This window comes from Canis lupus, chromosome 16 (genome assembly GCF_048164855.1).
Source record: "Canis lupus baileyi chromosome 16, mCanLup2.hap1, whole genome shotgun sequence".
Classification (NCBI taxonomy): domain Eukaryota; kingdom Metazoa; phylum Chordata; class Mammalia; order Carnivora; family Canidae; genus Canis; species Canis lupus.
Window position 1 is genome coordinate 30,672,734 of NC_132853.1, and position 72,089 is coordinate 30,744,822.

A 72,089-nucleotide genomic window follows, 5' to 3' on the forward strand; every position below is an offset into this window, starting at 1 on the left:
TTAAGCGCCTGAAAGACAGAAGTTGCTCTTTATTCATCTTTATATCCCATCCTCTGACACAATCCCACTATTACCACCTTTGCAATACATACAGTGCAGGTCATGGTACCTTATGTACTATAGGTGTTTAATGAAAGTGGGTGGGGTATGTGAATCTCTGTGATGTAGGAAATGGAGATTGGGAAGAATTCCTATCTAGCCCAAGAGGGGCAAGAAAAGGGAGAAGGTTATAACCAGGGGCTGTGAGCACTTATTAAAATTAGATATTTAATGTCTGAGAACAAACCCTTGCACTTAGTACTAAGTGTTTTTCAGGTGCTAGCCACACCCATCCTCCCTTGTAAAAGAACTGCCCCTCACCTCACAGACTCTGATGAAATGGTTGGTGAGTCAGTTGTGTTTGTTCTTTCATAGTCCATCCTCCAACCTGAGTTGATTGGATCAGGGCTGCCAGTTCATAGAAAGCCTATTTACCTACGGTCTCAGGAGACAAGTTTAGCTCAGCTAATGGCTTCTTCCACTGAGAATTTCATATTGGGACTTGGAAATACTTAGCTGGGAGCTATAAACACCAGAGTTGCTATAATAATAACAACATAGCAAATAATAATAATAATAATAATAATAATAATAATAGCTGTATTATTGAGCATGTACTATGTGTTATCACTATGCTGGGTATTTAAGGACATTATCTTACTTACTTCTCACAAAATCCTACAAGGTTGAGGCTGTAAATAGCTCTATTTTAGCGGTGAGGAAACTGGAACCAGAGAAGTCAAGTGCCAAGTCAGGAGTCAAATTCAAGCAATCTGCCTCTAGAGTCTGTGCCCTTAATCTCCGTGCTGAAATGTTTGTTTCTCCAGGGCAGGGCAGGACAGTGCAGAATGAAATGTCCTGAAGACACAGAGATGGGGCACCTCTTTGAAGGTTCCAAATAAACCAAGGAGTAAGCTGAGGAAGTCAGCCTATGGAGGAAAACAAAATAACTACAGGAGGAGCAGCAAAGAGAGCTACATAAATGAAAGATCACACAGCTGCAGAAAACCTCATTTCCTGTCAGCTGTAAAATTCCCAAAGGGTTAGCAATATTGTGTTTCCTGCCTTAAGATTTCATGAACCCGACTGCTTATGTCAAATTGACCTTTGTGTGAGCTGAATCAAGTAGGGCCTCCATGAGATGAACAGAACCCCGTGCGCTTGTTGCAAGTCCATATCACCATACTGAATGTTCAGCCTGTGGACTCAGGTCACACTCATGGCATGTCCTCACCCCCACCCCCACCCCACCAGCTCAGCTCCAACTCTACAGAGCCTCCTGCTCAGGAAAGAATTCATTACTTAGAGTCAGATTGAGTCAATAAAAATACAGGATTGAGTTGAACTCGAATCTCAGTTAACAATGAATAATTTTTTAGCTCTGCTGCTTCATCAACTGTGTGACCTTGAACTGGTCCTTGACGTTTGAATCTCAACAGCTTCCTTTATTAAAAAAACATGGGTGTGGGGGAAGGGGCTACGGCAAACAAAACATTCAGCCTGCCTCCTACTTCCAGCCAAGACTGCGGTTGCAGTTTACCTAAGATAGACTAGGTGAAAAGGCTGTGCAAATAGGGAGCATTTTTTTTTTAAGCCTGGCATTCCTTAGCACTTGTGTGTAAACCATGGCTTTTTTATCAGTGGTTTCGTGCCAGCCGTAAAGAAAAAGCTACTGTTATCACCATGGTATTTCTCCCACTCGTGTCTCTGTTTACAAAGTCACAGGTATTGCCAGAGAAAGACATTCTTTTTTTTTCTCACTGTTAAAAAACAAAATTCAACTGAGTAAATTTGAATATCAAATTAACTTTATTATGCACAAAATTCAACTGAGTAAATTTGAATATCAAATTGCTTTATTATTCAGGAATTGGCCAGCATCCCATGGAGCCAATAGAAAGGAGCTCCACCAAGCTGTAGAAAAGGAAAGGCTTTTAAACCTAAAAAGGGGACCCCAAAAGGCAATAATTAGCAAAGGATGAATTGTTTCAGGCACGGTGGCCTTCCTGAGAGGAAATGGAAAGGGTCTATTAGCAGGTTATCTCACTAATAATAATAACTCTACCTTAACTGGTTAAAGGTTACATTCCCAGAGGGTTTAAATGCGATTAGGTTAGGTATTAAGTCTTGATTTGCTGCGGTGGGATTTAGCACAAATGACTCCATTTTGGCTTGGCTGTTTCCTTTTTAATATCACTAATAAGTCAACCCTGGAAGCACCAGTCTCTTTCCCAGTAAGACAGATCTATTTTCCATTTTACTTACGGGAGAGATGGTCTCCTGGGACGACTCTCCATAGTCTTGGCTCTCTGCTTTGCCAAACCTTATCTTCCCTGCCAGCTTGGGCCTCAGTGGCCCACTCCCTACCCCTTCAGCAAGGACTGTGATTCCTGGGGTGCCTGGGTGGCTCCACTGGTTAAGCGTCTGCCTTCTGCTCAGGTCATGATCCCAGAGTCCCAGGATCAAGCCCCAGATCAGGCTCCCTGCTCAGCCTTGAGTGTGCCTCTCCCTCTCCCTCTGCCCCTCCTTCTGTTCATTCTCTCTCTCAAGTAAATAAATAAAATCTTAAAAAAAAAAAAAAAAAGGATTGTGATTCCTCTTCAGGGGACCCTTAACTAATTGTTTGGAGAGAAACTTGCATGGCAATAAAGAGATGGGACAGATGGACATTACCTTGAGAGTCCAGGCAACTGTGACTCCCTGATAGAGTTACATGTTCAAGACACAGAGAGGTTTTAAATATAGTTTAATTTTTTCAAGTGGGTTTGTTTGTAAATGAATCATGTCTCCTTTATAAACATTATTTTGTGGTGTTTTCCCAACTCAGAAAGGTTTAGTGTCTCATCAAAACCACAAATCTCGGGATGCCTGGGTGGCTCAGCGGTTAGGCTACTGCCTTTGACTCAGGGCGTGATCCTAGGATCCAGGATCTAGTCCCACATTCCGGCTCCTTGCAGGGAGCCTGTTTCTCCCTCTACCTGTATCTCTGCCTCTCTCTGTGTGTCTCTCATAAATAAATAAATAAAATCTTAAAAACAACAACAACAACAAAAAAAAAACACAAATCTCCCTAAATCATGGTCTTCCCATCTTGTAATTCATAGAGACATGACCAACATTTCCTACAAAGAAATTATGAGATAGTTGATGCTTTTGCTTTACTAAATTATGGAGTGGGAAGGACCCTTAGGGGAAAAGTCCTGAGATAAGGTTGCCAGATAAAATACAGAATGCTGAGTTGAATTTGAATTTTAGATAAATAAGGAATAAACAACCTATACTGCACAGGGCAGACTCATACTACAAAATTATTTGTTGTTAACTGAAATCCAAATTTAACCGAGTGCCTTGTATTCTTATTTCCTCAATCTGACAACCCTACCCAGTTCTGGCTCTTATAACAGGGAACATTTAAATTCTCTGGTCCTCAGAATTCTCTGTAAAATGAGAAAGCTGAACAAGATGAACCCTGCCACTCAATAATTACATAATTCTATGACTCAAATACTAATGAACAACACAATATGATCTTGAGTGAGTTAAATTTCTAAGAGGGCCAATTTCCTCATCTTCACAATAAGGATGATAAAGCCCATATCACAGAAGTGTTAGATAGACACATGCCATGGGCTCCTGCCTGTGTCAAGGACAGATGAAAACTAACTTTAGTTAACATGGTAAAAACAGATCTTATTCAGTAACTACTGATGAAAGGGAAAGAGCTGAGCTCCAGTCCCATCTTTGCAGAAGTGACTGGGCATTTAATGGCAGAATGTGGGGGGCACCTAGGTGGCTCAGGGGTTGAGCATCTGCCTTCGGCTCAGGTCATGATCCTGGGGTCCTGGGATCGATTCCCCCATCGGGCTCCCCACAGGGAGCCTGCTTCTCCCTCTGCCTATGTTTCTGCCTCTCTCTCTCTGTGTCTCTCATGAATGAATTTAAAAAAAAAAAAAAAAAAAAAGGCAGAATGTGGGAGGGGGTGTGGGGTTGGGGAAGCAATCGGGCTCCAGTAAAGTCGGGGAAGTGAAAATTTACAAAGGGTTGGTTAGTGTAAATGCGATTAAGCCAGCTGTGTCTGCAAGCTGGCAATTACTGAAGCAAGGATTCTATCCTTCCACAGAGACTAGAAGACAGAGGCCCTATCCTTCTTGATGATTACATTTCAAAGGAATGGCTTTCAGCTCCAGGAGAAAGATTGCGCTGAGTATAGGAGATACAGAGGGGCTACATCTCAAAGGGACAGAGGACGGATTTACAATTGTAAATTTTTTTAGTAAATGCTCTAAAAAAGAGAAGTCAGGGGCCAGTTAGGTGTTGGCTAGAACAAACAGCCAATTATTTTGACAGCCCTGAATTTTTCCAGCTGGGAACTCAAAGAGGGACCAGCTAGTCCCAGGGGTAAGGCTTTTTAGGCTACTAGGACCCTATAGAGGGTTGGTCAAGCCTCTTAGTGCAGATATTCGGGATGAAGTCTTTACACGGCCAGAGTTCTCTACAATTCTCATCTTCAAAGGTGCCTGGCATAGGAGCTTGTGCTTAATAAATAATCACTCATTTCCTATTCAAAATACCAGGTGGACTGTGGGCTGCCAGGGTCGGTGAAGGATATCAAGATGGCTGGGCGAAGACTTGCTCTGAAAACCACTGACTGGGTAGCTTTTGGGGAGATCATACCCCAAAACCAGAAGGCCATTACCAACTCCCTGAAATCCTGGAATGAGATGCTCACCTCCAGGTTGGCTACTCTTCCTGAGAAACCACCTGCTATCGACTGGGCTTACTACAAGGCCAATGTGGCAAAGGCTGACTTGGTAGATGACTTTGAGAAGAAGTTTAATGCCCTGAAGTTTCCTGTGCCAGAGGATAAATACACTGTCTAGTTGGATGCTGAGGAAAAAAGAAGATGTGAAAAGCTGTGCTGAGTTTTTGTCTCTCTCAAAGGCCGGGATTGAAGAATATGAAAAAAAGCTGGAGAAGATGAAGAACATAATTCCATTTGATCAGATGACCATTGAGCACCTGAATAAAGTCTTCCAAGAAACCAGATTAGACAAGAAGTATCCCTATTGGTCTCACAAGCCAATAGAAAATTTATAAACTTGAGTTGGGGAGAAAGCCCTGGCCCTCATATTATAAATGTTGGACATTAAAAATAATGAAATGATTAAAAAAAATACCATAAGATCCTTCATAATTAAAATGTATCCAACCAGAATTTTTTGTTTTTGTTTTTTGTTTTTTACAATTTACAAAGTTTTATTGTAGAAAAAGGAATAGGAAACTTGCTTAACTTGCTTAAAGTCTTAGGAAATTGTTGGCAGGCAATAGACATGCTACAGTTTTTTAAAAATATTTTATTTATTTATTTGACAGACAGAAAGCACAAGCAGGGGTGGACAGCAGATGGAGAGGGAGAAGCTGGCTTCCCGCTGAGCAGGGAGTCTGACAGGAGGGTTCCATTCCAGGATTCTGGGATCATGACCTGAGCCGAAGGCAGATGCTTAACTGACTGACCCACTCAGGTGCCTCTTTGCTGCAGTTTAAAATGGATTTTACTTTTTCATGAACGTATCTCTAAAAACTTGTCATCACTGTCTTTTGTTAAGATGAAGTTGGCAATCTATGAGGCACGAAATACACAGATTTATTTATTTATTTATTTATTTTTTTACACAGATTTAAATTATTCTAGAATTTATACTATATGTTAGCTCTTAGCTTGACCTCCTTCATTTAATCCCAAACAAAGATTTCTCAGCTTCTGAATAGGTCAGGGTACTATATTGATTTAATTATACCTCTAGTACAGCAGATCTCTGCTGGGTCTGGGGAAGAGTATATGTCCTATTTTTGTTTCTCTTTTGCTCATTAGATTTCTATTTTTAAGTGGTACTGAATTGTGAGTTTAACGTAATGTTCACAGAAGCAGTCATGGATGAAATTGTATTCCTCTTTGAGTTTTCAGAGTTTGGCTTTCTACAAAGAACCCTTCCATCCTTCTCATATTTGTTCCTTTCTCCCCACCCCTATTGACTTGGCCTCAGTTCTGTCCTTCATCACCTCTTGCCTGGATCATTCTAACCCTGTTTTAACTGGTCACTCTACTTCTAGTTTTATTCAGTGTCTGCTAGGATAACCTGCATGTGACAGAAGCACACAATTACAGTGGTATAAATAAGATGGAAATTCATCCTTCTTGCACTCAGAATTCTGACTAGCATGGTAGCTCTGGACCAACACCACTGGGGCCCAGGCTCTTATTTTTATTGCTCTGCTATGCCTCATAATCCAAATGCCTCTCTTTCTTATCCACAGTGTACCTTTATTTTATTTTATTTTATTTTAATTTATTTATGATAGTCATACAGAGAGAGAGAGAGGCAGAGACACAGGCAGAGGGAGAAGCAGGCTCCATGCACCAGGAGCCTGACGTGGGATTCGATCCCGGGTCTCCAGGATCGCGCCCTGGGCCAAAGGCAGGCGCCAAACCGCTGCGCCACCCAGGGATCCCCACAGTGTACCTTTAAATGTGTAACCCAGACATTGTACTTCAACTCACATCCCATTGCCCAGAACTTAGTCATAGGGCCCATACTTTGCTATAAGGCAAGCTAGAAAATGCAGTCTTTACTCTGGATAGCCATCTGCCCACTTATAAGTTGGGGTTTCTGTTAATACAGATAAAAAGGAGAAGAATAATCAGATGGTAGAAGCTATATTTGTGGTGAGCACAGCATAATATATAGAGTTGCTGAATCACTATGTTGTACACCTGAAACTAATGCAATATTGTGTGTCACCTATACTACAATAAAAAATTATTCTAAAATAAATAACAAAATCTTATATAGAAAGAAGAATATATAGTGGCACTATCCAATATGGTAGCCACTAGCCAAATGTGGTTATTTACATTTAAATAAATTAACATGAAATGAGAGTAGAAATGCAGTTCCTTGGAAGCACTGGCTACATTTCAAGTTCTTGACAACATAAGTAGCTAGCTGTTAAGGCACTGGGCAGCACAGGAATAGAACACGTCATTGAAAGCTCAATGAAAGCATCATTGAAAGCTCTACTAGATAGAGCTGATATAGACAACCAACCTTCTCATCCATACTACTCCAAACAAAGTTTATCAGCGAGATCTTCCTAAAATATAAAACTGATTACCTCGTTTGTGTGTGTAAAGCTTTTCAATGGGTCTCTATTGCTTGCAGTATAAACTCCAAATCTCTTTGGCTTAGTGCCTCAGTACTTCATTTAATATGAATCATTCTTACCCCTCCACCTCCATCTATGACACTTCTCCACAAATGCCTTTCACTTGTATCATGTGGATTTGCAGGTCTTCCAACATGTATTGCCTTTGCATATGCTGTGCTCTCTTTCCTTTGAATATCAACATCCTTATTGCTTAGCTTACTTACTCTTTCTTATCTAATCACTGGGTACTAAGTCTTAGTGTCATCTACTCTTTAAAATCCCCTTCTCCTACTCAGCTTCAATATCATTAGAGATTTTTATCATGTGCCCTTAAAGAATCACGAACAGTACTCCATCGTGGCACTTAACACAATGATTTAAGATCAATTATTTTTCTTTCCCACCACCTAGAAGTTCTTTGAGGCTAGGGCATCTCATACAATTTTGTGTATTTATTGACTTTCAATAAACGTGTGATAAATAATAATTTACTTGTTATTTTCAAGTCTTTCCCTTTCCATATCTTTTAAAGAAGGTAGATCTCCATGAAGACCCTTTGTTTTGCTCCAGAATGACTGGTGGGGTTGTCAGTGACATAAGCCAAAGAGAAAGAACTTTGCATGAGAAAATGTACAAAAAAAAAAAAAAAAAAAGAGAAAATGTACAGACAGACCTTCCGGGGGTGGAGGGTTTTCCCCACTGGTGTCGGAAAAAATATGTTGGATGCGAAAATGGGGATGTTTAGGAGAAAAAGAAATGGCAGCTCCCCTAGGACGTAGGGCACTGGAGAAACAGAAGTTTAAGAGTGGTACACAATGTAATTCCCTTTTCCAGATTCACAAAAACTTTAATAACAATTGCCATTACCTGTCTGTGCTTTTAGAGAATCATTCAGGTTTATGTTTCTTCCAAGTACAAGAAATTTATACAGCAGGTGCAAGGGCATGTCCAAAAAGGCCCCGTTGCTTTTGGTTTACAAATAAATTAATGACGCTAGGTCTGGACACGCTCCAACAGCAGGTGAAGTTTCAGAGCATCATCATTTGGCATGTGCAAGTTTAGAAATGTTCATGGGTATTCGTACCAGCATATTCTGCTTTTCTCTCTCCAAGAGAAGTCATGTTTCATCCTCATCAGCACTTTCCATTTGTCACGAACAAATAGAATACTGTGATGAGGCATGGAGGGAAAAGGAACCATATGTGGGGTCAGAAAAACCGGGCTCAAATCGTGACTTTCTCACTTACATTTGCAAAATTAAGTAGCTCACAAAGCCGCTGTAGGCTTTCACTGCTTTATAAAATAGATAGGACATTGTCTCCCTCACAGGATGGTCTAAAGGGTAAAATGAGCCAGAATCTGTAAAAGTTCTAGGGTAAAATGAGCCAGAATCTGTAAAAGTTCTAGGACCACTCCTAGAAAGTTAAATCTGCATAACCATTGTACACTCACTTTCCGCGTGGTCCAATCTCTGAAAGAAATCACTGTCCAATAAATATAACTGAACATCTGAGAATAAAAAAGGGATTCTAAACTTTACTTATTAGAAAATATTAGAGTATCCAACTCATACTTTTAGGAAAACTTCTCACGATCTCTTTCCTGTTCATCTCATATCCTACAATTCTCTCAACCTTCTCATTTAGCTAAATCCCTCCCTACCTCACAAAATACCTTTACCAATATTCTGCAGACTAGGGAGTGTTTTTTCCTCACTCAGCTTCATCATGTAAATCAATATAGCGTTTACCTAAGTTCTTTCTTCCTCTTGGATTTCTCTTTCGTCCCTTTGTTTTCTTCATGAAAGTCCAGGAGATGGGCATGAAAGGGATAGGTACTCCTCAAAGGTCAGGTGTCTGTCAATTCAGGCTGCTACAAAATATCATAGACTGGGTAGTTTATAAACAACAAAAAACCTTTTTTCCCCCCAGTTCTGGAGGCTACAAGTCCAAGATCAGAATTGCTAGCACGTTTGAGTTCTGGTGAAAGCTCTCTTCCAGGTTGCAGACTGCTAACTTCTCCCTGTGTCCTCAAATGCTGGATGGGGCCAGGGAACTCCCTCAGGCCTCTTTTAAGAGAGCCTTTATCTCATTCCTGAGGATGTTGGTTAACCTCATCACTCCAAATACCATCACATGGAGCATTAGGATTTCAAAATATCAATTTGGGGGTGGGGGTGGAGGGCACAAATATTCAGACCATTCCCATCAGGGAATGTGGGCAAAAGACTTATTAGGAAAAGACAGCATTCCTCTCTTTGGAAAAGGCTGGGAGCATTTACATTTTAGTAATTGCTTTATTTTGTCATATTGGTAAAGAGACAGATTGAAAGCCAGTCACAAAATAAGATCTGCAACCAGAAGTTCAGCAACCCTCCTGAGCATCTGCTGAAATCACAGTCTTGAGCAGAGTTACTACATTCTGGTTGGGCGACGGCAGCCAGAGGACTGGGTTCCAGGTGCTTCCTAGTATGGTCAGCATGCTATCCAGAAATTCTGTCTCTTTCAGCAAGCCAGGCAGGTGTTCTCCCAAGAGGTTCCTCTGTAGTTGGCATCTGGTCCATCACAAAATCTCTCTTCGAGGCACAGGCCATGCCCATGCAAATGCAGGCCCACCATTTTGCAGAAAGAACTATGTCTCTGACAGAACACGAGAGACTCCTAACTCTGGGAAACGAACTAGGGGTGATGGAAGGAGAGGTGGGCGGGGGGTGGGGGTGACTGGGTGATGGGCACTGAGGGGGGCACTTAATGGGATGAGCACTGGGTGTTACTCAATATGTTGGCAAATTGAACACCAATAAAAAATAAATTTATAAAAAAAAAAGAACTATGTCTCTGAGCTCAACAAAAATGTCACATCCTGTTAATGCAGAAAAACTTCCCATTTTCTTCCCCTCCCATAACACTAATTTCTAAGTCAAATTTAGTACCTCTTTTCTGCAACCATATTTGGGATTTGTCCTCAGAAACAGAGCCAAATGGACACCTCACTAAAAAAAAGGTGTGGCAGGTGTTTACATAATTAATTCAAAGCTGGTTCTTGTGTTTTATTTTTATCTTTTGAGGATTGCTTTTACATTTAGGGAAGAGTTTTACCAACAATGAGGCTGATTTAAATTTGTGATCGTATTGTTTAAATAAGCCACTTTCAGTGAATGCTCCAGCATTTCTGTGGAAGTGACCACTATAGGTCAAGGAATTTTTATTCTATTCATTTAATCTGATTTTTATCTCACTCATTTTTGTTCTTTTGGGTAAATACCACTCATATTGGTGTTTCCAAATCCAGGTGGCCTCTCACCAATTTTCCCCATATTAACCACTTCCCATCTTTGTTCAAGCCATTCTCCCCTTTTAAAAGGCTGTGCCAAGTCATGCCCATCATATCTTTCAAAATCCATCTCCAGACTTCCTTTTCTGCTGTACTCTTTTCCCTAATTAGCCCCACCACATTCTAAATACCCTCTTTTCTCTGTACGTTCTCAAGTCACAGATAGAATATGACCTGGCATCTGTTGATTCATTGTTTTTTTAAACCTTATGTTATTTCATATTATTTTTCAATCTATTTTTATTAGTTATTTCCTTTGTAATCTTTCCCCCTGCCACTCATTTATTAGCCTAGTGGCCAGACAGAACAGATTAGTAAATTTTCAATCCATGCTCATATTTCTCACATGGTATAGAAAAGGATTTTTTTGTTTTTTTGTTTGTTTGTTTTAAAGAGATATACTACTTACAAACCCTAGAGAGAGGCAGTGTGGTGTGCCAAAGGGATCTGAGGCTTTTCTATTAGGCAAAGCTGGATACAAATCCTGGATTTGCCTTTGGCAAGTTTCTAAACTTCCCAGCTTGCTTATCTGTGAAATGAGTAAGATAATGCCTATCTCCTGGAGTTTCTGGGAAAATTAATGAAATAACCATGGAAAGTACCTGCCAGTTGGAAGATGTTCAAGGAAAAGTTGCTAGAATTCTGGTTGAAAGAAATTCCAGCTTTTCAATGCTCCACTGCATGCAGAGTAAAGAGTCCTAACAAGCAGGCCTAAAAGCCCCTCTAGAGTCACCAGTTTGGGATGTGGGAGTTTGGGTGTGGACAGGCACCCTGGAGGGGTGCACACCTAAACTCCCGGAGTGATAAGGGAAAAAGGATCAAGAAGCCACCCATCATTCATTTTCCTTTGAACATCTCTTCCAGCAAGCCCTCAGGGTTTAGGTTTAGCAACAGGACCCTGATTCACCTGTACTATTTGGTTTATTTGGAAGCTGCCTAGATTTTAAAAAAAGAAGCACTGAGGGGACAGCAATACAAAGGTCCCTGTGGAGGATACCCCCATTTGTGATTCTCACTGAATCTCAGGGTTTCTTAGTGATACCGACTTCTCCCATGGCAGACAAGGAAAGGTGTTTAAATCCGCCCTGGAGCCTCGCTCAGTAGCCTGGGGAGCGCAGGCCCCAAGGTGGTGAAGGATACATGAACAGAGCTACGAAGAAATGAACGGTGAAGACCGAATGAATGCCACAGAGCCAGGGCTGGAGCGCAGACAGGAGCCCCGGTTTGCTGCTACCTGCTCCACCACTGCTTTCTAGAGTCTTGGCCTACCTCCTCCCGCGCAATTTCTCTCCCCCTGGCCTGGGCCTCGCGGGTTGGCCCAACTCCGCCCCTTCCAGGAGGGCCCCGCCTCCCCAGGCCGCCTCCTCTCCTGGCCCCGCCCCTCCGCCGCGAGGCCCCGCCCCTCCGCCGCGAGGCCCCGCCCCCTCGCCCGGACTCCGCGGGATGAATGGCAGCTTTGCCGCCGCGCCGCTCGGGGCGCTGATTGGCCGCCCGGCGTGGTGACGCGCCGGCGGCCGCGGGCGGACGCAGGTGGGCGGAGCTGGCAGGGGTGGAGCCGGGCCCGGGGCGGGCGGGGCGGGGCGCGGGCGCCCGGGGGCGGAGGAGCCGGGAGGCGGGAGGCGGGAGGCGGGAGGCGGGAGGCGCCGGGGCCGTTTAAGCGGCCTCCCTCCCGCCCCCAGCCGCCCGGTCTGGCCCCGGCCCTGCCCCGACCCCCGGCCCGGCCCACGCCGCCCTGCCCGGCCAAGCGGTCCGCGGGGCACGCGGGCGGCCTCCGGAGCAGTCCAGGCCGATGCGGGCCGCGCGCCCTGCCGCCGGCGCCGACCAGACGGAGCTCCGGGGCCCCGAGAAGGAGCGGAGGATCAATGCGGTTCAAGAACCGATTCCAGCGGTGAGAGAGGGATGGCGCCCCTGCCCCGCCGCTGCCGCCAGCGGGTCCCAGATCCCGCCTCGTCCGGCGCGGGTCCGGGCTCCCTACCTGGAGGCATCATCCCCCGCGGAGCCCGCACCTTGCGGGGGGTGGGGGGGCAGCTCCGGGGGGGGGGTCCCCACCGTGCGGCCCCTGGGCGATCCCCCTCCTCCGAGGACCGCGATCTCGTGCGTGGCCCGGGTTCCGGACCCCGAGCCGCGAGCCCCGAGCCCGCCCTCCTTCCAGGCGATCGCGTTGCTCACCCCACCGCATCCTGCCCGACCCGACCCCATCCCGCCAGGGCTCGCGCCCTTCTCTGCAGACCGGAACCCCAGCCGCAGACGCCGACCCCGGATCCTCCGGCCCTGGCTCTGGCCTCCACCCCTCATTCCCTGCTTTGGGGGCGCGCGAACAGGGGCCGGGCAGCCGCTGCGCCCTGCGGCGGGGTTTGTCAACCCGGGTGCCGGGTGTTCTGGTGCGTTGTCTGCGATCGGCCCTAGCCACGGGGAAACTGAGGCAGGCTCCGGTGCTGCAGCCTTGCGGGCCGGGGCCGGGCCTTGCCAGTGCTGTTCGCTTGCAGGGTTAGCGTCCGAGGGCGGTGCTGTGTCGGGCACTGCGAAGGGGCAGGTTAGCCTTCGGGTGGCGAGAGCTGCTGTTGAGGCAGGCGCCCGTGTAGGAAACGAGGAGGAGGAACCGAGGAGGCGCCACCGGAAGGTTGGCCGGCAGCTCCTTCACCGGAGGGCCGGGGGGGCGGGGGGGGGGGACGGGGACCCCAGCTCCGGGGGGCGCGGTGGCCTTAATCCGGACTCGGGTCTCTGACATTTAGCAACGGATGGAGGCTGGCCCATGGTTCTCAGAGGGAGCCCTGGGCCTTCTCCTTCCCCCCCTTCTAATGCTTCTTCGTTCTAAGTGGGTGAAAGTTCATCGCCCCTGTGTCTCACTCTCCATCCTTTGTCTGAATCTGTCAGCCGTGGCCCCATTCCCAGACCTTCGCTAGTGTGCAGTGATGGGGAATTTGAAGGAAGCCAAGAAACGCAGGAAAAATCTTCCAAGGAGGGTATTGTTAAGTGTTCCACACATTGTATTTCAGAATTTCAGACTGCGCTTTTTTCCCTTTCCAACTCCTTGATCCTTTGATGCCCACTCACCCCATTATGCTTCTTTCTTCTCATTCCTCCCTCAGTCCCAAAGGGTAAAGGAGCCAAAAATGCACATAGAAAGAGTTGAGGTGGGCTGTGCCATTAGAATAAGAGTGATGGGTTTGAAGACTTGGGTTAACTTCTGAATATTGCTCATCACTCAGGGTGTTAAATGCCTGGCACTATTCCCGTGGTGGGAACAGATCAGTGCCTGTATAGGCAAAAAGGACCCATGATGTCTGGCTTTAGAACATGAAGTCAGGAATGAGGTTGGAGGGGCTTTAAGGCAGAAAGTAACATGCATTCAGGCATGATTGGTAAAGCCCTGTGCATGTGGTTTGTTTGATTTGGTTTTACTTCTTTGAACATCTGTGCTCTTCCTGTTTTCAGAGAACAGTGGCAATATTCTGTGAAATTACCCTTCTTTATTTGATTGTGTTTCTTTCCTATCCTTTGAATAAAAGCCCCCCCTTCCACTTTACTTTGCACAAACATTAAAACAACGTTAAGAGAAATGGGGAAAAAAAAAAAACACAACAAAACACCTTCATTTCAGATCCTACCTTCTTAGCTGATTGAACTACTCTTGCTGGATGCTAACCTACCCAGTCTTTATTATCAGTGTAGTAATGTGATTTTGTGCTCTACTTCATTCATTTAAAAATGAAAAATAGAGGCATTTTATTTTGGTGTGGCATAGACGTTGTGTAATTTTCTCAGTAACTGCACGCTGTCAATGGATATTTAACATTTATTTTCTTGATGGCACCTACACCTACCCTGATTTTCTTTGGAGATTGAATGATAGCATAATTTCTTATTTTTCAGTTACAGACAAAATTGGAAAGCCGTTTCTCAAAGTAAATTTGATCTTGGACATAAAGCCTGCAAATACAAACTAACAAAAAAAGTACTGATTTTTATGGTGTACAACATTAAAATGCTGGGAGTACTATTCATCATCTCTTAGAGCCATGTTCCTTATATATCTTTTGAGCATCCAGAAAAGTTATAGGTAGGTAGATTACAGAGAAACTGGAGGGAGGGACATACTGTCTTTGAATGCATGTGCCACCCCTCCTGATAGATTCATCAGGACTCCCTTGAAGAGCATCTGATTGCAGCAAAAACAATTCATTAGGCCATAGTTTGTGGCTATGCCTAAGTGACAAGAAATGAACACCTTTCTGGTTTGTTCATCATGGAAATTTGGTGGTCATTGTGGCTTTGGATAAATTTCCAGAGTTCTGCCTTTTCTGCAGAGGAAGGCTGTGAGGAAATTTAGCCCACTGCCTTAAGTGGAGGGCTTTTAAGCATGCTTGGCTTCTCAAAAAGTTTAGGATGTGGAGAAATGCCACTGGGACACAGAGCGTATTTTCTCTTGCTTTACCCTTTCCACATCTGCGTCTCCCCACACCCTTCTCTCCCAGAGTCATTTTCTCTTATCACTGCATCCCTGGCTGATTAGAATAATTGCTTACATTTATTGAGTGCTTACTTGTGCCAGGCAGTGACTGGGTATTTGTGTGTTACTCATCTCATTCTCAACTCTAACCCTGGAAGACAGATTTTATACCCATTTAATAGACAAGCAAATAGGGTTGGAGAATAAAAGGGAACTTGCCACAGTCACATGGCTAAGAAAGGGCAGATCGGTTTCAATTCAGTTTCCTGTCTCTCTCCACCACCCATACTGCCAGTTCACCTTTTTCTGTCTCCCTGCTCACACAATATCATGTGTACAGCGCGGAGGCCCAGGACCCACAGAGCTTCTGTATGGTGCTGTTGGTGCATACTCATTTCTCCAGTCTTGGCCTCTGAAAATCCGAGGAAAAGTATGCTCCTTGCCTCAGTGCCAGCCTTGTGACCACTGGTTAGCTTTAAACTGATGATGTGATAAAGTACCTTATTCACAAGTGTTAGGGTCTCCCAGCACTGCCTGTTGCTTTTTTTAAAAAACACGTGTTTTCAAAACATTGAATTACAGGCATGGGGTAGTCTTCTTATACATATGCTTTCTCCCTTATTTAATTACTACGTTAAATGTCTTCCACCACTATCACCACCTCTGGCATTGGACACTTTTCCAGAACACCATGCTCACTCATAAACTGGCTAATATAATAAGATACTAAGCCAGTAGGAGTTGGCTTATGTTGCTCCATCAAGTCCTTTTGAAAGAACCTTGGAATATCCATGGTTTTAGCCTTTAAGAATTTTCTTTTCATGAGACTCAAGGTTCTTTTGGTCCTAAGACTGCCTATTTCTCTTTGTTACATACAGAACCTATTGGATCCCTAGTGAAAATAACTGGCAATGGGATATCTCTCCCTTAGATAAAATAGTTAACAACAGGCAGAATTTTTCTTTTTTTCTTTTTTATTTATTTATTTTTAGAACCTTCCTTCCTTCCTTCCTTCCTTTCTTTCTTTCTTTCTTTCTTTCTTTTTTTCTTTCTTTTTCTTTCTTCTTTCTTCTTTCTTTTCTTTCTTTCTTTTCTTTCTTTTCTTTCTTTCTTTCTTTCTTCTTTCTTTTCTTTCTTTCTTTTCTTTCTTTTTTTCTTTCTTTCTCTTTTTTCTTTCTTTTTTTCTTTCTTTCTTTCTTTTCTTTCTTTTTTCCTTCTTTCTTTCTTCTCTTTCTTTCTTTCTTTCATTCATTCATTCATTCATTCATTCAGCATTTACTTACTAAGTTCCAGCAAGAAGTTGGGTATTGTGCTTGGGATTGGAAATGAAATGGCAGACAAAAAGGCTATGGAATTCACATTACAGTGGGGAAAGATGAAAAAAAAAATGCTCAAGTTGAAAAAAACCAATTTTTACTAATTGTAATAAGGGCTCTGCTAGGTTGGGGAAGGCTGAAATGATACTTTAGGTAGGATGGTCAGGAAAGGCTTTGAGGGAGTGATATTTAAGCTGAGCTTGACAGGTAAGGAGAGTTGAACCTTCTGGAGAAGAATGTTCTAGGCAAAAATAAACAGCAAACACAAATGCCCTAAGCCAGACAAGACGTTGGTGGTTTGAGGAGCAGAAAGGATGTGGTGTAGCTGGAGGGTAGAGAGTGAGAGGAAGGTGGCTTCCTGAGGTTGCAGAAGCAGTGGGCCCAGCTTGTGGGCCACTTGGGGAAGCCAAAGGCAGGTTTTAAGCCAAAGTTGGGATGTGTGCTGTGATCTGGTTTTCATAGACTATTGTGACTGCTGAATCAAGAAAAGAGTCTATATGGGGACAAGCAAGGAGACTGGTTAAGAGATTCATGTTTGTATAGACTGGAAATGTAAATGTCTTGATGGGTAAGGTAGGGTCTGTGGAACTGTAGAGAGGTAGGCTGATCTGGAATATATTGGGAAGTAGTATTGACAATACTTGTATTTGGAAAAGGGGAATACATAGGAATCAAGGACAACTTCTGGGATTTGACCTTGGGCCTCACAGATCTGCTGGTCGGTCACAGATCTACATTCAGAAGGCACACTGCTTTGGGCTATCTGTTCTTTCCTTTTTATATATATATATATTATTTTATTTTATTTTATTTTATTTTATTATTTATTCATGAGAGACAGAGGGCGGGGGGCAGAGATAAAGGCAGAGAGAGAAGCAGGCTCCTCACATGGAGCCTGATGTGGGACTCGATCCCGGCATTCCAGGAACATGCCCTGAGCCAAAGGCAGACGCTCAACCACTGAGCCACCCAGGCATCCCTCTGTTCTTTCTCTCAAGGTTTTGAAATTTTGTCATGGGGGATTGGAGGCTTAAGAATGCTGGGTAAGGGGGAAGCAAGAGAGAGTGTTGAAAGACAGAGCTAGGAGAGGAGAAAACCAACCTGACTAAAAATAGTTTTATTAGGGGTGCCTGGGCATCTCCGTTAAGCATCAGTTTCTTGGTTTTGGCTCCGTCATGAACTCATGGTTCTGAGATTGAGCTCTGCTTCTGGCTCAGTGCTGTGCATGGAGCCTGCTTAAGAGTCTCCCTCTCCCGCTGTCCCTCCCTCCCTCAAAAATTAAATAATAGCTTTTTAAAAGTGTGTTTCCCATACCCAGGACTAAATCTTTTTAGATTTAAAACCCTGTAAAAATATTAGTGGATACCCTCTTCTAGCATCAGATAACTGGATAACCCTTAGGGTTACTCAGCCTTAGGTAGAGGCGGTTTCCATAAATGGGTGCTGTTTTCTATAACACTTGAGAACCTTTTTCATTCTTTTTTGGGGAAGAGAATAGAATAGGTTCAGTGAGTGGGAGTTAATTTGCATTTTACTTCTGCTTTTCCATTTAGCTTTTAGGAATGATTCCTTCAGGAGGCTCTGTTGGAGGCTTGATTGTACCCTGGCAGATGAGAGAAATGGGGAAATTGCATTGTAAATTTCTCAGCAGAACCCATTGTGGGGTGGTTTTCAGTGAGCTCCAGACGGTGATAGGCTCCTTGCAGACTTGCTCTTCTCTTGCCTTATTCCATGAATCTGGCTCTGGCCATAAGGGACTACCTTTAGTCACATGGGTGGGATATTTTTCTCTATAACTTATGAGTTTATTTTTATCCTGAGTGATTCCAGGTGGGCAGGGACTAAGCTGTCACAAACATGGCCACCCAGCTTCTTTGCTTTTAGGAGAAAATGTGAAAGTCTATCCCTGTTGCTGTGTAATGGCTTGACTATTTTTAGATTGGGCTGCCAGAGATATAAATTGCTATTTTAGTCTTCAGCCTGGTGGTGGGTAGACAAACCCTACTTACTGTGCCCTAAACAGAACACTCTCAATATAATCTAGTCTCTACCATCTTGGAGCCTTGCTCTTTACCCTTTAAAAATTCCTAATAGGGTATGCTACTTATAGCTCTGTTGTTATGTCTGGGGGTAATGATGAGGTACATCCTTGAATGCTTGGGATGCCTTTGAAGCATTCTTCTCAAGAGTGCAATTATTTTCCTTTTTACTAATAAGAGCTATGTAGCAACACTCTTGTCCCTTAGGAAATTAGTAAAATTACTTAAAGGATTAGCAGGGGAGAAAAGGCTTATTTTATCTATGTGCAAGAATAGCTTGGATAAATTATGGAGCTTTTAACTGTATGCTTCTCTTAATCAGTTTTCAAACCATCTGACAAATTTCATTCAATACCGTATATTCTGCACACTAGTTAGATAACTAACCCATTGGTGGTCCAAGAGAAATATCTTCATTGTCCCAGATTCATTCCGCAATGGATTTTCCACCTGAACTCTGTGTATTAGGTTAACAGGAACTGCCACTTTCTTATTTATTTGTTCTAAGGATAACAAGCCCTTTTATTTTTTTAAAAAAGATTTATTTATTTTATTTTTGTTTTTTAAAGATTTACTTATTAGAGAAAGCAGGAGCAGAAGGAAGAGGCAGAGGGAGAGGGAGAAACCAGCTCCCCATTGAGCAGGGAGCCCGATGTAGGGCTCCATCCCAGGACCCTGGGATCATGATCTGAGCCGAAGACGGACACTTAACCTACTGAGCCACCCAAGCACCCCTAACAAACAGGCCCTTTTAATTCAGGGAGAAAATGCTAGTCTTTTGTTCCTAAGCCAGGCACTGTTTAGGATGGCTTGACCATGTGCTTCAGACCTGGTTCTGCCATTTGGTTCAGCCTGGTACCATTTTTCATCATGGTAATTAAATAAGATATAACTAGTCAGAACTCAGTAGCATCAGGTGACTCTCCCCTTTTCCCCATCTTAAACTAGCTCATGCAAAAGGATAATTTATAATAGCTCAAAGCCTGTTGATGTCTTGCAGGCTCCAAGCACAGGAATGCAGCAGGGCCTCTGAGACCTGAGTGCTGTTGGATCTCTTCTACCTCTCTTTGTTTCTCTGCATCTGCTTCTTTTGGGCAGCTGCTTTTTTATCTTCCTGAATTTACATCTGCCTTTCCAGAGAACAAACAGACTAAGCCAGCATCCTTCATGAAACATGGCACGAGTGTGGGTTGGGTTTTAGAGGATCCGCATCTACACACTGAAGTGGAAGGATGCTGTTCATATCTTCAGGTCCCATGATAGTCACGGTTTTCACCTATTCATGCTATTTCCACAAAGTGGGCCCAAAGGGAATTATGGAATGTGGGTATGTGTCTATATGTGTAACAGATTTTGATATTTAGATCTATACATACATTTGTGTGTATGTATGAATTTTATAGCCAGAATATTAGGTACTAGTTAATATATTTGGATTTGAAAGCAAACTGTTTTTAACTCTGGGAGAATTCAGGTAAAAACATACCTCCAGTTTAGGTGACTTAGAGGCAGCCGGGCATCATTTATTTAAGCTGTCTGGTGCTGGAACAGGTAATATGATATAGGGAAACTAGTTGTATGGGCCTGCTGATCGTGAAACATAGGGTGTAAAGATTTATAAAAGCTTTATACATTTCGAGAGAGAAAATTGAAACCTTGCATTGTATCCCTTTCCTTTGAATGGCAGTTACTGGCATTTGTAAAGTTTAGAAAAATTCCCTTGCCTTCTTTACCTAGGATTTAAGATTTGGTTATGCCTTTTTTTAAATTGTTTGTTTTGGTTTGGTTTGGTTTGGTTTGGTTTGGTTTTGGTTTTGGTTTTAGCATGGGGGGTTATAAGTTGAAGGGGGGTAGATATGATTGATTTCTGTTTGTTTTTGGTCGGTAGAGGTTTTTCTTTTGAGCAAACTGAAAGAATACTTAATCCAATAAACTAGGGCATTTGCTTTCAGATCATGGCTGTTGGCTCAGTTTACACCTGTTTAGTGGCTTTGGTCTTATTCCTGTAACTAGGTATTTCCAGCAGTGCCTCTTCAATTAGAATAGACCAAACGATACTGGCAGCCTTCCCCATTGTTCTTTATACACTTAGAGCTTATTTCACGTGATGTCTTTTTGTTTGTCCAGGTTCATGAACCACCGGGCCCCAGCCAATGGCCGCTACAAACCAACCTGTTACGAACATGCTGCTAACTGTTACACACATGCAGTGAGTACACATTCTGCCCTTTGCATCCTTCCCAGAGGACTCTGGTGGGAGGAGGGGCAATTATCTCTAAGACCCTCCGCCCATAGCTGGATATACCTATCTATCTCTGGGACCTCACCTACCACAGCATGAGTGCTCTGACCTACTCCAGTTCTGTCCATCCTAAACTGATTTGCACTGACAATATCTTCTTTAAAATAATAAAAATAGTGAATTACCTTAGTTCTAGGAAAACCAATGAAAACTACTTAGGAGGACTACTGGCTCTGGAATGAAGAGAATCACCTTTTCAAGACAGTCAGCTGTGTTCATGTGGCAAGGAAGATGCACAGATTTGTTGAAAAAGATTCTTTTTCTTACTAAGTGATCCCTTGAAACAGGTAGCCGTACAGTCTCAACTTCCACAGCATCCACTTTTCAGAGCAGATGTTACTCCACATTGTTGAAGAAAAAGCTGATTCGATCCCTAAATTCTTAGTGAACTTTTTTCTTCCTAATAAAAGCAAAACATGCTCATTTTAAGAAACTTAGAAAATACTGAAGAATGTATAAAAAAAAAATAAACTGCCCAGAGATTGATTAATGCTTTGGTGCATTTCTTCTCTTTGTGTGTGGTGTTTATGAATATATTTTCTTAGTTTTCCTGTTAATGTGTTACTGACATTGTCGTGTCATTATAAATTTCCCTTTATCTATGGTTTCATTATTCTCTTTGAAAGTTGCATTTAGTGAGACTTTTTGAAGGAAAGGAGGTAGCTGCTATATAGTATGAAGATAAGAAAAAAAGGAGGCCAATCTAATCCTTTCATGAAGAGTGTTTAGAACAAGTTCATGTAATTATTTTAGATAGTGTTAGTACAACACATAGTTTGTGTACATATGTCATTAGAATAAAATTTGCTTGGATTCTAGTCGTGCCTTTTCATGTCTTTAATCTTCTTCCCCAAAGAATAATCATAAGGTTTTCTGTAAAGAAACAGTGATGCCAGGCAAACCCCAAATAAACTGGTTTCTAGTAGATTCCTTTATAATCTAATAGATCCATGCCACTGGTCATTCCTTAGCTAAATCAAATTTTATGAAGAATCTTTTATATATTATAGTAGTAGAATTCAGATAATACTTATTAATACTGAAACATCGTCCCAATTTATCACCGGATGTCCTTTTGCCTTAAGGACTAAAAAGACCTTTATTTAAATAATTAATATCCTGGAATCTTGCCAAAGAGGAAAAATTAATACCTGACTAGCCTGCCCTGAATTCTGTAAAAGAGCTACAGTAATGAAATTTGGAGTAACCTCTCTAATGTACAATCTCCCTGGACCCATAGCTTAGATTCTGGGGACAAGAAGGATTTGCTGGAATTCTTTAGACTTGATCTACTCCTGTCTTTGCCTTAGTGACACAGTTATGTGAAGTGAGCTTTGACCAGAAGATCAAAATGTTTAGAGTACCAACTTGGACTAAAGAATGCATTGGTCTAATTTATCTTCTATACCTGTCAGGATACCCATCTTTTTTTATTCTTGACCAAATGTTTGATGAATTTAACAGCTAAAAGTAAAATTATTTCCAAAGATAATTATCCACAGGCCCATAAGGAAAAGTTTTGTATTTGTATGTGTATGAGGAATGTAAAAGTTTGAATAATAATTTATTCAATATATATAATATATAATATGTAATATGTAATATGTATGATATATAATAAAAAAAGACTTCTTTTTCTTATTGTTCCAATATACATCCATTATTTTTTCTATTTATCAGCAAAGCACTGATGAAAGTTACAGGTACAGTGTACCATAATAGTTTCCATACCACTGACCAATAAAAGTAATCAATAAAGTGTTTGTTAATTAGCATTATATTGAGCACTTAAAATATAATATGGTTTGACTGTTGAGATGTACAGTTCACCTTTAGGAATATTTTTGCTGGAGAAGGATCTGAATGATCCCTTATGTCTTTTGGGTATGCTGTAAGTTAAGGAATACTAGTATAAAACAAAGTTAAGGAAAAACTGACAAAACCTCCATGTTAATTTTTTAGGACAGAAAATATCATCTTACTAAATTTACTAAACCGTATCTCTGAGTTTTGACTTTCATAGAGCAATAACATTTCTACAACAGACAAAACAAACTTCCATTGTCCTCATTTCATTAAAGAGAGAGGATACTTTAACATGAGAAAGTAGAAAGGACATAATCTCAAAATACATAAAGTTCTGTCTTAAGAAAAACTACTGTCTTTAATTTTCTCATACCATCTGGGCCAATGAAAACTTCAGCATTTGAAAATTCAATGCTGATCTTATCTAGAGGATGTGATATTTTGTTGCAAGAGGGCAGACGTAGGTGTTGGGGACAAAAAGATTGCTCAAGTTTGCATTCTTTGCCAGGTATGCTTATTCTAATATCTAATAAAAGTTTATTTTTCCTGAGGATGTCCATTATTATAAATGGACAATTTTACAGGAAACCAAAAACTAAAAAGATGAAGTCTTCAAAAAAAACTAATCATACTCCTACTCATATGATAGACACTGAAATTTGTGTTCATATGACTATAAACTTTGGCACAGAAAACAAAATTCTCTGTAAGATTCTCTCTTAAAATTACTTGAATAGGTATGAATGGATTAGTCTTGCTTACTTGAAAGGTGCTATTAAAAATGAAATAACCCCCTAATGCTTTCACTTTGCAGTAGTTCCCAGGTTGGTGGAATGTACAGATCCAAACTAAAAATCAGGACCTATGATTGCACAGTTGATTTTGTGTATGTGGTGTACATTTTAATACTTATGACCTCGATTCATTCACTTAACCCTTTGCTGAAATGTTGAGATTTCAGTAGATCATGGGGGAAATAGGAAAGAACATTTAAAAGTATGCCCTCCCTGAGAAATCTGGATACATGCTTGGCATTTGAATATTTTAAGTGCCTACTTTATTTTTATGTATTTACTTTATTTTTTTAAGATTTTATTTATTTATTCATGAGAGACACAGAGAGAGAGGCAGAGACATAGGCAGAGGGAGAAGCAGGCTCCCTGCAGGGAGCCCGATACGGAACTCAATCCTGGGACTCCAAGATCATGCCTTGGCCGAAGGTAGACGCTCACCGCTGAGCCACCCAGAGGTCCCAAAATGCCTACTCTAAATCACATTAGAGAATAGGATGAAATATATTCTTGTGTAATGAAATTAGGATAAAAAACAACTGCCTTGCAACAGTTGAGTAATGTTGCCTCCTTTACCTGCTTATTTGTGTACTGATTGGTGGGCACTGTTCCTGGGCCCTAAACAGCATTTGCTGTGCCCAGGGCAGCCACCAACCAGCCCATCTGGCTCTTGTTAGGATTACCCAGGAGAGGCAAGTGTTTAAAATGATCTTTCTAAAATTGTCCCTGGGAATCCTATGTAATTTTTAAAAAGATTTTATTACTTGACAGAGAGAGCGCGAGCACAAGCAGGGGGAGTGGCAGGCAGAGGGAAAGGGAGAAGCAGGCTTCCCACTGAGCTTTGAGCTGGATGCAGGGCTGGATCCCAGGACTCTGGGATCACGACCAAAGGCAGACACTTAACTGACTGAGCCAGCCAGGAGCCCTGAAACCTATGTATTTTTAACAAAGTTCTCAATATAGTAAAACCTAGGATATTTACTTTTCTTTGCCTTTCCCTCAGTTCCTCATTGTTCCAGCCATCGTGGGCAGTGCCCTCTTGCATCGGCTGTCAGACGATTGCTGGGAAAAGATCACCGCATGGATTTACGGGATGGGCCTCTGCGCCCTCTTCATCGTTTCCACAGTATTTCACATTGTGTCGTGGAAGAAGAGCCACTTAAGGTACCATTTGTGGCCTGCCCATTTGCCAGATCAGAATAGCTGACCCAGGCTAGCCTCCCATACCAGCATGTTTCAATCAGGTCAGAGCTACGGAGTGGATAGACCTTTTCTTACCTTGTGGATTATAATGCTGTGCTGTTATCCAGGAAGATTCCTATGGATTGGACAGACTTTGAGAACCCCCATATGTATCTAAGAAAGCAGGCATTACTCATAAGCCACCAACAAAATTGCACTGCTTCCCCGGGACTTAGAATGTAAAATCCTGAGACTTGTCCTTTAAGGTTGTCAGCTCACCAAGGACACCATAAGAGCACAGCAGCTGTGGGGTAGTGACTAAGTACACTGACCTCGGAGTGCGCCCAGCCCTGCCACTTAGCTCTGTCAGTTACCTGACCCCACAGAGCTGCCATCTCTTCATCACTAAAATGACAATAATGATGCCCGACTCCCAGGGTTTTGCGATGGGTGAATGAGACAGTGCATGCCAAAATGATTTGAAAATTACAAATAACCAGGGCTTGTAATGTAAGGAGGTTGGCTACAGTTTGGGTTTATTGTTTTGCAAAGTTCAGCTTTCAGAATTAGGTCCTGTGTATCTTACTCAAACAGAATTCACATGTTTTGCTACTATTAGCTGTCAAGTGCTTTGCAAGGCACACCAGGCCTGCTAGCCTCCTAATAAGAAGGACATGAATGCATTCCTCCTCTGAGTGAAGGATTAATTTGGGAGAATCCAAAGCGAGAAGCACACCATTTAGTTGCTTGTGGAATGGATTCTGTACAACCTGAAAGTGCAAAATTTTGTTTTGTAAAAGGAGGATTCAGAGCAGACTTAAGAGTGTTTTAAAATACTAGAATATAGCTTTTGGTTTTACAGAATGTCCAAAAACATCTCAAACTATTCAAACAATCTATTATTAAAAAGACATGCTTTATCTAAGAATAGGGTTTGGGATTCGTGAGGTGATTACTGGTCTCCTTATATGTAGAGTCATAGTGTCAGAGTGAGAAGGATCCTTAGGGGTCATCTAATCCAAACCCCTTATTTTTCACCTGAGGAATCTGAGTCTCAGAAGTGGCTTGCCTTGCTCCGGTCAGTAATACCAGCTGAGTCTGATTGTCCCAGACTTCTGACTCCCATACCCCTCTCAGTATTGCTTACAGTTCCCAGCCTGCCAGCTTTGCCTATAGGGTGACAGCTTCTTGGACCTAAAATAAAACCACAGCATTGGATCACAAGGGCTTGCTGGGGCATGCTCACAAGAGAGCCTCAAAAGTCTCTGTCTCCCTAGCACACAATGTCACAGGGACCAGAGGCCAGGGTATTTCATTATCTTCCTGGCACAATCCAACGCTTGTGGTTGCCTTGGCTGACTTGGCTTTGATATCTAGATTTCTGAATCAATAAAGAGTTGTAGATACCTACTTCACTATTTAGGGCCTCCCTCCCAGGCTCTGGAGAAGAAAGTGTAATAGAAACCAGGCTTTCTTGAACCTTGAATTAGCACTGCTAGAGTTATAAGTGTGAATTTTTGCTCTGCCCTAAATTTTTTATGTATCCAAATCTAGGCTTATTTAGAAGCAAAAGAATGGACCTTTATTGAGTACCTATTGTGTGCTAGATGCTGTCCTAATGAACACATGGTCTAGGTGATCACACATACTCCTCACACATACTCCTATGATAGAAATGTTGTCGTTTCTATTTACCCTGTGATATAAGTGAGGGTCAGAGAAGCTGGGATGAATCTTGAATAAAATTACAGGTCTGACTTTACCTGCTGTAACAAGTGCATAGCAGTCTAGAAAGCAGAATTAGAAAGGCCCTAGACATGATTAGGAATCACAATCATCCAAAGAGTTTAAAAAATAATAATAATAAAAGATTCTCTTCATCCCTCCATCCCCTATCCCATGTTCTAGCCATTTTAAAAATTACAATCTTCTGGACTAGAGTTTATGACTGTATTTTATAAGCTTCCCAGATGATTGTGATAGGCAGTCAAGCTTGAGAAGCATTAATCTAGTGTTTGCTTTTTTAGATCCAAGACCTAAATTATTTCCCCTTTACTAACATATGACTAACAATAGCCATGACTAAAACATCCTCAACTTGCTTTGGTCAACACCGTGTGTGTAGTGAGGCAAAATCTAAGGCCAGCACTCACCCAAGTTACAGGTATCACCCCTTGGACACTGAGAATGGATTCAAGACGATGCAGTGCATTCATACTTTTAAATCACCTTAGTAAAGGGCAGATTCTCTCTATAATCCACTGGTTGGCTAGACCTCAGTGAGCCAGATCTTTGTACACTTCCTGAATTTTCTGTTTTGGAAGGAAGAGCTCACTTAGAAATCCAGGTGGCTACCCATTTGCAGCAAATGTGCCCTTTTTGGTTTTGTTTTGTTACTGCTATTCCTAAATTAATTTTTGAATTTCCTTTATTATAACTTCTTGTGTACACTAAGATATTTGAAATGAGAGCTTCTTTGAAGATGTTCTAGAAAGACATGAACTCCTTCATGCCCTGCACTATGATAGGTGTTGAGAGATGGTCTGCCCTCAAGGAATTTCATTTTTCTGTTACATCAGATCTAAAAGAAATGTAAAACAGCAGCACAGACAGATTTTATTTATTTTAACCAGAATAAATTCAGAGCTGATTACTGTGGGGTCCTGCCCCCTGTATCTCATACATGGTGACTTTTGTATGTGCAAGCTTAAAATTAATATAAAGCTTTTACTTGTAGCTTTATATCATTAAAAATAGCTGTGGGACTTTGAGAGCCAAGTTATAACTGCCACAAGAAACTAGAACAGGAGTGGAAATTACAGCATAGTGGAATGATAACCCATGCTGCGAGTCTGAAAATTTTCTAAAAACTTTGCCTAACTTGTTTTTCCCCCCACTAGGACAGTGGAGCATTGTTTTCACATGTGTGATAGAATGGTTATTTATTTCTTCATTGCTGCTTCTTATGCTCCATGGTAAGATCCTGTCTTTCTATTTTTTAAGGTAGTGTTTTTGGGATAGAATGTCTGTCTTCCTTCCCTAACTTCCTCATGTCCCTGCCCCGTGTGTATGTGTAGGGTAGTGCCCCTACCGCACTCCCTCCCACACACACGCATAGATGCTTTTTTTAAAAAAAAAAACTTGGGTCAGATTGTAGATTTTAAGGAAAAAATGTCACTGCTGTTCAGAATATATATCTGGCACTGGATTGTTCAAGAGGAAGTGCTAGGAACTGTGTGCTAGGTAGCACGCTCACTTTCGAAATATGTCACCTTAGCCTTCCACGTTCTTTCTATATACTTCTGCTGCTGCTCAGAATACTTGGAGATCTAATCATTTAAGTGGAAATGCTATAAATATGTATGAGGCAAACAAGCTCACTTTCAAAATTTATCCCATTTGTCTTCAGTTCACAGCACAGTAGCTACTATATATGGAGTGCACTTCTCATTTCATTAGCTGTATGAGTAAGATAACTAATTAATTAGCTATTTAAAACACTTAGTATTCTGGCTCAGTAGGTGGAGGCTGCAGCTTGATTCAGGGGTTGTGAGTTTGAGCCCTGCGTTGGGCATAGAGATTACTTAAATAAAAATGAAGTACTAAAAACAATAAAATACCTCGCATTCTGCTCAATTTTTTAGTCTTTCTGCCCTTTTGGTATACATAAGATAGAATCTTTTGTTTCCTGGAAACCTACAATTAAAGGAACTTTAGATTCCTTCTATCAAGACATGGTTCAGTTTTAAACACTCAGAAATTCACTTTGCTATAGTCACTAGAAACAGCAGGCTTCTACATTCTGACTTACGTAGCATCCATCATTACAAAGAAACTTAATTATCTATTAGAGTAAAAAGTGTGTTCTCTCCCTAATTGTCACTGTATTATAGTTCTGCATCATATTGGAGCAAGAACACTTACAGGATTTGGGGAAGTATTCCACAACTTAAAATAAGGAAATAAAATTTTTAAAAGCTAAAGAATCAAATATTATAGTAAGCAACCTTTTCCCATGTAGTTTTCAATAGGCAGGTGGTGCCTTTTCTGTTTGGAAATAATAATTTTGTAGTCATAGTCAATCAGAATAACACTTGATTTTTTTCTCATAGCTATTCTTAATATGAAATGAATACAAATGAATTTGCAGCATGTTAAAATTCAGGCTTTACAAGAGCCCACAGTTAAATTCTGACAAAATGTCTTTCATAACATATGTTGAGTTAATTCTTCTCATGTTCCGCCTTGGCAGAGAGATGGTAATGGAGATACTTGGTCCATGTATTAGGTATCTGCTGTGGGTAGGTGATCCTGGTTGAGGATTCTGTTCAGGGTTCTTATTAAGCTTTGTAAGCAATCTGCTCCCAAATATATTATCAGAATTAAGCTGATTTGACAGCAGTCTGCCTAATAAGGAAAGTCGGGCATCACAGGTATGGTGGGACTCACTTCTGCATATCTCCTTTTAGCTGGTTCTATTTTTAAACCACGTTGGAACTAATTCTAAGTCTTAAAGGTCAACTAACAATTTTATCTTTGAATTATTAATTTTACCGAAATTGCCTAAATACCTCCATGACCTGTTGAATGCCTTTTCATCCTGGTTTTATGCCAGCACTTGCCCAGTTTTCAAGCCTAGAGGAAAACACAGGTCCTATGAATTCCCTTCATTTATCACTTCTGTTCTTTGTTGTCATGTTTACATTTTTTAGGTTAAATCTCCGTGAACTTGGACCCCTGGCATCTCATATGCGCTGGTTTATCTGGCTCATGGCAGCTGGAGGAACCATTTATGTATTTCTCTACCATGAAAAGTAAGAGAAAATAATCTACATTTGATAGTTTTAAAATTAACTGCCTAAATTTTATCTACATTACAACATAATTTGCTTTTTATATTTGTACTTCAGAATAGTAGAAATACATAAACAATATATACTGCTTTTAACAAATCTTCGAAACCATTTGGTATTCATTATTGGTAGATAATTGCTTTGGGAAGAACTGAATGGCACATGTGTGATAGGATGCATTTGAGGGACAAGATGGACTACTATTTTAGTTGGATGTTACTTCACATCCATAGGAGACTTGACCTTATCAGCAAACTAGCCTTATCCTCTGTGATTTTTACTTATCACATGAGAAAAATAACTGCTTCTCAAGCTTTCAGTGAAGATTGAAGTTAATAGATAAGCACCAGAACAACACTCACCTCCCTTTTGGGTTCATACCCAAAAGACTTCCAAACTAGGATTCTCTGAGGAAGGGAATATTTGGAAGAGCATCCAAACTCTTAATATTCTAACCATAGGGCACATTTTTTAACCTGTTATTTATAGTCCATAGTCATAAGTGTTAAGCAATATAAAAAGGAAAGCTTATTGAAATTTAGCATCACAGCCCTAGAGGAGACCTTCAAAGTCATCTATTCCAGCTACATGCTTAAAAAAAAATGAAGCCATTTAGGATGTGCATCAAATTAGCAATTCATCTAGAAGTAGGACCCAAGTGTCCTAGTTTCTACTCCATGGCTCTTTTCATTATTTCACATACCTGAACTTGAGAAATTCACAAGCATGAAATCATTGTCCTTGAATGCAGTTTATAAGCTTATCTATTGCTATTGGCAGAATAGCTTTCATATACAAACATAATTTGTGTTTATCATAAAGTATTCAGTTGTTTCTTCTTTTCAGAACAAAATGGCAGTTTTCACTAACTTCTGACTTTGAAAGTCACTTAAATGCATCTTTGACCACAATTAACAATTCTGAGTAGTGTTATGTAGTATGTATATAAATCCAAGGGAACAGTTTGCTTCTTGGGCTCAAACTTGACCCTAACTTACATCCTTAAATAAAATAGAAAGTAAGGTGAAATAGATATTTTTTCTCCTATTTCAGGCCTCCTTTTATACCAAACCCACAAATCCATTCTTCCCAGTTCCATGATAAGGTTATTTCCTGGTAGACTCTGAGTATAAAACATGGAGAATGAGATGTGATTGGCCCTTGGTTATTTGGTTGGGCAGATATTAGGGAGTACCTAAATCATGTCAGGTGCTGTGCTAGGCCTTACAAATCCAAATATAAATGAAACTTGGCCACTGCCTCCAAGGAACTTAGAGCTTACTTTGATTAGGCAGAAACGTAAGTTGAATTTTAATACAGTGTGTTTCTTAGCATTTTCAGACATTCTGTAGCCTAATGCAATGAGCCTTACAAGTCAGAGTTTGTGCAGATGCAAAATAGAGACAAAATTAAATGCCCTTTATTCCTTAGGGCTTCCATCCCTTTGCCACTGATAAACCCGGCCCCACACGACATCTCTGTCCTTCTTCATAATTTCAACTTCTTGTAGCTGTGGATTGGAGTGATGATGAAGGCAAATACTCTGGGATTGGGAGGGGGAAATGCATGGTGGATTGGATGCAATAATAACACTTTTGGTAGCAAACATTTTCCAAATCGCATGTGGCATTTGATGCCATTTCAATCCTGTAAGAAATACTAGTTCATTGTGACTCAACTGTAGTATTTTAATTAGAAGCCCAAAGGTCTCCTACTGGGAAAATATGTTCATTGGAATAGTTTAAGAATTTGCATTTTTCTCTTAAAGGAGGAGGGAAGCTGGTATGGAAATGATCTAAGTATTACAGGAAGATAAAATTAGCTGCCTTTCTATCCTGCAGGTATAAGGTGGTTGAACTCTTTTTCTATCTCACAATGGGGTTTTCTCCAGCTTTGGTGGTGACGTCAATGGTAAGAAATGGCTTCATAATTTTAAGTATTTCACCTTATTTCTTTCTGAATTGGTGGGACTCTTCTTTCTGAAGTTATGATGTGTCTATTATTAACTGGAGACTCCAAAGAAAAAGTATATAACAACAAAGTCCCTGAAATCTATAGGAGCTACTGGTTGTAGTTTGGGGAAGTTATATACTGAAGTATGTTTCTTTCCATATAATAATCTTCTGTATGTGTTTCTTTTGGACAACCATTCTGTTCACCCCACCCCTTCCCTATCCTTCTCCCAAAGAGGCATGCAGTCATCTGCAGATAGATATTTCTGCCTGAATTGTTGGGTGTCTCAACCATAAATCCATGGAGGAGGGTAATTTTTTGGATGTCTTATAATGAAAAAACTATAAATTACTGACTTCCTAAATCTTAAAAGGACCACAAGATGTCGGTTGTGTCAATATTTTATTTAGTATTTCCCAAAAGTCTTCACTCTTACTTTTCTTTCGCTTACTTGCTTTTAAGTTGTATTATTTCTCTTTCTCAGGAAAGTGACTTTTTTTTTTGTTTTTTCTAATTTTACTTGAAAATTTTAAGGACTTTCGTGGGTGGAAGTATAACATTACCTGTAGTAGGTGGTCAGTGTATATATTTTGAACTCCCTTTCAAATTGAATTGCTGTTGAGAAATCCATGTGTATCTATCACTCAGTTTGAAAATAAAGCATATCGTTATAGCCTTGTGATCCCATCCAGCTGGTTACTGTACCATTAGTTTATGTAGTGCCATTAGCTCCAGTGTCTTATGCTCTACATTTTTTGGCATTAGCCACTGTGTTAATTAAGGAATTCATAATGTATCTAGTTTGGATTCTTTTCTCAGTCTACAAAGGTCAGAAGAATTGTACCTATAATTTCACTCCTGAGCTCATAGGCACATTATAAGAATGTATATAGCCCCTACCATGGTCACAAAAACACCTGTAAAAGACTTAGGAGCTATAGAGGTTTGCTTTTTTTTTTTTTTTTTCAGAGAATATATCTTATGAGAATGTCACAAAATATGTTTCTTTAAGGTAAGAGCTTTATGATAGCTTTTGTAATTACCTAGCACCAAAAATAAATATAGTTTAGTTGGTAAAGGCAACAAGGAATAGTGAAGGGGAGGAGGTGAATGATGGAAACGAGAAAATCTGCCTTGAAGGCCATATTGTTAGAGGGCAAATCAGGACACCCAAAGCAACATAAAGCAGGGTCTGTACATGTAGGTTACTAATCATTAGAGTAGAACATCAAATAAATTCCTTCGGGGTATCATAGAAGCTGGTTTATCCAGTATTTTTACTAGCCTAAATCTTGGCATTTTCACAAGTTGTACAATAGTCGGTGACTAACGTTTATGATAGTCAAACAGGATAATCCTCATATTTCCCCCCATAGAAATTCCTACTGAGCAGGAACCTAAAATTCATATAAATGAAAAGGTATCATAAAGTTTTATAATGTCTTTGATTGGGAAAAGCATAGGCTGCTATGGGAGCACATGACCCAAGCACCAAAGGAAATGATCCTCAAGCTGATTCAGAAAGAGAAAAAAGCCTAGAGATAGTAGGGATGATGCAAATTGGATAGGAAAGAATCTGGCATCAAGGAAGCCCTGGGGAGGGGGAAAGCACCAGCACCTTTGAAGTACTGAAAATAGTTCATTGTTTGGAATATGAGTGTGTGTGTACCTGTTTGAGTGTGCCTCTGCACAAGGTGGATAATTTTGCAGATAGCACAAGTCTTGTGATAAAGCTGGAGAGGGAGATAGAGACCAGATCAAAAAGAACCTCCTAAGCCATCTGAACTAACAAACGGTATGACTGGACACTCAAAGCTTTGGTTCTGGTCAGAATATTGGACTATCAGACTTACTCTTCTGCTATAAAGAATGATTAAAAAAAAAAAAAAAACCTGGCAAAAATATTTGAAGCAATTGTTTCTTGGCATTGGACCACAGACACAAGGCTGTGTTCCTTGAATAGAAAGATGAGCTTCAAATTTGCCCCAATTTTCTCCCTGGGGACACTTTCCAAACTGCAACCAAAAAAAGTGGAACCAGAGAGCAGTAGTCAGGGTAGAGAAAACAGAAATCAGTATTTTAGCTACTGAGCCTGCTGCAGTTTTGGGGTAGGATCCTGGAGAAGAGGGAGCTTCACAGAGAAGTATCTCCAAAAATGTACAAAGGGATTTCCCTGAGTCCTTGCCCAGATACAAAGCTGAACCTGTGCAGGGCAAGACTCTGCATGCCCTGGCCAAGAGTGGCTTTTGGAGAGTTGTGAGATAATGAGAGTCCATAAGTGCCTGGTGCTGAAAGGTTGATCAGAGTCCAGCCAGCCACAGTGGAGAGACCATGCTGAACAACACAGGTGTTCAACTGAACCTAGCAAGTTGACCTCTACACCTTAGGAGAAGAACTATTCCAGCTCTAGAGTAAGGACTGTCCTGGAACTATTGTAACAAAGGCCAAAAACAACCTGAAAAGGATAAAATTGATCCTCTGTACATAAACTGCCAGAACAAAACTCAACATTACTGAAGGGAAGACAGCAAAATCTATATATTAACAGTTTGGCATCCGTTTATCCAAATATTACTAGATAAGCAAGAAGCAAGAAAATGTGACACCATGCACCTAAGGAAAAAGCAAGTCAATAGAAATAGATCCAAAGATGACAGACATGTTGAAATTAGCATACAGGGACTTGAAAACATAATGAGTAAACAAATGAGCCTTAGAAAAGAAATGGAACTACAAAAAAGGAAGTGAGTAGAAATTCTAGATTTGAAAACAGTGTATTAAGAAAAACATTTATTGGAGGGGTTAACAACAGATTGGATACTGCAGAAGAAAAGATCAATAAACTTGAAAATGCATAGACACCTACAGACTGGAAGAAAATATTTGCTTTCTCTGTATGTATCTGGCAAAGGATATGTATATGGAATATGTAAAATAATCCAAATGAGTGATTAAGAATCAATCCTATAAAAATGGGTGAAACACTTGAACAGACACTTCACAGAGAAAGTTACATGAGCATCCAATAGGCCCTTGAAAAAGTGCTCAACATCATTAATCATCAGAAAATTAAAATTAAAGTGAAATTAAAATAAAATGAAAATTAAAACCTCAATGTGCTACCAGAATATACCCTGGAGACTGACAACACCAAATTCTGGCAAAGATGTGAAATAACTGGAACTCCAACTCATCATTGGGGGTAATGTAATATGGTATAACTATTTTGGAAAATGGTTTAGCCATGTATCGTAAAATTAAACATAAATTTATGACTTAACAGGTTCTACCGAACAGAAATGAAAACATCTACAAAAAAGACTCCATAAGGCCTGGATGGAAAGAACTGATAAACAAATTAAATAAATCAAGGGAATGCTAAATAATAATAAAACAGAATGATTGATATAGATAAGCATGTGCAGGAATCTCAGAAATGTGATAATTGTACAAAAAAAGAAGCCAGACACAAAAATAGGCGTACAGTATAATTCCATATGTGAAGCTCTAAAACAGATAGACGTAGTCTGTGGTAATAGCAGAAGTAAGAGCAGTGGTTGCCTGGAAGAGATTGTCCAGGATTGGGAGAGGGTGTTGGGCTAGTTGCCTGTCTTGACTGAGGTATGGGTTAGATAGGTGTATGCATTTGTCAAAGCCCATGATGTTCACTTAATATTTATGCATTGCACTCTGTAAATTAATTATCAATTTAAAAAAAAATTACCCATTTCCCCCCATTCCTCCCCAACAAAAGAATGTAAGTTCAGGAAACCAGACCACCTTGGTTCACATCCTGATTCTGACACTTAAGCACTACATAGCCTTGAGCAAATTATGTAATCTCTCTGTTTTAGTTTTCTCCTCTGTAAAGATAGGATACTAATAGTACCTGATATAGGGTTGTGAAGATTAAATGAGTAAATATATGGAAACACTTCAAAGAGTGCCTGGGATAAAGTAATAGCGCAATGACATAGGTAATGAAGAAAACAGGTTTTGTTTTAGGATTAACTACATTCTGGTTCTCTGAAAGTTGGTAAGTTAAATGTGGTGTTTGAGGAACTGTTACCAGAATATATGTCAGAACCATCCTCTATACTTGGCTTGGTCTCTTGCTTATTGTTTTAGCAGAGAGAAAAAAAAGAGTGGTATCTTTTGGGCTGTGCCCAGCTTTGTGGCTTTGTTCAGGTTACTTCATTCCTCTGGTTCCATTCTCTTCATCTCTAAAATAAGGAGGTTGTGTTATATAAGACGAGTAACTTTTTACTCTTTGGGAATTACATTCCCCTTTGGGAATCTGATGAATACCTTCTAGAAAAATACCCCTAATGCACATACACATAGAATTTTGTATAATTAACGGATATCAGTTGCTTTGTAATCTTTAGGAAATAATAAATGTGTGGTATTTTGGGAGGGGGTTGTTTTGGGGGGTTTTGTTTGTTTGTTTTTGATAAAAACCGATCTGGCTGACACTTTCATTTTTCAAAGGTTAATGAGAAACCTGTTGTCAGTCGATGTGGGTTGGCTCCTTCCCCATCTTTTGCTCGTACAAAAACCATGGGGTCTTAGTGAACTTTGAAAGGACTGATCCTTACCTGTGGCCCTAGATCCTCAGCCTGGCTCTTAGCTCATGATTGTCCGTTGCTGCTGCTGTCTAGGTGCATGCGACCCATTCAGGTTGATGGCTGTGTTAGAGCTTTCCCATGCTCCCAGCTGGACCTGGCTGCAGTCCAAGGCTCCAGGGCTCACAGGCTTGCCCAGGCCTCTGGGACACCCACACAACCCATCCCCTTCCAAGGCCTTGCCAAAATCTGGCTTGGTTTTCACCACCCTGCAGAACTTGAGACCTTTCTATTCCTAGTCATCAGGAATCCAGGGGACTGACTTGTTCATCAGCCTCCTGAGCCCCGCCTCTGTTCTCTTCCCCTCATTCATACAACTTAGTTTAATTTTGAAGATGGGCCAAGTCTTCAAGCAGCCTAAAAATTCTCCTTTTTTGTGTTATAAAGCACACATGACTGTTAACTTCCTGCTGAGCTAAAAAACACTTGGGCTCATAGACAAAATGGCCCGGCAACATCTAGAAGGTCAGGAAGTATGTTATCCTTCCCTGCTGTCTGATCTCCGAGGCCACTTGTAGCTGTAATTTGCCCATGTCAGCCATACGGAAGCCGTAGGCTCACATAAGCAGGGGAAGTCTCAGGGTAGAACAGAGTTTGAAGAGGATGGGGGAAGTGCGAACCTGGGCCGAGATGTCCATTATAAATGTGGCAGTGTGGATGTGCCTTGGTAGGGAAGGAAGCTCTTAAAGAAGGTGGAAAGTCAAAGATTATACTTGCTTAAAATGAACTCCCGTATCTGGATGGATTAGAGTCCGCTTCAGCATGCTGTAGGTGAGCGGAGTGTGCTGCTTTTTACAAGGGGGGCCCGACTGCCTGCCCCAATCAAGACAGCCCCCAAGGGTACTCCAGGTGGGTGCATGAGAGACTCAGGTTTAGTTCCTGTTTACAGATCAGGATTCTGTCTGGGAAGCTCCTTCATTGTCTAGCTTTGGGGAATTGCAGTGATCTCTTCAGTTTGTCACTTCAAGAGTAACATCAAAACCTCTTTCTTTTTTTCCTCTGTTGACAGAATAACACTGATGGACTTCATGAACTTGCCTGTGGGGGCATAATTTATTGCCTGGGAGTTGTGTTCTTCAAGAGTGATGGCATCATTCCATTTGCCCATGCCATCTGGCACCTGTTTGTGGCCACGGCAGCTGCGGTGCATTATTATGCCATTTGGAAATACCTTTATCGAAGTCCTACAGACTTTATGCGACATTTATGACCAATCTGTACTAGGTCTCAAAACCAGTATTATTTCAATTATGGCACTTGGAAGTAGGGTAAGAGCTGAAAATTGCACAGAGGAAAAAAAAAAAAAGACAACTGCACTGACTTTCTATCTTTTGAATATAATTACTGTGAAAGTCTAAAAGCTGTGTTCTAGAATTCTCCGCCTCACAGCAGATAAATAAGGTAGTGAATTAATTATTCATTCCATTCCACTATCATGAAGGACTCCGGATAGACTTGGCCAGCCGATGTTTACAAACAGAATTTTGTATTTTAATTTTACAGATTTTCCTACATGATTTTTCTAAATTACTAGGTCAGGTTGTAAAAGTCAGTGCAATAACAAAGATTCCTTTTTAAGAGAAAATTGTTTCTATCACTTTCCCATAAGCTGTGTGAAGAATCATGGACAGAACTTACACTACTTTTACCATGTTTCATCTTGGCATAACATGGTTATTTTTTAAATAGAAATTTTCATTTTTTGTAAATTTTTAAAGAATATTTCATTGAAGCGCATCTGCGGTTCCTCATTCATGTGAATTTTTGCAGCAAGCTGTCAACATTCCACAAATGAACAAACATTATACCTCTTCTGATAGTTTTATTAAGCATAGGGGGATTGCCAATTTTTAAAAACTGCGGTTTTCCAAACTTTTCTGCCAACCTCTGACTCTGAATTCCATGCTGCTTTGGGGCATATACTTGACCTAGTTTGGTTTACCAGTGATGGAAAAGTATTTTGATATCATTAACTTTTTCAAAAGATTCAACTTTTTCTCTATGCCTTTGCCATGTTTTCTTCAGGGTCTCTTTCTACAGTGGATGAGTATTCACAACTATATTATGATGGTATTATTAGAGTGGTCATCCACTGAAGATTCCTGAAGAGTATTATGAATTACAGTAAATAGTGGTATTGCCTGTTTGGTGCCCGTCAGTTAAGTCATTGTCACTTAGCTTAATATTATCAGTTTGATACTCATTTTCAGTTGTGGAATTAGATGCACAAATTCACATTCCTATCTTTCCTCTGTATCTCCTGATATACTTTTTTCTTTTCCGTAGAAGAATATTTAAAGCATTGTTTGACAGGTAGAAACTCATGCATCTGTAGTTCATGGGTTATATCCTGGCTCAGTCGAGTGGTATTTAATATATTATTTTTGGTTTTCCTTCAGTGTCTTATATTAAGATTAACATTAGTTGCTTTGTTTATTAATCTCCTATTGGTGTTTTAATAAATGAGATAACCTTGCCTTTAGATCTGTGCTCATATTGACTGTTTGCTAGAATTGGGTTTGATCAGTGGAATAGTTGGTTTAATGACACATTTAGGCTTATTCATTGAAATGTTGTACTATATGGCTTTAAAAGAGGGTTTATTTTGGGCGTGCATATTTAGAATGCTCTGATTTAAGTGAATTACAATGGGAATGAAGAACAGAACTGGTATTTGCTGATAAATTCTTACATAGGCAAGGTGCCCGGTGATAACACCAACCAGACCATCCCTATCTGCATGATTCTGAACATCCTGATGCCTGTTGTTTTGTGTATATTTTGTTTTTAATATATTAACTTTTGTGGATTCATTTAAAGTCTGCTCAAAAGTAACACTGTTGAAACCACTAAAATGTATGTAAAAAATTGTGCTATAGACTAGAATAAAATTGTTACTTGGATTTGTTCCATTGTCTCTAAATTAGATGACTGTGAAGATGATAATGCATTTTTGAGAGCTTGAGCTCATCTAGCATTTTAATTTGTATACTAGCCTTTTTTTTTTTTTGAAAAGTCAGTCAACACAAATGCTGCCTGTCATCTAGAACTTTCTAGTCCACTTTTTAATAATTGAAATGCCAGAGCCAATTCAGACATTGAATCACATGTTTTCAGTTTAAAATATGCTAGTTGGGGCCTAAAGATCGTAAATTTTATAAATAATATATCTTTACCAAGAGAAGCCTTTTGGTTTAGTTTATAGAATATACTATAGAGCTGAAGTTACACACTTGTATATTAGCAACCAGACACACATCATATTGCAAACAAAACCTGTGAATGTTCAACATCATTCTCCCCTTTTCTACATTGCAAAAAGCAGAGTCAAAAAGGTTGGACTCCTTTCTCCAGAGTCAGGGAGCTGGGATGAGAATGCATGTCATCACACACATGACTGCATTTTCAAAGTCAGCAAAACAAACCAATCAAGAAACTTGAAAATTCATCCAGCATGAATGAACCTCAGTAAACCCTCAGGCAACCCTCCATCAAACCTATTTTTTTTTTTTTTTAAGATTGTACTTATTCTTGAGAGACACAGAAGGCAGAGACACAGGCAGAGGGAGAAGCAAGCTCCATGCAGGGAGCCTGATGCAGGACTTGATCCCAGGACCCCGGGATCATGACCTGAGCCGAAGGCAGAAGCTCAACCGCTGAGCTACTGAGGCATCCTGATCAAACCTAATTTTAAAGACTCTTGAAGCATTATTATTCCCTATAATTCTGTCCTCTAGTCTACCAGGGTAACTATTTCTAGAGCTTCCTCCCACTCCTGTGCTCTCACCTTCCTGATCAGTATCTTCAGCCTAAAACTACTTTCTAAAGATCAGACCTCTCTCATCAACTGCCCAGATGCCCCTCGGCACATTTCACTCAGCCTGTCCCACACTGAGTTCATCAGCTTTCCTTCCTTCCCCACCACCAAGCCCATCTCTCTGAAGTCCCATATCTTAATTCAAGCCATGGCCAGAGTCTCCCATCCATCCTGAGGGTGATTTGTGTCACCCTCAGATCCAAGCAGTCAGCCAGAGCTGTCACTTCTGACTCCGTCACAACTCCTTGATCTGCTTGCTCATACCCCCTTCCCTCCAAGGCTCTACAAAGCCCTGGCGAGCAGCCCTAGACTGCTGCAGGCACATCCACCATACCCCCGCCATGGGTGACACCTCAAACCAGCGCAGCCTCCACACTGCAACCAGCATCATCGTCCCAAAGTAGAGTCTGAGCATGGCATTCCCCGCCACCCCTACCCTCCACCCCCTGCTTTAAAACTTCCACTGACCCTTAGCCTGTACAACTCAGGCCAGCCACCTGGTGTCTTCACATGCTGACTCCTGGTCCTCCCTCTCAGACTGAAGCCCCATAAGACACCAACCCCGCAGTGAGTTTCACAGCCTACCCCCTCAGTACTGTGCCCTCCTGGTGCTTTTGCAACTGCTTTTGTAGCTGCTTTTCCTCAGCCTGAGATGCCCTTCCCCAGCCTTTCTTCTACACTGGCAAATACTGCTTCATTCCCAACCGCCATCAGATGCCCTCCCCCCTAGGACCATACAGCACTGATAGTGTGGCCCCTGTCACATTGCATCGGGCTTGAGTTTGCTTCTCCACTCCCAGGGCTGACCACTTTCAAGACAGGAGCTGAGCCTCATCCACTTCCGTCCTCAGCTTGTGGCATAGCACTGGGCTCACTGTAGGAGCTCAGTGAGCTAAAGGAGAGAGACAATGAAGTGGTTTGGACCACGTACCTCTTGTCTCTCATGAGCACTGTAGCAGGCTCTAACTGCCTGCCAGGAGCCTAACTTCTATCGTCCTTGGCCTTTCTGGCTTCCCTGACCAAGAGGCAACTAGAACCTTTATAGCAACCACAAGAAAGCTGATGAGTAATTGTCATGGGAATATTAGCTAGTGTATCCCAAATAAGGAAAAAAACAGCTTTGTTTATTGAAGCTTCCAGAGAACCAACTATTTACGATTTATAATCCTGGAAAATTATTTTACCTACCCTACCTTCACTCAGGTCCTCTTTTTCTGAACATATTAATAAAATAAAAATAACAGTTCTACAACCCTTGAGGCTTAGTGGAGATTACACTCAAAAAGCAGCAACTTTAACAACACTTAAATATTATTTTGTATATTTTTTTACTCTGAAAGTATATAAAACACTTGGGAAAATAGAGCACAGAAAAAATTTAAATCACCCAGAGTTCATTCATCCTAATGCATTTCCATGTATTTCCTGTAAATATGCCATATATGTAATTTTGCATACTGCTTTCCCCCACTTATTTTATAAGCATCTACAAACTATTATGTAGTTTTCATAGCCAGAATTGTCAGTGACTCCACCATTTTTCTGAACTGGAGATATGCAGCCTATTTTGCTTAATCATTCACTTAATTTTGCATTTTTAGATTGTTTCCAGTTTTTATTATAAACAGTACTGCAGTGATATCAGGGCCTAGATTTGCCCATATTTGTGATTGGGTATGTGAGGTAATAATGAACAATTGAGGGCTTCCCATGTATTGGGAACTATGCTAATTTGCATGGATTTATCTCATTTAACCTTTACAGAAATCCTTATGGGTAGATCATTTTATTATCCCCATTTTACAGATGAGGAAACAAACACAGATGAATGAGTTTCCTTGTCTAAGGTAAGTAGCAGAACTGCATCGAACCCAGGAAGCCTGGAATCTGTTTTCATTCGCAGGAGTGTAACTCCTGGTTAACAAGGTTTATTTAAAACAACAACAACAACAACAACAACAACAAACAAAAAACAAGGTTTATTGATGGGTCTTCCCAAAGGAAGACCTCTTAAAAATAAAACTTATTCCAAACCTCCATATTTTTACTGGATGTCCTTCAGCTAGGTCTACTCTTCTCCAATGGCAATTAGAGGAGAAGTAGAATGGGACTATCTCCAAATGAAACTGACCATGAAGAAGCTGGCTTATCTCCTTCCTTCTGAAGCAAAATAAAGTTTCCCAAGAGGGCCCAAGGAATGTTTTCTAGTTTAACAAGGTTAGAATTACTGCATTCATATCTTTGCTGCTGCTTTTGCTATTTTAAACAGATAGTGCCAACATGTTCTTATGTTCTGTGCCATTCCACCTACATCCCTGCAATGTATTGGTGATATGATTTTTCCAAGAAACAGTGCCACTGTGCACTCTAGCCATAGTGAGTTAAGCTATTCTCATCAGGGGCCTGTTCAACACAACAGAACACTCTCCTTCTCCTACACAGCTCATTATCACTTAGACTTTCTCTGCAGTCAGAAGGCTTAAGCCAAAATAGACTAGCTGGGCTTAAGGGGGCCTTTGGAAAATATGCTTTGAAGCCTTACCTCATCTCCTTGGAGCAGTCACAGGCCTTCTTGCTGTTCTGTGCCGGGCCAAACGTGGTATGCCCAATCAAATGTGTCAGTTACTGCAAAAGTCAGGAAAATATATTGATCAAGAGGATTTGGTTCTCTTAAAATCACGAGTGTTTTCCAAAGCCCATCTGTGAGCTGTGCTTCGAATTGGCATGGAATCATCAGCCAGCCTGTGACAGATTGGGTGAGTTTAGGCAAGTTATGGGTTACCTGTGAGCCTCAATTCCTATCTGCAAAAGGGGTATAGCACTTCCCTCATAGTGCAGTCATAAGGATTGAATAATATACTAACAGTGTCTAGTTTATGCATTCTGGCATATGATTGGCACCAGATAAATGTTAGCTTCCTTCCCATATGGCCAAGCTTTTAAAATTATGGTTATAGCTCACCTGCAAAGATTTTTCATACAAAGCAACCTGAAAGAACAGTTTAGTACCACTCAAAAAAATCTTGTGCATGTCTTAACCCTTAAAAATGATACTGGATCAACCTCTGGCCAAGGCTATACTAAGACATGTGGTCACCCCAGGCTTTCTGATGATTTTGTGCCCTTTGTAGCAAATGTTCTTAAATAGTCACTATTTCTTGAGACAGAGGCTGAATTCTACATGGAAAATGGTAGAAAAGGAAGAAGTTGGGCAATTGTCTTTGTGCCCGAGGGAACATGCATACTCCACTTAGACCAAAGCCCTTTAGTTCAGACTATGAACCCACAGCAATTTGGTCACCATTTGCTGTCACGAGAGTAGGCCTTTTGGAAGACTTACCTACCAGACCAACTCTTAGTGGCTTGTTAACTACAATGCTATAATGCCTTCTCCATCTTGTTTCTTTCTCGGTGATCTTATAAAGCCCCCTAGTCATACACTCATTCAACAGGTATTTTTTTGGGTATCAGGTGTGTGCCATGGACTGGATTAGACATTGGGGATGCTGTATTGAAAAACCAAACAAACCAAACCAAACCAAAACAAAACAAAAAACCCTGCGTTTGTTATGATTCTCTGCCCTTCCTCCCTTAATCTGGATTTTGAGACCTGACAAGTTTTTGCTGATCTGGTTTTTGGCACTATCCGGATGCCTGGGGCTAGTGAACACCAGTGCAAAGTATGTACAGACTGGAGAAAATGATGCTGATCTAACTAGCCTTTCACCAGAGGTGCCTTTACACGAAAAAGTCTGCTGGACTGAGTTTGAGATCCCTGTCCAATTCAGCTCTTGTTTTGGAGAACACTGAAGAAACTCATTGTTTAAAGGATCCCTGTGAGGGCAGCCCCCGTGGCGCAGCGGTTTGGCGCTTCCTGCAGCCTGGGGTGTGATCCTGGAGACCCAGGATCGAGTCCCACATCGGGCTCCCGGCATGGAGCCTGCTTCTCCCTCTGCCTGTGTCTCTGCCTCTCTCTCTCTCTCTGTCTCTCTCTCTGTCTATGAATAAATAAATAAAATCTTTAAAAATAAATAAGTAAATAAATAAATAAAATTAAAAATATTTTTTAAAAAAATAAAGGATCCCTGTGGTAAACCTGCCCTCATGTGTATATTCCTCTAGCCTGAATGACAACCCTCTATTCAGCAGTACATTTGTTGACACATGTCAAGTTCCTTTGAAACAGGTTTTCCCTAGCTTCCTAGGCAGGAAATGATGAATAAGAAACCCCTGTTTGGTCCAAGATGTTTTCCTTCCTGGTTTACAGCATCTGCAATGCCTGTAGCACTCTCCCCACCCCTCATCATTCACTGCAATCCTGCTATGTGTCACAGGCATGTTAGTGGCCAGGGATACAGTATGGTACTGAGTAAAGTAAGTGCCCTCAGGGCTCTAGAGTCTCCTGGGGAGGACAGACTGGGAACAAATTAACAATTATAATGCAACATAATCACGGTGTTTGTATTGGATGTTATTATTGGTGGAGGAAGTGATTAACTCTCCCCAGGGGAGTCAGAGTCCTCCCTACAGAGGCAGTATTTCAGCTGAGACTCCAAAGAGTGAGTGAGGAATTACAGAGAGGTGTAGAGAGGGGGCAGGGTAATGATACAGGTTAGGGGAAAGACAACATTCCAGTCAGAGGAAGGAGCATGTGCAGGGGCACGTGGCAGGGGGAGGCAGAGCAGATTCAGGAACAGCACAAGGTGCCCTTGGGAAATGCATGGATTGTGTGGAAGGGGAAGTGATAATATCTATTCAGTCCCGACTGAGGGTCCCTTATATATGAGTGTGTGTGAATGGAAGATGATCTTGTATGCATGTGAATTTTTCTGCAGCAAACCCTACATCCTAGATGAGTTTCTTTGTCCCAGTATTTCTGGGACACCACCCACATAACACCATAGAATTCTTATAGAAGGCAAATATTTCACGGTTCATCTGCGCTAATCCCTGTGTTACTGTATTAACATTGAAATAACGCATGGTAAAGCACATTATGAATTGGTTGGACGGATCATCCATCATTGGGGATTATTATCCTTTCCTGTTGACATAGGTAACCAAGATCTGAGGGTATTTGTGGAGACCTTAATCTGGGCGTCCAATTTATTCAACAAAGAATGAGCACGTCCCATGTGCCAGATGCTACTCCAATTGTTGGGGATACAACAGTGAACCAGACAGACCCAAGTCCCTGCCTTGTGGGACTACATTCTTGCTGGGGGGAAACAGACAATGAGTAAAACGTATAAGTAAAACATATAGTATGTTTTAATAAGTACTATGGAGAAAAGTCGGGGTAGGGGGTGTTGGGGTGGGAGTGTGGCTGTGCACTTAAAAACAGGGCACTTGGGGAAGCTGCGTGGATAAGACGGGCATTGTGTGAAGACCTGAGAGGGTAAGGACTCTGGCCACAAAGACACCTGCTGGCAAAGGCACTCTTGCAGAAACCATAGTAAGTGCCTGGCACAGGAGGCCCCTGACTTGAGTTTTCTTTTCTTTCTTTTTTTTGACTTGAGTTGTTTTGAGTGAGTGGAGAACAGTTTTGGCTATGAGACCATAGGGGTAATAAAGATTTCTTTGACCAAACTTGGGTCAGCCTCCTCAAATCCTCTTTCTGACTAGTCCCTGACCTTGGGCTCTGTCCCTGACCGTTTAAGTTCAAATTTAGCAAATATCCTGCTGGGTCAATTTAGGGAAAATCCCCCACTCTCAGTAGCAAATGAAGTTCCTCATTCCCCACCATTAATGTCTTATAACCTTGGTTTGCCTGCAGTAGGACTCTCTGTAGCCTTGATTTCCCACTGCTCCTTGGCTCCGAGTGGAGTTGAATCTCCCCGTACTCCAGAACCCATTGCAGTAGCCACCCCCTGAATAAAGTCAGCCTTCCCATTTTAATATGTGTCATGGACAACTTTTTCTTTACCAGGGGTACCGAATGATGGATCCATGGGGCCTCGGAAGCCACTGTATGGTCCACGGGCACACTTGTGGAATTCCTTCTGAAATAATCTATTTCTAGGTGTTAGAAAGATCCCAGCATCTGGATTTTGAATAATGAAGAGACCCTACCCCCTAAGTAGTGGAAAGGATATGAGCAGCTTGACCTGAGTCTCAGTTTATCTTTAAAATGCAGATGCTAAAAAAAAAAAAAAAAAAAAAAAAAAGAGAGAGAGAGAGAGAGAAAGAAAATGGAGGTGACAGTAATAAGACTAACCTCAGAGGTTAAACACTATAGAAATGTTAATTTAAAAATGAGCACCAATTTTGGGACACCTGGGTAGCTCAGTCAGTTAAGCGTCAGACTCATGATTTCAGCTCAGATCATGATCTCAGGGTTGTAAGATTGAGCCCCACATCAGGCTGGGTGTGGAGCCTGCTTAATTTTCTCTTTCTCCCTCTCCCTCTGCCCATCCCCTGCTTGAGTGCATGCACACTTTCTCTCTCTAAAAAAAATAAAAAAATAAAATAAAAATAGCACCAATATTAAGGATAAACAGTGAGGAGATGCCTGGGTGGCCCAGAGTTTGAGCGTCTGCCTTAGGCTCAGGTTGTGATCCTGGGGTCCAGAAATCGAGTCCCGCATCAGACTCCCTTGCAAGGAGCCTGCTTCTCCCTCTGCCTGTGTCTCTGCCTCTCTCTCTATGTCTCTCATGAATAAATAAATAAAATCTTTAAAAAAAAAAAAAAAGAAAAAAAATAAGCCAGTGTATTCCCAAGCAGCCTTAAATTGTCCAGCTGTTTTAGAGGGGAGATTTTCTACTTAGTAACTGGGAGAGAGCTGAAGATACCTACTGGCCTTTGCTCATTTAGGAGTAAAGTCTCTGTGCAGTGTCTTCTCTCTCTCGCCCATTGGTTTAACTTGTGTGGAGCATCGGTGGCAGGAGTGGCACCCTATCTCTGGCTCAAGTTTCTACTCTTCACTCATCTGCTTTAGGACCTTTAGCCAGTAAGCGATAGAACTGGCTCCCCACAGGTGCCACATGTGTTGGGGGTTGTGACCTGACAACCAGCAGAGAGGAAAGAGAGGAGCAAGCAATTTGGCTGTGCTGAGCCTTGATTTCCTCAATGTGAAAGGGAAGATAGTGCTCCCAGTCTCAAAGGGCTGCGGTGAGATTATTTGCAGAAAGTTCCTATCACAGGACCTGCCAGTCTGTTGGTGCTGAATTCCATTCCCAACAATTCTTCCTCAGAGGTGTTCTAAAGATTGTGAAAGAGCCTTTGGCTAGAATTAGGGCAAAGGGATGCAGGCGGATTGCTCTCCCACTTAGCTCCTCTCACCCAGTGTGAACACCGGCCCTATTCCCATCTGAGATTCTTGCTCAAGCCCCTCTGCTGCCTGGGGCTTGCTCTACCAACCCTGTCTTCCCTTGCCCTGCTTGGGGGCCTGTATGATTCTTATCCTCACTGAGGAACTTGATGGCACACTCTATCTCCCTTCTTCTATCTCCCCAGCCCTGGCCTCCCTGACATTGCCTCCTGGTGTCCCCTCACCCCCGACATTTCTGGCCTGAGTCCTTTATTTCCTGGCTCATCCCCGTCTCCCCCCTCAGCTGGTCCTTAAATATTGGTTCCCCAGGGTCCTCCTCAGCCCTCTAGCCTTCAGTGACCTCACCCACATGCATGGTGAGGGTCTTTAGCCCCACACTCTCCTGTCTCCCAAATCCTTAAACCCATTTGCCCATTGGCTATTTTCACATGGATGTCCCATACCAACCTCAAAGTCAGTATTTTCTTTTTTTAAGATTTTGTTTATTTATTCATGAGACACACACAGAGAGAGAGAGAGAGAGAGAGAGAGAGGCAGAGACACAGGCAGAGGGAGAAGCAGGCTCCATGCAGGGAGCCCGACACGGGACTCGATCCAGGTCTCCAGGATCAGGCCCTGGGCTGAAGGTGGCGCTAAACCGCTGAGCCACCCGGGCTGCCCAAAGTCAATATTTTCAAAGTTAAATAAGTCTTCTCTTCTCCCAAACCTGATGTGCCTTCTATATTTGCTGTGTAAGCCAACATTAGGATCATCTACACAATCACCTAAGCCAGAAACCTGAGAGTCCTGCTGGACCCCTCCCTCCCACACATCCATCCCCTGCATTCCACCAGTTCCCAAATCTCGTATTCTCTTAAGTCTCTCCTGAACCCTGTACCTCCTCTACAGGCACCACCTGAGTTGAAACCCTTATCCATTCTGTTCACTAGGACTGTTCCCAACAATGGATTGCTTCTGCCATCCATCCCACCCTATCTACCCCATCTACTCCATCCACCCCATCCCATCCCATTCATCTCATCTACCCCATCAATCTCATCTACCCTATCCTATCCCATCCACCCTATCCATCCCATCTGTCCCATCCCATCCACCCCATCCACTCCATCCATCTACCCCCACCCCATCTACCCCCATCCCATCCATGTCATTCACCCCATCCCATCTACCCCACTCCTCTTACCTCACACACTTCTCATCTAGTCTCTATTTTTCTACCTAGGTGCTCTTTCTAAAATGAGAATCTGGTCTAATTTTCCAACATAATTCCCCCCCTTCTTCAGGATAAGCTTAGTGCTGGATCTGGTACCTACTTACTGTGTGGACTCATTCTTCCTGCTCTCAGGTACCCTCCAGCCAATCACAAGGTTTGCTATTCCTCAAATACGCCATTGCTTTATCATGCCTCCATGCCTTTACATATGCTGTTCCCTCTTCCTGGATGCCCTCCCTGCCCTCACCTTCCTCCATCCACATTGAACATCCCTATTTAAATTCATGTCCAAATTCAAGTGTTACCTCTTCCCAAAAGTCTTTCCTGACTCTGCCGGGCTTAGAAGGGGCTCCTCCTTCACATTCTCCAAAGGAATTCCACTGTGATAGTTATTAATCATACTACATTGTGCTCATCAGTCCCCCACCACAGCCCTCAGGGTAAGGATAGGTTACTAATCTCTGTACTGCTGATCCTTAAGAGGTTCTTGACATATAGGTGCTACTTGGAACATGCGTACTGAATAAGTGAGTGAATGAATGAATGAATGAAGACTTGATGGTCACTGGTATTGAAGGGAACATTTGTTGAAAGGACATCAGTGCTGAGAAGACAAGAAATGAGATCAGACCGTTGGATGTGCACTGACATCTTCACAAGTGACAGCAGAGGGAGAGCCTTGAGCCAGGCTCAACTCCAGATAACCTCCCTCTCGCTATCCTGTGTCTCTCTGGGCCACCTTTCCCTTCCATCTTAAAAAAACTCAGCTTAAACAAAACAAAATTAAGGTGATAAAACTTTTTTTTTATTGCAATGCTGAATTAAAATGACCCACACTCCTTAAGATTACCTGTTCTTTGAGATTAGCATGGACAATCAGAGACTGACCCCATCTCTTTCCTGAAGCACCAGAGCAAACTGATAACACCTTACACAGTGAAAGCTTTGTCAAACCAACCAGATCAACTAGGAAGCAGAAAAAGCACCAGTTTCAAAAGATCCGAGGTCTCGTTCTGGCCAGGATCCAGCCAGGATTACTAGAGTCCTTCCAGCTTTAATTCCCAGGCAGCTGAGGAGCCTGGACTGTAGCTACCCACAAACCCAGTTGATTCTGAAGAATTCTCTAATAATAACATCTCCTAGCTTAAGACATTCCTCTTTGGAAGAGTTCCAGCTGCCTTCATGGCTATCACCTTGTCTTCTTTGTCAGTTTTCTTGGGTCCACTGGGTGGCAAATGTTCTGATTCCTCTGTTAGAGTTGGAGGGAAAGTGAACCTCCTAGGAGGTAAATAATAACCCAAGATCACACAGTGAATTGGAGATCAAGCCAGAACATGCACCCCGGCAAAAATAACTTCCGAACGGCCACTTTACTAAGCCTTCTACGAAACATCATCTGCTCTTTATTTAAGTCTGGGGGAAAATTTAATTTGGGAAAAAAAGAATAGAAGCATAATTAAAGGATCTGGCAAGAGAATATAAAACCCAGAGGGAACAACTCATTCCTTTGTGCCTTTTTTTTTTTTTTAGCTGCTTGAGCACACACATGATTTTTCTTATTCCTTATTCCCAAATGTTCTTTTTTTCTTTTCTTCTTCTTCTTCTTCTTTTTTTAAAGTCAAACCTTAAAGTGCTGATGCCCAGCAGACCCTTGAGCACCTGACTTCCTCGGGGCCTGACCATTTCTTGATTTTCTCTGCCAGGGCCTGACCCTATTCTTAACATTAAAAAAAAAAATTGTTATTATGGGAAATTTTCTATTGACTCAGAAGTACACAGCGACTCAGCTCTAAACAGAAAGACGCATAATGCAAAACAGAAGAAACAGCCTAAGGATACATTCCCATCTCATGAAATTGTGACCCATCCTTCTTCAACTGCAGCAAGGTAGGATGAACTCAGGACTTGAAGAAAATCCACGTCCAGCCTTCCCTCCCCTGAGCTGTGTGGCTTTTGGAAAGTCACGCTGAGGGCTGGTTTCTTCACTTGCAAAATAGGAATGATCAAACTAACCCCACAGAATGGCTGTGACAATGAAGTGAGATAATGTCTGGGAATATGTTTTGTAAGTTATGAAATGCTCTTAAAATGTGAGGAGCTCTTGGTACTATTTCGCAGAGCCTTTGGAGCACTGCCATGCACAGCGTGGTTAGCATGCTCAGGAATGCAGACAGAAGGCTTGCATGACAGGAGCTCAGGCATACCCACCCTCTGTTCAGACTTGGTCCTGAACCTTCATCTTGTGTCATTTTGCTTTTCACCCACTTGACTACCAACTGAGTTGCCCTGCTAGCACTCTTCCTCCTTACATTGAGGACAGTTTGTCCAAGAGTATTGTCTTCCTTCTCATCTTTACCTGGGCCTCTCCACCCAACTGTCCTATTTTTCCACCCAGACTATACCAACTTGGGCTGCCTTTGTTTAAAAAGGCATTTCTCCACCTGGCACCTGTGATCCTCTTATTCTAGTAAAATCCTGATTGGCAGCACCTACCCCCCAGCAATCAGGACTTGGGCAAGAATCAGCATGGCCCTAGGAAGGAGGACAGGGAAGGAAAACCCTTTGCAGCAGACTCAGCCTCTCTCCTATAGATCAAGGAGGGACCTGCTCTCCTTAGAGCGTAGTTTAGGGACCAGTGGTGAACAAGAGGAAATCCATGACTTAATGGAGTTTATATTTGGGTGGGGGGAGGAGCTGACTATAAATGAGTAAATATACAAATAAAATAAAAAATAAACAGTGTTTCAAGATGGAAAGAAAATAATGCATCGTTAGGTACTTGCAAGAGACTGGAGGTAGGGGAGGCTGATTAAGATAGGGTAGTCAAGGTCATGAGTTATGGCTTTAGGTTTGTAAGTGCCCTTCCCACCTAATCTTTTATGAACAAGGAAGCTAAGAGCTCCACTTGCTGCTGGCAGCCATCCCGTACCCTGTAGGGAGCTAGTTATAGGATGAAGCCATCAATGTAGATAACAGAACAGAAAAAGGAAAAAAAATTACATCCTTGTTGCTATGGGTAAGCCACTGTATCATTGAACCCTAAAGTCCACCTGACTCTGGACCTTCCAGTTAGGTAAGCCAGCAACTCATTCAGGCCATTTTGATTTTTTTTAATTTGTTTTTTTAATGCCCAACAATCAAGCATGTTATAACTGATGCATGGCTTTTGTGGGTTATAATCCCCACCCCAGGCAGCTCATCCTTCCAGCCACACACACAGCTTTTCCTATGAAGATTCTGAAAAAATGAAGTTTCCCCATCTTCTTACGTTTCCAGAGACACCATTACCCAGATGAGGCCTAACATATTAAGGATGCTTGACAAACGTCTGTTGAATTGAATTGATTGAATAAGCCAGAGTACTGTTTAAAGGAGAAAAGACACACCCGTCCTAGTCTCCCAAAGACAAGGACATTCCAAAATAAAACTTCATAGTCCTTTCTAGGTCATAGAAAGCTTTCACATACCTTATACCATTTAACCTTGTACTACCCCAGGGATCATTTTATGGATGAAGAAATGCAGACTAAGAAAGGTCAAGTCAGGGGCATGGCAATTAGGTGATATTCAAAGGTACTCTGACTCCCAATCTCTCACTTATTCCTGGATTCTGAAAACTAACTGGATGATATAGTGGACATTCAAGTTCCAGATAAACCAGAGGAATTACCTAACAGGCGTCCATAGGCATATTGACCTTAGAAAACAAAGATTCTGACGGTGATGGCATGGCAAATGTGTTTGTCCAGACTCAGCCAGACAGTGGAGGGGTCACATATATGTGATAGGAAAACGAGGACTCTTTTCTGTGTAACTTCAACCAAGGCTGATTGTAAACCTCACTGACTCGCGGGAAGCAGGGTAAAATCTTGTATAACACCTTCCTCCCATCCTTTCCTTTATGCTGGCAAAAAAATATTATTGAGCTTTTTTTCCACTGTACACTAACATTGTTTTTTAAATTTACTTCATTTTTCATTTACTTTCAACTTCAGAATAATTTTCAATTTATAGGAAAGCTATGATGATGGTAGAATTAGTCAACCAAATTAATAAATTATTACTAACTAAAGTCTATATTTATTTAGATTTCCTTAGCTTTTATCTAATTTCCTTTCTTTGTTCCAGGATCCCATCCAGGCTCTATTTAGTCATCCTGTCTCTTTAGGCTCCTCTTGCCTGTGACAATTTTTCAGACTTTCCTTACTTTTGATAATGTTGACAGTTTTGAGGAGTACCAGTCAGGTATTTTGTAGAATTCCTCAACAAGGATTCATCATCTGATGTTTTTCTCATAGTTAGCCTGGGGTTATGGGCTTCTGGGAGGAATAATCACAGAAGTAAAGTGCCATTCTCATTATCACACCAAGGGCACATACTGTCAATGTGACTTATCAGTATTGATGTTGACCTGGATCACTTGCCTGAGGTACTGCTTGTCAGGTTTCTTCACTGTAGAATTACTCTTTTTTCTCCTCATGCTATGTACTTAGGAAGGAAGTTCACACTTAAGGAGTGGAGAGTTCTGCTCCACCTCCTTTAGAGTGGACTAAATAAATTATCTGGAATTCTTCAGAGATATCTGGCTATTCTCCCCCAGGTATTTATTTACTCAATCATTTTTTTTATATCACTACAAACTCATGGGTATTTATTTTATACTTTGGGTATAAATACTATTTGATTAATTTTGTTGCTTAATTTCGTCTAGCTCTGGCCATCGGCAGCTTTATCCATTGGCTGATTGCACGTTTAACCCAAACATATGTTCTGAGAGCACAAAGCAAAGAATCAGAAGAACTGAAGTTCCCCTTCCCCACCTCTGCATCTCTACCACAAGTTTCTGTGTCACTTTGGTCAGATCTCAGCTTGTCTGTCTTTTTCTTCACCTGAACAGTGAAGTTGACACCATCTGCGTCCCTTCACCTCTGCTGTGGCTGTGAAGCCAAAATGAAGTGATAGGAAAGGACTCTTAAAAACTTAAAGCAAAGCATGCAAATACGTCACTTTCAATCTCTGCTTCCCCTCCTCACTCACATCTATAGAGCTTTACAGTTCAAGAACTCCATAAATATTTTCCAAGTGAGGGACTGAATGAGCGTGTGAATGAAAGAATGCATACATGCTTCCTGAGCTGTGGCAGCAGATAAGCGACGGAAAAGAGAGGACGCAGCCCAGGTGTGCCAAGAAAACATATTATCTGCAACTCAGCTCATTTTAGAGCAAGTTCACAAACCTGTCAGGTGAGCTTATGAGGTGCAAACCCTGGCTTGGGAGAAGCAGGGATGCATGACACGGCACATGCCATCAAGGAATTTACAATCCAGCAGGGATCCAGACACATAAACAATGACTCATAGGAGATGTGAGATATCTCATGGGTATCAGAAATGCATCCCTGTTTTGTTATTTTCTATAACTTGACTTAATGTCTTCATCCTCCCCGGCCCCTCCTGACTGAATCTTTAGTCAAGCCAATTGCAGTCTGTCTCAGTCAATTCCATGTTTTCTTCTCCTCCTTTCTGGGACTTCCTAAGGCTGTCTCAATTCTAAGCATCAGGTGCTGAATAGGATTAGAGGTAGGGGAGGCATCGGGGCACCTGGGTGTCTCAGTGGTTGAGCGTCTGCCTTTGGCTCAGGGCATGATCCTGGGGTCCTGGGATCGAGTCCCACATCGGGCTCCCTGCTCGGTAGGGAGCCTGCTTCTCCCCTCTGCCTGTCTCTGCCTCTTTGTGTCTGTCATGAATAAATAAATAAAATCTTAAAAAAAAAAAGAATCCCCGGGTGTCACCTATCACCATTGTGCCACCGCTGCCTGAGCCTCAGGTGTGGTTACCTGCGGTGTGGTTGCCTGTCCATCTGCTTCATCATGGTGCAGACACTGTCAGGATCCACCTGCTGGCTGTCACTGTCCACCTCGGAGACAGAGGGAATTCTGGCATTCTCCCACACTGTTCTGGAGCAGAGGAAACCGCGAGTGGCTGTTTCAGACCCTCTCAGCCTCTCGAGTAATAATCTCTGCCTTCTGCTCTCAGACCACAGGATGAGGAACACGTGCACACAGGTGTTCCTGCCCAGGTCCCAGACAAGAATCAGGGAAGAGTTCCTCTACTCTTGCATACTCATACTTTCCTGGGGACATTATCACCCTACTCCCCTTTAAAGCTGACTGTGGGAAGGGCTCCTTCTCAGTGCACTCATCCTCTGCTTTCATTCAAATCTGCTGAGGCTCTTCCTCTTAGGAGATAGAGGTGGGTAGAAGGGAGCCTAGCTCAGCAAGTACTTTGTTAGATCTTTATAGCTTACACCTGGACTGTGATGTCAGTCTTAAGACCCAATAGCTTTACAGTTTTGTTCTTGCTTTTTAGTTCCACCTGACTCCAGAGACCTTTGGTCTAGCAGCCTGTATTCAGAAACACCACAAGAAGATAAGACTTAGAGGGGAAAAAAGCCAGATGTCACAGTTGAGGGACACACCAGAACCAGTGAAAAGTGTAAAGCAGCATTTTCTCTGTCTAGGAATGTAATGTGATGAAGAAAGCAGGACAGGGGCAGCCTGTCCTCACCATCAGGAACCTCATCCATGCACTGAGTTCCCTCTTCTTATGCCTCTTTAGGCAGTGTAGACTCTTGTATAAAGGAGGCGATCCCTTTTCGAGTTTCTGTTGGTGACCTTCTGAGATGAAATAATAATAAGCCGGTGGGTTTGCCTAACTTGTCACAGTTTACCAAGCACATTACATCCCTTATGCATTCAGTTAGCACATCCCTATAAGGAGGGAAGTTATTGGGACACCTGGGTGGCTCAGCAGTTGAGCATCTGCCTTTGGCTCAGGTCGTGATCCCGGGGCCCTGGGATCGAGTCCCACATCAGGCTCCCATAGGGAGCCTGCTTCCCTCTCTGCCTATGTCTCTGCCTCTCTGTGTCTTTCATGAATAAATAAATAAAATCTTAAAAAAAAAAAGAGGGCAGCTATTATCACCTGTTTTACAGAGGAGGAAACCAAGATTCAGAGAGGTTAAGAGACATGGCCTGAGCAAGCCAGAGAATGCCAACAGTCACCAGAACATACAGTCTTGTACAGAAGCAAAGGGTATGAGTTTGATGTTAACTATTGCTAACCCAACAAACATTTTTTTAAGTGTCTGATAGCGTTGGATGAAGTTCTAAGTGCAAGAGATACAAAAAAATATATAACACAAGATTTTAGAAGTACATCCTGTAGTAATGAGAAATTCGTGAGCAAGTAAGTGAAATGCAATCTTATGTGACTCTTAAAGATTTACACAGAGTTTGATTCAGCTTACAGAGGGATTGGTTGGTCAGTTCTGGGGAGAGGTGGGAAGCTTAATAGCAAAGGTGCCTCTCGGAGTGAGCCTAAAAAGCAGGTGGGTTTTGACACATGGATGGGGAAACTGAGAAATTGAGGGAGAGGAGGTGTCATGGAAAAGGCCCCGAGGCATGAAATGACGTGGAATATCTTAGGAAATGCACTTCCGTGTTACTGAATCTTTGCGTCCAGCAAGGGATGAAGATGAGGTAAGCTGATGAACTTGGAGAGATGCTAGTTCATAGAGGGCCTGGGAAGCCATACTGATGAGTCAGAATTTTGTCTTCTAAACCCTACTGCCCAATACAGTAGCTACTAGCCACATGGGATTATAGAGCATTTGAAATGTGGCTAGTATGACTGAGCAATTTAATCTTTAATTTTAGTTCATTTAAATTAAAAAATGGATTCAATTCAGTTATGGAAAACTTTTAAGTAGTTTGGAAGAACTTGGGTAAGTACATCATGTGTTCTTTCCGATTCCATTGTAAATTGTATGAAATCTAAATATAAGTCAAGCATTTCCAATGAAAATTTGACATCTGGAATTGAGATACATAAGTGTAAAAATATACACCAGATTTCAGAGATTTGGCATGCAAAAAGAATGTAAAATATATCATTAATGATTTTTATATTGGTGACAGATTGCAATAATATTTTTGATATATTGAGTTCAGTAACAGTGTTCCAACTAATTTCACTTTTTTTTCTTTTAAAATTTTCCAGGAGCCACATAAAAGGATTACATATGTGGCCCATGTTATATTTTTAGTAGACAGTGCTGCTTAAGCATTGGGGGAACATTGAAGACTTTATGTAGGGCAGAGACATGGTCAGATTTGCATTTAGAAGGAACATTCTGTTAGGAAAGGGGAGGATAGCGTGGAGGGATCTAAGAGTGGAGAAAGAAAGGTACATTGGTTAGGAAGTGGTTGCAGTAAAAGCTTCAGGAATGGGGTAATCGAGCAGATATTTTACAAAAGTTCAAATTACAGCAGGTGTCAGAATCACCTAGGGGGTTTGTTAAAACACAGATTGTGGGACCCACTCTCAAAGAGGCTGAACTAGGGTGAAGTCCAAGTATTTTCATTTGTAACTAGTTTCCAGATGTTGCTGGTGGTGGTGATCTGGAGACCTCACTTGAGAACCTCTCTCCTATAGGACTTGGCCACCAATAGATATATGAAGAGAAAGAAAGAGAAAAGTCTATGAAGACTTGCAGATTCCTGTTATGGAGGTCTGGGTAGATAGGGACTAGAAGAGGAGAAGCTTACTTGGGACAAAATGGGATGGGTTTTGTTTGGGACCTATTGAGTTTGAGGTCCTTTAAGAACCCCGAAGAGGGGATATCTCATGGGTAGTCGGGCATATATGTGTCTAGAACTCAGGAAAGAGATTGAGCTATAATTAAAGATTTGAAGTCATCAGAGTTGAGTTGACAGGTAAAGCCTGCCCAGAGGGACAATGAGGCATGAGAAGACAAGAGACCCAAAGGCAGATTCCTATAGTGGAAGCTATGTTTTGATCAAAATCATTAGTGTTCAAGAAAAATGAGATAGGCAAGAATATGCACTTGTCATTTTAAACTTGTGTTTGATCACAGTGACCCAGGCTTAGGTAACAAATTCATAGGGCTTTAAAATCCAATTAAAGGTTAGCTGTGCTCCACCACTCACATGAAGTTAAAGATAGCCTTTATTTATGAATTTGATCATTAATAAAATAGTCTTGACCGAGCAGCAGAACCTTCCTAAGCTTTAGGGTTTGTTTTTTTTTTTCCTTTTTTTTTTTTTTTAATCTATAAAATTGGGATACTGATACCTCTTTCACAGAGCTTCTGGGGGAAAGAGATCACGTGTGTTTAGCACAGCATCCGGCTGACACACAGGAGCATCTCGAGAAGGATAATTATTCTCATCACCGCGAGACCACCTTCCAGGTGAGGCAACTTCGCTGCCTAAACCTTGTTGGATGGAGACCCTCGGAAGACTCATTTGACACGGAATCCCACCCAAGGCAAAGAGCCATTTAGAGTCAGCAGCAGCGGTGATAATTTCAGCATTGTAATTCTTGCCATTTTAAAGTTCAGAGGGAAAGAAAACCATTCTTTAGCCGAAAGGTGTGTTGTCCACTGTTACATTGTGTTTTTACAACAACATGCAATGGAAGGGAAGTAGCCCTCCTATGCCCTAGGCAGCCTGGATCTATTCTCCCATTTAATCTATCAATGTCATATCTTTAGATGAATCTCCAGCGAACGGCTCCACGTGTTTCCCAGCACGAGGAAGAGGAGCTGGGTCCCTGTGGTCCCAGCACATTGCTGAGGCAATCAAAAGCTGGGTCACTGCAGGTGGCTCGTTGTCATTCTTCAGAGCAGCAGATGGCCGACCACAGTCTGACTTGTCTGACGGGCAGGCCAGACCTGTGTAGACAAGGGCAGCCTTTCTTTTGGTCATCTAAACCACTTTCCCAGCACCCTCTCCTGTTCTCGTTTTCTTTGGGAGCCGCAGCACTTCTTTTGATTTGCCTGCTGTTCTCCCTCACACAAAACCCTTGGTCTGAGAAAGCCGTCCTCACATTACCTTTAATCTGAATATCAATTTCAGCATCTTAAACCAGAAGAGCCTTATCTAGTCCAGCCGCTTTGATTGAGATGTGGTCTGGAAAGAAGTAAAATAGAGTTTGTGGGCTTGGCTGACATTCTCTGAGCCCTCTTGTACTTTTCTTTCCAGAGAATTCTCACCTCTCCCAGGTCCTGGTGTGCTAATGAAATAGATACTCTGTTTTGCTTCTGCTGGACACAGAGTGAGGTCCAAATGCGTTTCCTAATGGTTTGTTTTCCAGCTGGGCTGAACAGAATCAAAGCCACAAACCCCCAGTGAAGGCCTGAGATGTCTAAATGGACTGGGGAAGCTATTTAAAACGCTAGAAATAGAAAATAAAATCAGAGGCTGGTGGGATTGTCTGTAGTTACATTACTGAGTAGGAGGAGATTATTCTTTATACACATCATTAACCAATTACATTATAGTAAGTTATATACCAAACAATCAGCAATGCTAGTCCTGCCTTTTTTTTTTTTCAAAAAATAAAAGCATATCTATACATCCCCTCATCTAACTCACCCCTTACTCATTCCCTCCCTGCCACCCCCGCCACCAGAAACTCCCACGAAGTGATCAGCAAACTCATCTATACCTTGGAACACATCTTCGACTATTTCCGACACCCACATGCCTTAGTTGAAACCCAACGTCACTCTGTGCCCCCTTACTCTCTTGTAGCTCAGGGTCCAATGGAAGGTTAATGGTCCTCCTTGTTTGCCAGTTATTCCCCTGCCCTCTTACAAAAGCAAACGCAACCCCAGACACACAACAGTGCAACAAACCCAGCTCCTCTGAAGCTCATGCTATCCTACACAACTCCCCCTGCCCCTTCCTTAGTTGTCATTCACCCTCCTTCACTGAAGACTTTAGAACATGATTCACCGTCACTGTCTCCTGCAGTCAGTGCCACTGAGCTTATATATAAGGGAGGCTGCTCACCCAATGCTTTGCACATCAACTCAGTGAACTTCTCAACTGTATTTCAACCCATGTGCCCAAGATGCTGCCCCAGACATCGTCAAATACCTGCACCCCTGCCAAATATCATGTTTTTGCACATCCAATTTCCAGGCTTCCAACCTTTGAGTCCAACCACTTATTTTTTCCTTTTATTCATTGGCCTTCTCTCGACATCACTCGCCTCTTTATGACTTCTATTTCATGATTTACCAATGTCATCACGCCCCTACTGCTGTCCTTGTTTTACCCTTTCCATCCCACCCACCTCACAAACGGAACAGATTCTACACTAGCGCCTCCAGGAATGGCTATAGGAAACCACAATATGGAACAAACTGCTGTCACTCTAAATGAATAACTCACTTCAAATGGGTACACTGTGATGCCTTGGATTCCTGTTGTCTCTCATCTGGTAAGTTTGCTCTCCTGTTCTCTCCCCAAATTTCCTATTCTAGTTTTTCTCTTTATGATTAAAATGAAAGCCATCGTATGAAAGGCCTGCTGCCTTTCCTTGACCAATTCGGTACACGTGCTGGTGTCTGCATCAGTCTTTGCTTCTGCTCCTAGTTCAGTGGATCACGTGTCCTCCTCCGCTGAAAGGCCAGTCTCTTTGTGTGCACCTGGTCTTTTCTCTCTCAAAGGCAATAGCTTTCCTATTGCACATCATTAACTGGTGCTCTCAAGTTCAAGTTCCTTGTACAGAGACCCCTTTTTTCCCAGGATTGCATCCTGCTCTATGATTGAGTTCTAGGGGAAGGGGATATGGAAAACTTTTGTCTTCTCAGCTTGCCCTTCCCAGCATGGAATTTCTGCCCTGCAAGGAAGCTGGGATGTAGGCAAGCAGGGCCTCAGTACTGCGGACTTACCATGCCTGGAGCAGAGCTTCCACCCAACAAGTGGAGGCTAGATAAACAAAAGGAGAACCCAGTCTTCTTGGTATGCCTATCTGGAATAGAACATCCACAAAATGAGGCTGGGATCTGAGAAACACCAGCATCCTGCCCCCTCAGAAGTCAAACTACAGTCCCAGACTGGTGTCTATGGGACACTGGAGCCCTGTGGCTGCACATGACCTGGGTAGAGCTTCCATATAATGGGACTATTGGGCACCTGGGTGGCTCAGTGGTTGAGTGTCTGCCTTTAGCTCAGGTCGTGATCCCAGGGTCCTGGGATCGAGTACCATATCAGGTTCCCTGCTCAGTGGGAGCCTGCTTCTCCCTCTGCTATGTCTCTGCCTCTCTCTGTGTGTCTCTCATGAATAATAATAATAATAAAAAATCTTAATGGGGCTACTGGGGAAGATAATGGATCAGAACATAGCTCAGATGCCACAGACTTGTGCTGTTCTTAATTGAGATTTTACAGATTTTCCTGAAAGAATGTTTTTCCTTGCTGTATACCCTTAGGACACTTTCCAGAGACTTTAGGTGATGGCTATTTAAAATAATTTTCTCAGTTAAATTGTTCTTTTGCTCAGTAAAAAGGCTTCCAAGTCTATTACTCCATTATTCCAGAAGTCCTATCTTTCAACTCATCTTTGTGTATCCACCAAAGTGTCTCTAGGCATGTTAGCATCAAGTCTAGCAGCACAACCTCCCTTTAAAAAAATTACCTGCTTTAAAAAAAAAAAATCTCACTTTTGTGAATCCAATTGGAAATAAGACTTTTAAACATTTCAGTGTATTTCCACTTCTCATCAACTGCAGCTTTTCAGATATTTCTCTTTCTTTTTAAGATTTTTTAATTTATTCATTTGGGAGAGACAAAGCAAGAGCAGGACAGGGGGGAGGGCCAGAGGGTCAGAGGGAGAGGGAGTAGCAGACTCCCTGCTGAGCAGGAAGCCCTATGCAGGGCTCCATCCCAGGACCCAGGGATCATGACCTGAGCCAAAGGCAGACACTTAAACGACTGAGCCGACTGGCGCCCCCAGAATTTTAGGTATGTCTTAAGATTCTTAAAAACACTGGTGCCCTCAAGTCCAAGTTCCTCATACAGGAGTTTAATGTGGCCTATCTTTTTAGTTTAATGTGTACCTAATCTTTTGGTGAGAATTCTCAATCACATGATGGCCTCCAGGCTGAATATCTAAAGTAATTTTGAGGGCCTGATAGCTGAACCAACTATCTAACCAGCCTGGATTCAAGTCTCTCTTCTCCCACTTGTTAGCTATGTTACTTAGAACAGGTTGTAAAAATCATAGAAGCTACCTAAGAGGATTGTGGTGGGATAAATGGATGAATGCATGGGAACTAGTTGGCTCAGATTTAGGCACCCACTGAAGGACAACGCTCTGTTCATCTTGTCAACCTCTGCATGGTGCCAGATTGCCACAAGGGGGCATCAAGAGCCAGGTGGTAATGATGGAGTGCTCAAGGGATCCTTGGTTCGCTCATCCCCATGGCTATATTTGTAGGCCAGCCAGAAGTAGATATCTTTCCACGCAACAGAAGATGGAAGTTGGAGGCACTTCCTAAACATCACCATACAATTTTCTATAGAAGATAGCAATTCAGGACCCTTCCAAAACATCAGTGGGTCATTCCCCCAACTGGAAGCTTAGCTATATAGGCATGGGACTTATACTTTCAAGAGGAAAGTCTCATGTGATTTACAAGGTCCTATTCCTGTGTGCAAGTTAGTGTTCTAGGAGACCGGAGGATGCGAGAGGTTCCCCTCAGGAACAATCATAGATATGCAGTTGTTATTATTTACTTAGAGAGTGTGTGCCATGCATCAAGAATCCTCACAGCATACGGCATCATCCCATTCCTTTCGTTCTGATTGAAGAGGGCCGCAGAGGCTCAGCCAAGGGTTTGACCTTTGCTCAGAGGATGATAAAAAGTCAATCGATATGCTGGAGCAAAGAGGAGGGAACTTAAAGAAGAAGGTACTTAGCATGATTTATTCAGAGTGGAGCACAGAAAAAAAGAGTGAAAAGAAAAGTGCAGAGGTGCCAGTGGCAAGGTTGCAGTAGACCAGCGCAAAGCCAAACTTAATGAAAGTAAAAGCTCTTAATAACACTAAATTTTAGGAGAAAGCCCAATAGTTAAGAAGATAAAAATGAAGCTGAACCATGAAACAGTGACTGAACCTGGCGGAAGCAGGTGCCTGGCACCTGGGTCATCACCTAGGACTCTTTCACACCTTCTTGCAGCTCCCCTAATGGTGAATTGGTGAATTGGATATAGGTTTTCAAGACCATGTTCAGTGTTGGAAGAGCCTTGGGTGTATCTCTAGGGAGCACAGCTCGAAAATGACTGCAGTTGTCCAAACGGTGAAGCGATTGGGTGAAGACATGGAATAAAGGATGACTTAAGGATGGAGGGAGGTAGAGCAGAAAGAAAACCCAGGACCCGACACCACAGTGCCCTGGGTGTGCTCACTTGGTCACGGCCTCATGCTCTGCCCTCTGTCTGCCTCCTCCTTGCTCTACTTCTCCCGCTTTCCTTCGCATGCTATTGCCTTTCCCTAGGGTACATCACGGGTCTGAGCCCAACTTTTGGCACTAATCTTGGTTCTGGTCCTTGGTTACAATTCACATTTGCCTCTTCCTTCCCAGAGACAACCCAGCCCAACCCAGGCTTATAAATGGGAGCCCTGGCATGGACCCAGGAGGCCACTATTCTTGCCAGGATTTTCCACCTGCTATGAAAATTAGGTAAGAAGAATGAAGGGGATCTAGCAACAGATTGTGTGTGGAGGCAGAACTAATAAAGAAAGGGAAGAAAGGGAGAGGGGTCATTAATAAGCTAATGTCTATTAAGTGGTGTCTCTGTACCAGGCTCACTGTGAAGATGTTAAATACACATGTTATATACACACACATATATAATCAGTAATATATATCTACTTGTATGTAATATATGTAGTTGTATCTTTATAGATCATATATATTTATGTTTGTGTAAATATATGGGCAATGGGTGGGAATAGACAAGATGCCAAAAAGCACATTGTTTCTGATGAGATGCAGCCATTTTTCCTGAATAAATACTTGGATTGTTGCAAGACTTTCATTAATTTCTAGAGTTCTGAAAATGTTGATTTTGATAACTGTTGTCAGTGTTCTCATTGCTTTTATGGAAGGGTGAGTTTTCTGAAGTCTTTGCCCCATGGAAATCGGAGCCCCCAGGGGCAATGCTTGCCAAGTCCCTACATCAAGCAGCTCACTCATACTTGGCTTCTAGTCCTTAGAACCCTGAGTCCTTTTCCTGAGCTGCTGGCTACTCCTTCCATATTTGATTGTTTTTAAGTAGGTGTAAGACTTTTCATTTTCACTAATTAAATTTCATTTTCTTGATTTTTGTTGTTGTTCCAAGATGTCAAATAATTTGGAATGCTGGCATCAGTCAGTATGCTTTTTTTGGTTTCATTTGAGTCATAGACAACATTACTGGCCCAAGTTGGAGCACAAACCAGCCTTTTGGGGCTCCACAGGGTATCTCCTCCAGGGGGACATTTATTCCATTAACTAGTTTGGGCACTTATTTCCAAATTGTGTCTCTAGCATCCCAAAATCTACCAGTAAGACACCTTTTTCTAAAAAAGGAAGATTAGTTAACTTTACATGATTTATTCACAGCGAATTTTCCCAACTCCTATTATTCACTATTTCTTTACTGTTCACACATCATTTGCTTCTAAAGAATGTTATATTTATTGAAGTACCAACGATCCATCATTGCCCCTTTTTGAAAAATGAGGCAACATTTGGTCTTTCCTCAAATTTCTAGCCCCTTTCCATCTCTCCAGACATTTCTCAAAGGACAATAGCAATTGTGTAGGAATTCATCTTCAGCCTCCCCTGTCTTGTCCCTGGTGATGGGGGTGCCAGGAAGAGCACCATCTGGGAGGAACCAGCTTAGCAGCAGGGGCTCTTCCCATACAGGCAGCCCAGGTGCCATTAGGTAACTCTAGGTGTGGTGTGGGAAATCAACACCAGAGCTCCAAACTACCCTCAGAGGGCTGTGCCGTGGTTCAGGGCTGGCTTTTTTGGGTATTCATAACAGCGCTTCGTCGATAATTAGTGGACAGAGAATCCAGCGTCCCCCATTCCCTGGGAGAGAGGACTTGTGGGAGTAATATGGGGTCATAAGGCCCAGCTGAACTGACTGAGATTCAGGGCTAGAGCCTCAGACCTAGCCTCTAGGGCAGGAGTCCCAAACTGTGAATTGGGCCAACTGTGTGTGCAGGAAGGACAAGAGCCCTGTTAGCACTCACTGCTGACATATTTACTGTCTGTCTCCACAAATGCCTCAATAGGGAGTGTGGCACATTCACAATTCCAGCTGTGAGGGGCTGGAGAAGGCAGGAGCGACTAAGGAACGAACGCTGCTTTTGAGACTTTGCACGGTACAGTGGAAATAAAGGCCCAGATAGGCTAAATAAACTGCGGTCCGATCACTTGCCAAAGTACTTATTACTGTGAGTTTCAAGTTTCTCATCTATGCAGTTAAGCACTCAATGCACCAGAGCCCCAGTAAATTGTACTTGGGTATTTTTATCCTGCAGGTACGTTTCTTTCTGGGAGCAATCCCCCACCTCTACTGCCAGATGGCGCCTGGGAGCAGTGTCGCCCTTTCCAAAGGCTTTTCTTTCCACCCTTTGGGCGCTAGGTAGTTATCTTCCTCGCTGTCAGTGCTCAGGCTGGCATTTAAAATCCAGTACTGCACACAGACTTTGTGCTTTTGATCCATCTGCTCCATGAAGAACTGTGAAACTCAGAAATACCTACTTCTAGCCAGACACCCTTGCTCCAATAGGATTTGTCAGTTGATAAGCCTTTGTGATATAACCAGGCAATGGGGACACTGGAGTCAAACATTTCATTAGGAATCTGATTTTTTTTTTTCTTTGCATGCTTATCTCTGAGTTAGAGAATCTAGAAAGAGTGCAGAGACTCAAAGTTCAGGCCTTGTTGGTTTGAATCTCAGCAAGCTGAGCAACTTTGGACAAATGATTTGATCTTTCTGAACCCTACTTTCTCTACCTGTAAAATAGTTGTAATAATAATAACTGCGTCATGGGGTTGTCATGAGAATAAATGAGATAATACATGTAGGACATGGCGTGAAACCAGGTGCATAGCTAGTGCTCACCAAGTATAAGCAATTATGTCAAGAGCATGAGCTTTGAAGTCAGAAGGATAAGGATTTGACTCCTAGCTCTTTATTTTTTTAAAAATATTTTATGTATTTATTCATGAGAAACACACACAGAGAGACAGAAAGGCAGAGACACAGGCAGAGGGAGAAGCAGGCTCCATGCAGGGAGCCCGACATGGGTCTCGATTCCAGGGTCTCCAGGATCACACCCTGGGCTCCAGGGATCACACCCTGGGCTGAAGGTGGCACTAAACCACCGAGCCACCCAGGGATCCCCCTAGCTCTTTGATTTAAAAGTCTCACAGTCTTGAATAAGTTATGCAAACTCTCTGAGCTCCTTGAAATTTGCAAGGCTTACTATGGAAATTACAGAGATAGAGAGACAACACCTTTTACTTTGTATTTGCACCATGACCCCTTTCAGATAGGATTTGAGTTTACCACCCAAAACAAAAAAGTAACCCAATAATTTTTTTTAAGCAGATATTAAAATCAGGGTCAAGAAAAAGCCAGGATAGGAAACACGAGACAAGGTTAGCATCTCAGATCACATCATAAGAGTAGCCACGTATCTTTGCTGGTGACGGGGGTCCCAAATGTGGCTTTGGGCCTCTTAGCATCCAAGGCAATAAAGAAAGGAAATATGGTTAGTCAAATGATTCAGAGTGCCAAGATAAATGCAGAGGAGTTCTGAAGAAGAATCTCAGCTATTCCTAGTTCTGAGACTGAAGAGGCTGTAAGTAGCACATGCTGGATGGCACATACACAATGGAGGTATAAATGTTAGCTGTCCTCATCTTCAAGCACAGAAGAAAAAGTGAGTCTAGGAATGAATAAAAGCAACATGGAAGAGGTAACTTCTGAGCGGAGAAGAACTGAATGCAAATTTGCCAGGTGCCTGGGGGGGAGGGTGCTGGGGGAGGGAGGGAGAATGTGACAGCGTCAGGCTCCCCCTCCCATCAACCGCTCTGCAGCCCGAAAGCCGGGGACTCACGTGGTGTCCCCCCCCACCCCCCCGGGGTGCAGCGGAGGCGCCTGTCACACTGACAGGCCCAGGGACTCAGGGTTTGAAGAGCCGGGCCGGAGGGGACAGAGGTGGCTTGGCAGCCCCGGCACAGCTGCTCTGGCTTCGAGGCTCCCCCGACTGGACATCTGCTGCTCAATCACGGGCCTCCGAGGGAAGCGAGTTCTCTCTCCTTTTTTTGAGTGTGTTTTCTTTGGTTCTGTGTTCCTGTGAACCCAGCCTTATGGCTCCTGAAGGAAGGAAACAGCCAGGATGGTTCCAGGCCCTATGACTTTTCTCGCCAGGTCTCCTTGGCCATTACAAGCAGGGCTGGAGGCTTCTGAGATGTGACCTTGTCCGGAAGCGTCCTGGGGCCGTAAAGGCCCACAGGCTTGTGAGGAACCTGTGTTCCCATTCCTGCTCCCTCACAGCACACTCAGCTCCTCCTCCCTTCTGCCAGCACGTCCTCCGACTCTCTCTATCTCACTGTCTCTCTGTCTCTCTGTCTCTGAGCTGGAGGGGCTGCGATAGACCTGCAGAAATCTGTGTTTCCTTCTGCGTTAGCCGCCCAGAGGAGCCTCCGCATCCCTGCCTCCCCTTGGGACTTTGTCCCACATAAATCTATATGCAAAGACAGAGCTTTGCCTCTTTGAGGTGTTCGTACCCAGGAGGTTGAAAATGAGCTAATTAGTGCTTCCGATTAGGTTTGGATCCCCGAACACACAGTTGGTATTACTGCCTTGTTCTCGGTGACAACCAAGTAGTCACTAACTTTCAGGACTTAAATACCCTCAGACTCTTCCTGGCTTGCCCAGAGTAGGCATAGCATGATCACTGCCACCCAGTAGAGCAGCTTAGTATCTCTGCAATCATCTGTTTTCTAAGAATTCTCCGCAGGGCCAGTTCTTGGTATGGTTCTGATTGTTATCTTTGTACCTTCTGTGTGATAATTGTGACAGTCCCCGTGTTAGCCAGCTCTGCCCAGGCACGGTGGAAGGGACCCAGGAGAGGAGAGTCAGGCATCTGGGTTCCAGGTATGGCTGTCAGAGAGAAGTTTAGTAGCTTCGGATAAGTCATTTCCGTTTTCTGGTCTTTAATTTTCCCATCTGTAAAAAAAACTCTAAAAAAAATTTTTTTTTTTTTTTTACATATGGATTTTCCTAGGGAAAATGGGGTCTATGGCTGTCATTATTTTCTCAAAAGGGTCTGGAAATCACAAAGGTTAAAATGCCTGGGATTGTTGATTTATAAATTCTTAGAATCCAACTTAGAGCAGTTCCTCAGTTCTGTGCTTCTAGGAATGTCATGCCTTGCATAATTCAGCAAGTTTTTGCTGACTGCCTACCACATACCAGGTCTTTTGACATGGTGCAAGGATATGAAAGTAAATAAGACGCTTGCAAGGAGACCGCTGTCCCATGGGGAGACCGACCCACAAACAAAACATCGTGATAAGAGGTCTAAGAAAGAATGATAGAGATGTACACAGGGCGCTTGAGGAACACAGAGCATCTAGAAGTGACAGCACTATTTCCTCCTCACCTCCAAAGAGGGCGTGAACTACTGAGAAGAGGTTGGGGATGGGGGGCTCATCCCTTCAGGTTTCCAAAGTGGGGGGCATGCTCCCACCCAGTCCTTCTGAAAGCCCCAGGCTCCTGCTGACCCTGCTCCTCCCAACAGTCTCTGCACAGGTTCTCTGCTCTTGTGCTGCCAACAAAGTCATGGAGCCTACATGGAAATGGGCCTCCTCCTCTTCCTTGAGTGTCCGCCTTTGTGTGCGTGCCTCAGAAGCCCCATTCCCCGAGGGAACCCCAACACCTTGCCAGCCCTTCTTCTCCTGCCCTTACTGGGTTCTCTTAGCCCCTTTCATGCCCAGCACTCCACGACACTAAACCTCTGGGACGCTGACATGTTATTCCTGTTCAGGTGTAGACCTTAGCAGCTCCCCGTGGCCTTATGGCTGTGCAAATTCACCATTTGTTAAATGGTAAATCCATTAAAAAAAAAAAAAGCAGGAATACTTATGTTGGCATACAGCAAGCCAGAGGGACAGACACTGCCATAAGCCTGGTTCCAATCTCAGTTCCCTTACTCACTAGCTGGATCCAAGCAACTTTGCATAGAGTTGCTACCCATAGTCTGGGCCACTATCACCTCTGCACTCAACTATTCCACATAACTCATGTATAGGTCCCATAATTTGCTCTGCATGTGGCAGCCAGAGGGATCTTTTCCTCATCAGGTCCTATAACACCTTCCATGATCTGGCATCTGCCTACCTCTCTAGCCCTGCCTGGGACCCCTCTCCTCCTCACTCACTAAGCTCACGGATCTATCTCCACATCATAGTCAGTTCTGCCTCAGGACCTTTACAGATGCCATTTTTTTGTTAACTGAACTTCTCTTGCCCCCAAGAAAGCCTAGGCATGGCATTTCCCCCCTTATAATTCAGATCTCAGCTGAAAGGGCACCTTTTTGTGAGAGGTCCTCCCTGAGGACCCATCTAAATTTTCCCCATCCTGCCTTCACCACAGCCTTTTCATTCTGCTCTCTTTTACTCTCTTTATGGTGTTTATTGTAATCTGAAATTATCTTATTTGCTTATTGTCCGTCTCCCCTGGCCCACTAAGAAGCCTTGTGTATCATTTTCACTGGGGTATTCCTAGCATCTAGAATATGTTATGGCCCAGAATTATCAAATACTCATTGAATGATTGAATGAGTAATGATGGGAAAGTCATTTAATTTATTGAGCCCCAAATCCCTGGCTGTATCTGATCTTTTGTGATCTTTAGAAAACTCTCTTTGGTAGGTACTATTTATAGCCACTATACAGTTAAGGAAATAGAAAGTTAGATGGGTTATGTCATTTGCCTAAAATCATAATTGTCTCATAAAGTTTATCCCCTTTGAGGTACCAATAAAATAAAATAAAAATTTGGGGGACAAAAATATTCCCTATTCTTCCAAACTTTACATTCCCCCCAAAAGTTATCCATCATGGAATGGGACAATATGCTACTATCTGGTCTACCCAAAAGCAGGATCTGTGGCCATGATGGCCCAGGGGGGTGACAGAGTCTATTCTTACTCATAATTCCTCTGTATTCGATTCATTCTGAGCACTACTACTACATTCAATCACTCATTTATTTAAACATCAATTCATCACATATGTATGGTTAACAGCATTAGATAGGTATATGGTAGCTCTAAGGAGGAACCCGATTGATGCTAAATGTACATCCTTAGTCTTCCCTAGAAATAGATGGTCCCCAATAGGGTCTGTTGACTAAATTCTTTTGACTAATTAAGATAATGCATATAAAATGCTTCTTAACCAGAGCTCTGGCATAGAGTAGGCACTCAAGGAGTATTAGTGATGATGATGTTGATGATGATGACGAGGATGACAACGACAGTATTAGAACCTGGACCTCCTTTCTCAGCCAGGCTGCCTAGAAGGGGAGAAGGATATTAAATATTCCTTTGGCATGTTTTCCCCTTCCAGAACCATCTCATTAGAGAATCCAGCGCACATGACTTCCATTTCTTTTCCCTGAATCCACAGCCTGTACAAGCAACTGAAAGTAATAAGCATAATTTAAATGCTGTGTCTTTCCTAATTAAAATCCATCCAGAAGGGGATGCCAGTTATTTTAGTCCATGTGGCAGAGGAAGTTCCATTATATTAATCCAGGCTTCTCAACAGAGTCCAAGGGGAGATGTGTCCATGTGTGTGCATGTGTAGCATACGTTTGGAAGTGCTACCAAGAATGCATAGTTGGCCCTGAACGAGTTGTAGGATATGAATTTTCAGAGGAAGCTATTGATGGAACCATGGGGAGTTGCATCCTAAGGCTCTCGAGGCCGGTGAATAAGCCTGGAGTCTGTCTTGGCCCTTGTCGATGGTTCTTGAAGAAACACACTGGAATGGCTTTTCCATGAGGAGATGCTGTTCCTGCTCTCCCTGCAGAGGCTCCACATGCTTGGCGGCTCTCCTTGGAAACACTGGTTGCCAGAGCAGCTGTGTCAACCCGGCTTCCCCAGAAAAGACGGGAAAGCAAGCAGGGAGCCCTCGGCTAACCCAAGGGCCTCTTTCCAGGGGACAACTCCCAAAAGCAAACCACACCAGAACCCAAATCCAAAGAGGAAGGAGATGACAATGGAAAAAACAAGGAGGAAAAAAGAGAAGGTAGAGAAACAATGAAAGGCAAGGAGATTTAGGAGACATTCTCTCTGAGGGTAGATTTTGCTTTTCAAGGGCGGGAGTTTGTCTGTGTGTGGGAGGATAGTTGGCTGAAGTCTGAAGGCAGTTTAGGGCATGCTTTTCATTTTCCAAGGATTCTTCTTTCCCATCACCTGGCCCTGAGACTCTGCTGTAACTGCTAATGGTTTTGAAATACATCTCAATGTATGTTCTCTTATTGATAAACCTGTTTTCTTTCTAGCAGCCAGTTGGCTGTAGTGCTGCTGGAAAGGAGGAGAGTCATTTATAGGTCTGAGACGGGGGTGTTTCTGCTCCCCAAATCAAGGTCGAACGCTGGGGTGTTGTGGGTGGGAGGGGGGTAAAGGATGTGTAGCATGAATTGAGAAGCACTCCAATGGGGAAATAGGATAACTTACTCCTGGGATATGTACATGTCTTAGATAGCCCATGGGCAGTCCAGAATGCACCCAGCATGGCACAGGAACTGAGGACGGTGTCCAGATAAGGGAGCCAGAGGTCCGACTTGTTGAGACTTTCAGACTCTAGCTCAGTGCGGGCAACATATATGGGAGATCCTGGGCCTCTGGGAGATGAAGAGGCTGAAAGAAATGAAGGACCTAAGTAGATCCAGGTGGTAGATAAGGCAGCTGCAGGGAGTTGGGATCAAACACGAAGTTCCAAAGGACAAGGTGGGACTCTCTTTCTCAGGCAGATACCCAGGAACAGTCTGAAATAGCCCACAGATCAATGGTGACTCAAGGCCAGCACAGGAACCTGAGACTAGCCTCCCGAACCCAATACCGTAGGACTCCTAAGTTCCGCCCCTACCCAGACACAATCTGGAGAAAGAGAAAAAGGTGGAGAGCTATCTTGACGGAAACTTCCCTGGACATTTGTATCTTGAATTGATTGAATTCTTAGCCCAAAGAGATCAAGTTGAATGGAAAAGGCGGTTTTAAATGGGAAAAAGAAGAAATTACATTTAATTGGCCAATTACATTTTCTGGGGACTCAAATAAAGATGAAATCAATTATAGATTCTTTTAAGAGCTGCACTTTTTTTCCCCCACAACTGAATTGCAGTTTAAAAACTTTGACCTCTCTGTAATAATGACCTTACACAACCACAAATAGATTTAGAGCACACGAGTCATTTTCATGTACATTATGTTTTTTGAACCTCACACCAAAACAAAATAGACGCTCTTAGTCCAACTTTACGGATGCAGAAAACAGAGGCTCAGCGATGCTAGGAGCTTTGTCCAAGTTCAACAACGTAGAGGAGGGCCTCTTCCACACCCATGTCAACTACAAGCTGCAGACGCTCAGTCTAAATAGAGGTTCGAGACCAGGGCCATTTCTGGAGACAATTTTGGTGGTCACGCCTGGGGGAAGGGCATGCTGCTGGCATCTGGAGGGGAGAGGCCAGGGATGCTAATGATACATCCCATAATGCACAGCGTGCCCCTCACAGGAAAGAATTTTCTGGCCTAAAACGTCCACAGCGTGGAGGCAAAGCAGCCCTCTCATACAGGGGATTCCAAGGGAGGATATTGTATCTCTCCTTTCACATCATAAAAATGGACAAGGACTCAGAGCCAAGGCGATTACAATTTAATAGAGAAGACACAACTAATAAACCTTAACTGGCCAGAAACATAGCCCCATAGGAGCTTC

At 42.4% G+C, this 72,089-nt stretch overlaps 1 protein-coding gene and 1 pseudogene across 3 annotated transcripts; both read left to right on the forward strand.

Moving 5' to 3' along the window:
* Nucleotides 1-4,583: 4,583 nt before the first annotated feature.
* Nucleotides 4,584-5,136, forward strand: LOC140607485 (ATP synthase subunit d, mitochondrial pseudogene; annotated as a pseudogene).
* Nucleotides 5,137-12,269: 7,133 nt separating this feature from the next.
* On the forward strand, nt 12,270-38,798 carry MMD (monocyte to macrophage differentiation associated). Of its 3 annotated transcripts, XM_072779937.1 has the most exons (8): nt 12,309-12,466; nt 20,511-20,592; nt 24,286-24,446; nt 27,365-27,439; nt 29,177-29,278; nt 31,159-31,228; nt 32,240-32,282; nt 36,905-37,206. In XM_072779937.1, exons 1-7 carry the CDS (start codon nt 12,441-12,443, stop codon nt 32,279-32,281), a joined length of 558 nt encoding a protein of 185 aa, XP_072636038.1. In that variant the 5' UTR covers nt 12,309-12,440; the 3' UTR covers nt 32,282; nt 36,905-37,206. The 3 variants fall into 3 exon arrangements, with proteins under 3 accessions (XP_072636039.1, XP_072636038.1, XP_072636037.1); XM_072779938.1 differs by lacking the exon at nt 32,240-32,282 and having other exon boundaries at nt 12,270-12,466; nt 36,905-38,798; XM_072779936.1 differs by lacking the exons at nt 27,365-27,439; nt 32,240-32,282 and having other exon boundaries at nt 36,905-38,798.
* Nucleotides 38,799-72,089: the final 33,291 nt, after the last annotated feature.

What these genes read in the sequence shown, in the direction of transcription:
- MMD (XM_072779938.1), top strand. Translation starts at nt 12,441, where the DNA reads ATGCGGTTCAAGAACCGATTCCAGCG. An exon ending in GCTGCTTCTTATGCTCCATG is followed by an intron (nt 27,440 to 29,176) that starts GTAAGATCCTGT and finishes TACATTTTTTAG; the next exon opens with GTTAAATCTCCGTGAACTTG. An exon ending in CTTTGGTGGTGACGTCAATG is followed by an intron (nt 31,229 to 36,904) that starts GTAAGAAATGGC and finishes CTCTGTTGACAG; the next exon opens with AATAACACTGATGGACTTCA.